Raw genomic sequence first — 72,089 nt, forward strand, 5'->3', positions numbered from 1 at the left:
ATCCCTTATGTAGGATATGCTGTATTGAATTTTGCAGTAGGAGGAATCAAGATCCCAGATCGAGGTGTGGTGATTGTGGCCGATGACTGCTTGGGTGCTGAAAAGGGGGTGTTGGGGATGAACTTCATCTCGCATTGCTGGAAAGAGCTGTTTGGTGGGGGCCACCCAGGAGTGACGGCATTTAAGGCCATTGTGTCCGCCAAGGCAAAGGGAGAACGCCTTTGCGTTGTGCCAGAAGATTGAGCAGGCGGAAGCAGTGAACAGGCGGATGGGGTCTGCCCGATTCACTCGACAAGCTCCGATACAGATCCCTCCAGATAGCGAGATGATTGTGTGGACTCAGGTGTTGGAGCAGTCAGCCCATGCCGAATATTGTGCCTTAATTGAAGCTTCAGATGAGGGAAATGGCTGGCAGGTAGCAAGAACCCTGGCGTGGGTTAAACAAGGACGTGTGCCTCTGCGACTGAGTAATTCCAACCCCTACCCTGTGGAAGTACCTCAACAACGCCCCCTAGCCACAGTGTATCGTATTGACCCTCAGACTGTGCAGGGAGAGCGGGACATTTTTTTGACCTCCCCCCAGCCTGATATTGTGGAGGTGGATGTTCGTCCTATTCAAGTACCAATCCCCCACAATGCCCCTTATTGGTTGTTGCAGGGGGAGGGACTGACTTCTGTCCAACAGAGACCTTTTTGCAGCACTGGAAGACAGTGTTTGCGGCCCACGAAGATGATTTTGGGAGCACCAATTCTGTCCTTCATAATATTCCAACTGGAGATGCTCCCCCAAGTCCGAAACGATATCGGCCTATCCCCCCAGCCTGTATCAGGAATTGAGGACTCTTTTACAGGGCATGATTCAAGGTGGAGTCGTGACGGAGAGCAGTAGTCCTTGGGCAGCCCCAGTTGTCTTAGTTAGAAAGAAAGATGGGTCTTGGAGGTTTTGTGTAGACTATTGTAAGCTTAATGCACTTACCCATAAGGATGCCTATCCATTGCCTCGCATTGAGGAATCTTTGACAAGCCTGACGAAGGCCGAGTGGTATTCTACTTTCGACCTGGCCAGTGGGTATTGGCAGGTGGAGGTGGACCCCCGTGATAGAGAGAAAACTGCCTTCACTACCCCCTTAGGATTATATGAGTTTGAGAGAATGCCTTTTGGACTGTGTAATGCCCCTGCGACCTTCCAGCGGCTTATGCAGCATTGCCTGAGAGAACAGGTAAATGACTCTCTCTTAATCTATCTTGATGACATTATTGTATATTCACCTGATTTTGATACACATATTTCTCACCTTGAGCAGGTTTTTCTGAAATTAAAGAGGCATGGTCTAAAACCACAGCCACAAAAATGTAAACTCTTCCAGAAGGAGGTGCGTTACTTGGGTCATGTGGTTAGCCAGAAGGGCGTAGCAACTGACCCAGAGAAAATTGCAGCAGTCCAGGATTGGCCCCCTCCAACGACTGTCCGACAGATGCGTTCTTTCTTGGGCTTTGCGGGCTATTATCGACGGTTTATTCCAGCTTTTTCGAAAATTGCCGCTCCCTTACATGCCCTGTTGATTAGAACTGCCACCTTGGGAAAGAAGACGTCGCCTGTAACCTGGACTGATCGGTGTCAGTCTGCCTTTGTTCAGTTGACTGCCCTGGTGAGTGCTTCTATCTTGGCATATGCAGATTTTCTTGCTCCCTTTTGATTATATACGGATGCCAGCTTAGATGGGTTAGGGGCAGTTCTTGCCCAAGTACAAGATGGCACAGAAAGAGTCATAGCATATGCAAGTAGAAGCCTACACCTTACCGAGCGTAATGATAAAACTATAGTTCATTTAAATTGGAACTGTTGGCCCTCAAGTGGGCTATAACAGAGAAGTTTAAGGACTATCTTTGGGGAGCGGAGTTTACTGTCTTCACCGACAATAACCATCTTGTCCACTTAGATACAGCCAGGTTGGGAGCCACTGAACAGCGATGGGTTGCACAATTATCTAATTTTCAACTTGATATTAAGTATCACCCAGGTTTGGTAAACAAGAATGCAGATGTGCTTTCCAGGCTTCCAGGGGAACGCACTGATCCAGTGGTGGTTGTGATGGCAGAGATACCTGGAGGGCCCAGTAGTGAGGCTCCTTCCGAAGAATTGGAACCCTGGTAGGAAGGTTGCTGGAAGTTATGGCAACAACAAGACCCTGATATACAGAAGATTCTTCAATACCTTGAACAAGGAGTGAGCCCAGAGGTCTGTGTACATAAGACTCTTTCGTATACCATTCAACGACTTTTACAAGAATGGGATTTCTTACAGTGCCGGAATGGGATGTTGGTCAGACGCAAATTTGAACCCAACTCTGAGGTAGAGCAGCACCAGATCGTTGTGCCTAGGGAGCAGACACACAGGGTCTGGGGGAAGTATCATAGTGCAGCAGGCCACCTTGGAGGAGCAAAGACCTTGTCCATCCTGCGGAGGACCTTCTTCTGGCCTCGGATGGGGGAAGACGCAAAGAGGTGGACAGCTGAGTGCCTCCGGTGTGTGCAGTAAAGCGGGACCGGAGGTAAGAGCCCCCCTTCAGTGTCGTAAGTTCATTCCCCCCTAGAAGTCATTGCAGTTGATTATTTAGCATTAGGTCAACCTACTGATACATATCATTACATCTTAGTAATGCTTGACCTAGTCTCTAAATTTGCATGGGCAGTGCCAACTAGAGATCAAACAGCTCAGACTACAATCAAGGCTTTGTGGCAACACTTGATTCAACCTTTTGGTTGCCCGGAATGTATCCATTCAGATAGAGGAGCAAATTTTGAGTCTGAGGTTATGGCCCAATTATGTAGGATCTATAGATGTACAAAGAGCCGCATGACCCTGTATCACCCTTAAGGTAACGGGGCTTGTGAACGTATGAATAGAACTTTGCTTACGCTGTTGGGTATGTTGGGTGAGGATGAACAAAAGAGGTGGGCAGAGAAACTCCCGGAGCTAATACATGCGTACAATAATACAATTCACAGTACTACTGGACTAACTCAGTTTTTTGTTCTTTTTGGCTGCCAGTGGATCTGGTGATGGGAACTATTCCCATTGTAGAACGACGTGACCTAGAAGGGTGGGTCCAAGTCCACCACCAGACCCTCCTGCGAGCCTATGATATAGTAGCAACCCGGTCACAAAAACAGAGGGAGAAAGATGAGACTCGTTACAACCTCAGAAGTAAGCAGATTCCGTTGTTGCCAGGTGAGCGAGTACTGTTGCGTAATTTTCGCCGTAGGACGCATGGGAAAATGGCACCTCGTTGGAGACCGATTCCTTTTGTTGTAGTAAAGCGTTTGAGACCTGATAGTCCAGTTTATAGGATAAGGCTAGAGGGCCTAGATGGCCCGGAACAGACAATACATCGTAATAATTTACGCTTGCCCCTCATTTCCAGTAGAACCTCACACACCAGCATGCCCCCAACCAGATTCCATTAGGCCTCTTATGGAGTGGGGAAGGAATATGTGCCCGCCTGTGGGGCAAAAAGTTCTAATTAGATCTCTTGTACCTGAGCCTGCCATTGCCCAAGGACCTGAACCAGAAAATGAAGCTCCAGTAGAGCTACCCCACGAGGGGGAAGTTCCACTGCGGAGGTCTCAACAGGAAGGTAGAGGTAAATTACCCCAGAGATACTGTGAGTAGATAAACTAATTACATCGTTGGGATGACAATGGGTAAAGTAAGTGGGGGGGGGATGTCATGAATGACCAAGTTGTTAAAATGGTGGGGGTGGAGCAAGTGTTATTATTATTGTGTGCACTAAATATTTTTTAATATATTCATGGTTATTATTAATGTGTTTAATTTTTATTATTATGATGTGATTGATTTTTATTGTTATAATTTTTGTGTGGTGAAGTTTCTCTTTTATCACTGCATGGTTTGTTTTTGTTGTAGTCACTAATTGTTAATTTAATATGCTTGAACACCACACCTGAGACCAGTTTGGGATCCCTGACTCCCGACTCCCACAGTTAATCATCTCCGGTGTTTTCACCTGCCCTAATCTATCCCTTAGAGACAATAAAAAGAGTGCTTTGACTCACAAACGGGAGAGAGAAAAATGAATGAACGGTGACAAGGGAGGGGAAAAAAAAGACCTGCAAGATCGACCCGATATTAATGGATTAAGTAGGGGAGCAGGTGGACAAGAGTGTGGGAACAGAGCTATAGAAAGGAAAGAACAACATTTCGTGGATGAAAGAGTACGAAGATTGAGAGAGACACGACTCAGGCAGCACACAGGGAAGTACAATACTAAAAAAGCCGTGTTGGTGCTCATGTTTGGCTGCTTAAGACGCTGACAGATGTTATTTTTGTGATTCCAATACTGTGACTGTTATACCCCCTCCCGTGATAAACCGGGTGGAATTGCTTGGAATAAGCTGAGACTGTGTTTTCTTTCTTTCTTTCTTTCTTTCTTTCTTTCTTTCTTTCTTTCTTTTTTTGATAGACCAATTGAGTGAAGTTTGACTATGCAGTAAATCTGTGTAGGGACTAAAATCTGTGCTTATACACGTTGTGCTGAAGACTGATTTTCTGGGGCTAGAGTGTGTGCCGGGATCAGCGTTGCTGCCAGCTGGAACTGTTATTGCTGCACGGGAGAATCTGTGAGCGTTCCTGGAGGCTAGAGTGAGCCGTGCTGAACATGGACTATTCTTTCTAGAGTCCTCTGTAGGCACGGGTGTAACGAGTTGGATCTTTTCTCAGCTATCAACGGAACCGGGACAGAGACTTGTGAGATTGAGATTGATTTTCCTTTTTTTGTTCTTTTTCTCTTGCATACTAAGACTTCTAGTTGGTCGCGTTGGACAAGTAGTTGCACCAAGATTTAGTGGACTTTATTCAACTGTTTTGCCAAATACTGATCTTATCTTTTTAGTTGCTATACCCTCGTTATTGAATGATGTGTTTTAAAAATAAACTAAGCATGCTATCCTGTGTTAACAAGATGAGCAAGAAAAAGGAATAATACTGTATGTTGTGACTGAAGGTTTTTTTATATTTTAAATATTTTTTATACTAAATAAAGCTTATTTATAATATCTTGTGTGGAGTGTGTTGTGTGGTCCTGGGATAAAAAAAAAGAACCTGCAAAGGAGGATTGGATAAAAGTTTATTAAGTATTAGATTTAATCACAAAAGTATAGTAAAATTTCGGGACCTGGTGCCCGTATGTTCCACCAGGTGGTGTAGTTTGCCTACATTTAGCAGTTTAAATAATTATACTTACCTCTGACTTAATTGTCCTTTGTGACATTCTCAGATGGTGTCTGGGTTTAAAAAGAGTAAGCCTATGTATTCCACTTTGAATCCAAGGAATATGCAATGATTCATTTGTTCTCGTGATGCAGTATCGAGGACGACCCACAGCCCCAGTTCTAACAGTTGGGGGTACGGGTAGACAGAAAGATGCATTGGCAGGACAGAGCGGTCTGGTTTCATATTCATTTAGAGAAAGACGAAAAGTGTTGTGAATCATTTCTAGAATACAAATAAGTTCTTGTATGTTCCGGTTCTCCAGTAATATAATTGCACACAGAAAGCATTGAACTTTCTATTCTTGTCTGGTCTTCAAGATCCCTGTGTAGACGCTCCAAATTAATGATTTAATTGTTGAACTTGTGCCTTGTTATTTGTTCAAGTCAGCGGAGTACCCCATTAAAGTAATTCCCAATATCCTCTTCATTTGCTTTTCACATGTTTTGTCAAAAGGGAATGTATGAAAGCACAACTCAACAAACAAAAGATAATCTTTATTTTCAGGGGGAAAAATATGCTACACCGTTACTACCAAAACAAAGGTTTTGACTTTCAAAATCGTTGTTATAATTGTTTTGCCAATTTTAACAAGCGGTGTATGAGATTTCAGTGTGTGGTGTATGGGATTTCACCACGTAGTGTATGCGATTTCACTATAGTGTATGCGATTTCACTATAGTGTATGCGATTTCACTATAGTGTATGCGATTTCACCATGTAGTGTATGCGATTTCACTATGTAGTGTATGAGGTTTCTAGATTTCAGTATATAGTGTATGCGATTTCACTATGTAATGTATGAGGTTTCAAGATTTCAGTATGTAGTGTATGCGATTTTAGTGTGTATTGCATGCAATTTCAATGTGTAGTGTATGGGGTGTCAGTTTGATTTATGTCCCTAACAGCGCCTCATACATGCCTACACCCTTGAGGATTTGAGATGCTACAAAGGACTGGAGTCATACAACCAGTTTATCTGTGGATGGGTAGAGGGGTGAACACGTGGTCATAAACAACATGACTTGTACAAATTGACAATAAATCAACTAAACAATATTAAAGAAAAAAACACACAAATACAATACAAACACAAAAATACAAACCCAGTCAATTCGGTCAACTCGTAATAAAATGCATCCATCAATTAAAACAAATTGTGTATCTATTGCAATAGTTTATAACGGGGCTTGAAAACTAAGGCACCCATTCAGAAACGTAATTAACTACTGACATCTACTGGTTAAAATAATATAGCGCACAAAACAAGTATTTACCTCAAGAAGCTCCCATTATTTATCTTATTTGTAATACCATGTTAAATTTACACAATTTTAAAAGGATCATCATTTTTGTAAATACAGGATTTTGTTTATTTTTCTAAAGTCTGTTGCAGAGAACAATACATCATTATTCTGCATGTGTTACAAAAGCAAACAAATTAATATCTTGAAGTATTTAATCAATGAAATAGTAAAAAAAAGTATATGCTGCTGAATTTATATTCTTGTATGAACTTCTTTATATTTCTCGATATTTTATATATTTTTAGGTAATGCATTCTCAGCGCTTGCATGACAAGTGCCTGTGCACCTGGCTCATAGATGAAATGGTAGCTGCACACTGCATGGCTGGCCTGGGAGAAACTTGTACTCAGGTCGGAGCACATCTTTTTGCTTTTGCAAAGTTCTACTCGTGACCAAGCTAACTCAAAAACATGGCAGCGTTTCAGAGAATGGAGAGTAACAGCCTCCAAGATGAAAAGTGCTTGCACGAGTAACCCAGAACAACCAGGTACTACTGCAGGAAATCAGAAGGAGAAGGTGATATGATTGCATGGGACAACCCTGAGTGCCCTCTCTTGTGGTACCACCTGATTTGTATCCATGTGAAGAGGGTTCCAAAGGGAAACTGGTATTGCCCTGAATGCAAGAAACTACCTGCATTAAAGAGAAAATGAGAATAAGAAGTGTGGAACAGATCAATTGCATGAATTGAATTAGGGACAATGAAAAAAACAACTAAACGTAAAGTTTCAAATTATAGAAAATAAGCAACTGTTAACTTTTAATGTATTACTTTATTACTTGTTTGGATTTCTATACTTGTACAAAATTAGTACACATTGTGTAATACAATAGGTGAGATCTATCAGTTTTTGCTAACTGGAAATTTGTTGTGTGTATAATACTTAATAAACTGATTAATATTTTGAATAAAGACTGCATTGGTGATTACTAGGGTATTAAGCACAAAAGTATCAAACATTGCATTTTTTATTCAATTTATAAAAACAATTTCACTACAATTGAATGCATTTCTCTTAGACTGTTTTATTAAGGCAATATATCACAGGAAGTTAGTTTTTAAAAAAAATTTGTTACCTGGCACAGTAAAAGTAATAACTTTTGTATTTATATATCAGCAGTTCATTAGTGATTTCCCCTAAAATAGTGGTTATAAAAATCTACGGCTAGAATCATCCAAATAATATTATGGAGACGTATGTACAGTCGCAGACAAAATGATTGTCAATGTTATTCACTCATTTATATTAAACTAGTTATTTAGCAATTATAAAAGTTTATTGAACGATTAAATTGATTGAACATGCAATTATCCTTGCAAGTACTAGTAATCAGAGTTAAGATGGGGGTGCCAATACTTATGTTTTTTAGTGGCAGACATAAATTTTGACACTACCTGTCATAATGATTTACCTGCAATGCTTACTGATACTGGCTGGGATCATTGAGTGTTCAGTAAACTTTAAAAACATATCATTGCTTGAGTAAGTATAGTTTAATATACCATTTTTTTATTTATGAGAAAGGCACAACAGATGGACTGAGGTTAGTAAGGGCACAACACACAAACACAATTTTATCAATTGTTGCAATGTCCTTGTTGTGTTTGGTGATAAAGTCTATGGGTAGTGTGCTATATATGGTATTTGTTCTGCACTGCCCCTATTACACATTCAACGTGGATACAGGATTTTTCTGGTGTTCTCAATGTCTCTTCCACATAACTGGTCTTTCCCTCTAGTGAAAGCTGGAATTTGTAATTGAGGTCTGACACTGGCCACACTCTCAGCTATATCAAAGCCATGATCATCAAGCACTAGGTCTTGAGAGAGAAGACTATCTAGAATTCCACAGTGTTCTGTTACGTGTTTGTCACTGGCTCTACCCCCAACCTTTGGAGATGAAGCTGACTGAACCCTGCAGGACTATTCCTATTAAGAATTTCACTGTGTTATGATGCTTATATGAGGACCATGTCTGAGCCCTAGTCATAAGGTTTGAGGGTCGCTCAATAAATATTTCAAAACAATCCATTATAATAGCCACACGGGTACCAAAATGAATTCTAAAACACATGGGCATTGTTTTCCGCAGCTGTTCCCTTTCTGGCCATAAGATAAGTGGTGCGTATAATACATCCATAACTGACAGAAATATTTGCAGAAATAGTGCATTCATGACGTGACAAATTTTTCACCCTGAAATGACACATTCCCACCACTGGGGACAGCTGTTAACATGGAAAAGTCTGCAAGGTATAGAAAAAATATAGCAAGGTATAGAAAAAAGTATGTGTGTAATTTATTAGATGTGACTTTTGTTGTTTTACAAAACTGGTGTGTTTATATGAGCACTATAGGTAATGCAAGTAGTGTAATGTGTAATGCATAAATAGTTTTATATAGTATGGTTAAGTTCTGCTAAAGGTCAAATTTAAAGCTGGCTGTAAAATTTCCAATAATTTCTTATTCACTGCAGATGGTTGTTATATAACATGTAGAGTTCTGATTGAAGCCAAAACGAGCATAAATGATGTAAGTATGATTATCTTTTACGTTTGTTCAAGGGAAGTTGCTACAGTACAAAACATGGCTGCTGTGGGCCAATGAGACTTCAGCATTGATCATCTAACCAATGATTCCAATATTTTGGCCATAATTGACACAGTCAGCTGTGTCCAAAATGATATTTTGATGATAACGTTTCATCTATAACAACCGATGTGCTTCAATTTCACACTAACTGCTTGGAAGCCGTAAAGTTTCTCACAACTCTGGTTTTGTTTATTTTACTTTAGACTTTGGGAGCATGTTATATAATTTGTTTATATTTGCAATTTAAAGCCATAAAGTGTATGGAATTTAATTTGAGTAGTACACTTTAAAGTGGTGGGAGTTTCCTTCCTAGTGAAATACTTGCTACCACTGGCTGTGTGGTCCAGTGGTTAAAGAGCCAGGCTTGTAACCAGGAGGTCCCCGGTTCAAATCCCACCTCAGCCACTGACTCATTGTGTGACCCTGAGCAAGTCACTTAACCTCCTTGTGCTCCGTCTTTCGGGTGAGACGTAATTGTAAGTGACTCTGCAGCTGATGCATAGTTCACACACCCTAGTCTCTGTAAGTCACCTTGGATAAAGGCGTCTGCTAAAAAAACAAATAATAATAATATATGAAGTGTTTATGTTTTATTATTTAATGTAGGATGTGTGTTGATATGAATTGGTTTTGATTTGTTGTGGAGTGAATATAATTGCAAGTTTTGTATGTTTGTAATTTATGAGATGTGACTTTTGTTGTTTTACAAAAACTGGTGTGTTTATATGAGCATTATAGGTAATGCAAATAGTGGAATGTGTAATTGTGGCAATGTACCCCGCCCCTCTGTGCAATTGTGTGTTATATGTTGTATGTTGCGTGCGTGTGTTAATGTTGGTGTATAGAGATTGGTACACGGGATATATACGGGTCTGTGTTTCACGTGTATTTAAAAATGTAGATTTGTATTTAGGCACGAGGAGGGCACAAATCACTTCACGTGCTTGTTAAATGTAATATGCGAGCACGGGGTTGCACAGAATTAATTCACGTGCTGGGATTCAAGTGAATAATTAATTAGTAATTGAATCCCAGCACAACAGTATATATAGATGCACATTTTCATTCAGTCGGGGTTAGGTGTTCGGTGAGTGGAGAACGGGATTGGAGACGGAGGTAATTGTAATAGTAAATAGTTAGAGTATCTGCTCACCGTGTTTGTTTGTCTGTGTAGTCCGTTTTGTTTGTCTGTTTATTTTGGCGAAATTGCCGTGCCTTGTGTTTTTGTTGTTTCAAACCTTTTATTTTCTGTTCTGTTTATTAAATGCTGAGCGCGATCACGCGCTCAGCCTCACCAAAACCCCAAGTCTCTGTCTGTTTATTTCCTGCATCTGGTCTGACACCACCCACTCCGGCCGTCTTTGTATCACGTGGTGTCCTGCGTGGGATCCACAGTGCCTCCAGGACTCGAGCAGGAGCCGCATTCTTGGATTTAAAAAAAAAAAAAAAAGAGGAAAAAAAATGGCAGAAGACGCCATCAAAGTGCGGGACTGGATGCTGGAAAATGCTGGGCTGGAGGCCCAGTCTATACCAGTAGTCGTCCGGTTCCTGCAGTTTATGGATAGGGAGCGATGGGAGGCATATGCGAGGGAACAGACCCTAAGCACCTAGGAGTAAGGTGTGGGGTTGGTCCTCAGCTACCTGGAGGCAATTATAAGTGGAACAGCAGCCCAGGTAGCAGGTCCACCAGCAGAGGAAGAATGCCTGCTGTCCCCGTCTCCACCAGCAGAGGAAGAATGCCTGCTGGTTTTGTGTCCACAGCCCGAGCGGGAGGAGCCTGAGCGTCCACAGCTCGAGCGGGAGGAGCCTGAGCGTCCACAGCCCGAGCGGGAGGAGCCCCAGCGTCCACAGCCCAAGCGGGAGGAGCCCGAGCGTCCACAGCCCAAGCGGGAGGAGCCCGAGCGTCCACAGCCCAAGCGGGAGGAGCCTGAACGTCCTATGCCTGAGCGGGAGGAGCCCGAACGTCCTACGCCTGAGTGGGAGGAGCCCGAACGTCCTACGCCTGAGTGGGGGGAGCCCGAACGTCCACAGTCCAAGAGGGGGGAGTCGGTGCGTCCACAGCCCAAAAGGGAGGAGTCGGTGCGTCCACAGCCCGAAGAGAGGGAAGTCGGGGCTTCCACAGCCCTAGGACCCAAGCTGCCAGCAGAGGGAGAATATCTGTTGGTTCACCTGCTGCTGCCGTCCCAAGAGCCAGAAGGGGAGGAATTGCAGGCTCAACCCCCTGAAATTTTCTGGGGGGGAGAAGGGCAGGATGCTGGTGTCCCCCAGCAGCCTCTAGTTATGCTGCTGAAGGGAGCATGGCGCACGCCAGCCCAGCCGCCACAGCAGAGGGAGCCAGCACCGACACAGCCTCCCTCTGAGTGGCCAGCATCAGCCCCATGGCCTCTGCCTCCACCGCAAGGAGCAGAGCAGCAGGAGCTGCCTCTGCCTCCGCCACCTCCACCGCTTCCTCCACTAGGAGCAGAGGAGCAGGAGCTGCCTCTGCCTCCACCACCGCCAGGAGCAGAGCAGCAGGAGCTGCCTCTGCCTCCACCATCTTCACCGGCAGGAGCAGAGCAGCAGGAGCTGCCTCTGCCTCCGCCACCACCAGGAGCAGAGGAGCAGGAGCTGCCTCTGCCTCCGCCATTGCCAGAAGCAGAACAGCAGGAGCTGTCTCTGCTTCCCGTACTTCCACCACAGGGAGTATGGTGGCCGGAGCCCCAGAAAGGGGAGCTGTCGGCCACGAAGAAGGTGGGGGAGGTCAGGAGACCTGCTCCCACTGCAGCAGTTTCGCTGCCGGAGATCGTGGGGGAGGTCCGGAGACCTGCTCCCACTGCAGCTTCTTCGCTGCCGGCAGTACTGTGGTCGGAGCCCCACCAAGGGGAGCTACCGGCTACGAAGGAAGGGGGAGAGGTCAGGATACCAGCATCCCCCGCAGCAAGTTCGCTGCAAGCGTGGACTAGCAGGCTGTCAGCCGTGCCACTACCGGCAGGGGTGCTGACAGCATGGCCAGCCAGGGGCCCACTGAAGCCTCCTTTCCCAGCCCGAGACTTTGTCCTGGACTGCTGGATTTTTAAGGGGGGAGGTGGCCGTTGAGGCCATGTGTGCTGCGCACAAGGGGGGGGGGGGTATATGTGGCAATGTGCCCCGCCCCTGTGTGCAATTGTGTGTTATATGTTGTATGTTGCGTGCGTGTGTTAATGTTGGTGTATAGAGATTGGTACACGGGATATAAACGGGTCTGTGTTTCACGTGTATTTAAAAATGTAGATTTGTATTTAGGCACGAGGAGGGCACAAATCACTTCACGTGCTGGTTAAATGTAATATGCGAGCACGGGGTTGCACAGAATTAATTCACGTGCTGGGATTCAAGTGAATAATTAATTAGTAATTGAATCCCAGCACAACAGTATATATAGATGCACATTTTCATTTAGTCGGGGTTAGGTGTTCGGTGAGTGGAGAACGGGATTGGAGACGGAGGTAATTGTAATAGTAAATAGTTAGAGTATCTGCTCACCGTGTTTGTTTGTCTGTGTAGTCCGTTTTGTTTATTTTGGCGAAAGTGCCGTGCCTTGTGTTTTTGTTGTTTCAAACCTTTTATTTTCTGTTCTGTTTATTAAATGCTGAGCGCGATCACGCACTCAGCCTCACCAAAACCCCAAGTCTCTGTCTGTTTATTTCCTGCATCTGGTCTGACACCACCCACTCCGGCCGTCTTTGTGACAGTAATGCATAAGTAGGTTTATATAGTATGGTTAAGAAGTTCTGGTCTGAATAATTGAAGAATACACAGACTGATAGTTAAGTGCTGTATTTATAGTAGTTAGATGTCTCTTATTGTAGATGTGATGTGTTGCTACAGTACAAAACATGGCTGCTGTGGGCCAATGACATTTCAGCATTGATCATCTAACCAGTGATTCCCATATTTCTGCCAACATTGACAGTCAGCTGTGTCCAAAATGATTTGTGATGATGACGTTTCATCTATAACAACCAATGCGCTTAAATTTCACGCTAACTGCTTGGAAGCCGTAAAGTTGCTTGCAACTCTAGTTATTAGGCTTCCATGCCGTAGGTTGGGGAAGCCTATTGTTTTTGTTAGGATTATTATTATTATTATTATTATTATTATTATTATTATTATTATTATTATTTTCTGCCAAAACATGCTCAAAAACTCACAAAATTCGGTACACTGGTAGATGCCTATGGATGATATTCGGTGATATTCAGCAAATTTGTGCAAGTCACATGGTTCGGCAGCCATATTGGATTTTGCGGAATTTGTTAAAACGCCTATGTATCGGAAACCGCTTGCTGCAGAGTTCTGAAAATTGCTATACATGTTGAGGGATAGTCCATGATTAACTGCTGTTAATATGAAGCTGATTGGTTCTGTGGTTTCGCAACCACAATGATTAATGACATAAAATTACCATAAAAATATAAAATCATCAAAATTCAAACATCTTCTTCGAAACCGCTTATCCGATTGAAACAGAAATTGGTATAAAGCATCTCAGTATGTTCATCTGTTACACTTGTTCAAGGGAAGTTGCTACTGTGAAAATCATGGCGTCCACGCTGCATGACATCATCAACATACGCAACTGGCTATAAAACTGCATATAACTTCTTATCGGCTGCACCAAAATTCACAAAATTTTACACGGATGTAGCGGACTATGGGATGTTGTGTCTTGGTCAATATGGAGGCCTTTGGTCACATGGTGTGGCAGCCATCTTGGATTTAATGAAAAGTTTGGAAAATATTCAAGTCTTCTCATGAACGGTAAATAGTACAGCTGTGAACATTTGTGTACATAGTGTGCTCATGTCCACGATTGATTCTACTCAAGGAAAAATGGCTCGGTCACATGGTGTGGCAGCTATGTTGGATTTTGCGTAAAACACTTAAATAACAACTCCTCATGAGCCCTTTGGCTGATTGACGTGAATCTTGGGTATACGTTATCTTTGTACTGTCCTCTAAAAAAGTTACTCAGGAAAAGTTCCTACATCAACAAACATGACCGCCATGAGCCAATCAATACGGGTGACATGCCAGTTGTGTCAATTTTTCACCCTGAAATGACACATTCCCACCACTGGGAACAGGTGTTAACATGGACAAGTCTGCAGGGTATAGAAAAAATATAGCAAGGTATAGAAAAAAGTATGTTTGTAATTTATTAGATGTGACTTTTGTTGTTTTACAAAACTGGTGTGTTTATATGAGCACTGTAGGTAATGCAAGTAGTGTAATGTGTAATGCATAAATAGTTTTATATAGTATGGTTAAGTTCTGCTAAAGGTCAAATTTAAAACTGGCTCTAAAACTTCCCATAATTTCTTATTGACTGCAGATGGTTGTTATGTAACATGCAGCGTTCTGATTGAAGCCAAAATGAACATAAATGATGCAAGTATGATTATCTTTTACGTTTGTTCAAGGGAAGTTGCTACAGTACAAAACATGGCTGCTGTGGGCCAATGAGATTTCAGCATTGATCATCTAACCAGTGATTCCAATATTTTGGCCAAAATTGACCCAGTCCAAAATGATTTGTGATAACTTTTCATCTATAACAACCAATGTGCTTAAATTTCACACTAACTGCTTGGAAGCCGTAAAGTTGCTCGCAGCTCTAGTTATTCTTATTCTTATTATTACTGCTACTATTAATATAAGCATGGTATAAAATTATGCATAGGCTGAAGAATTGTGTTTACTTGATACATTTTCACAGTGGATTAGCAGAAGACGCTGGTATAACCAGATTACAGTATTGTATACATTCTGCTTGAAATGAACAGTAATAAAGTGTGAAAAGACAACATAAACCAACTGGATGGTAAACAAAGGGAGGCGCTAATGTAAAAGGTGTAAAAGTAAAATCAGAGTTATCAAAGGAACGTACAGTGGATATTACAGGCTGGTTGAGGTTAAACCACAAGCTTGGGTTTAATAAGATATAATGTTATGTTGGGTTGTAAAAGGTATGTCATTATATTGGATAGGGTATATGGAGGCATTAAGACCCTGAGGATGATAATGATGTGAGGATTCTCTTCAATATAGGTTAATTGATTCATTGTTTAATTGGCTGGGAGTTAAAAGAGTGGTAAGGTTGAGAAGGTAGGGGGGAGGGGAATGTGAGGGGGAGTTGGTGAGAGCATGAGTGTGGTTGGTTGTGCAGAAATAAACTAAAGTAAGGAAAATTAAATAAGTTACCTGTGTCTGTAAATCGATGTAAACAGGAGTAGCCTGTCCCTGTTTAGAGAGGGACGATTTAACTGTTTAGTTAGACCCAAAAAAGGGTTTAGGCTTTTCTTTTGTTTTTGTATGCACCTGCAGTGCATTTGTTTTGTTTTCAAATAAAGCCGCGCCCCGGCGTGTTTCATTCCAAGTTCCGTTTTCCATGGATTTATTATTGCCTACTACACACCACAAACAAAATTTGTTACAATATACTGTATATATATACAGGTAGTGGACAAAAAATGGAAACACCTGGGTAAATGAGGGACACCAAGTATATTGAAAGCAAGGGCTTCCACACAGGTGTGGCTCATGCGTTAATAAAGCAAATAACATCCCAACATGCTTAGGGTCATGTATAAAAATGCTGGACAGGCCTGGTTGCTTATAATTATGGCCAGCATGGCTGCAAGAGGAGACCTCTGTGACTTTGAAAGAGGGGTGATTGTTGGCGCGTTTGGCAGGAGCTTCTGTGACCAAGACAGCTCAACTTGCTGATGTTTCATGAGCAATGGTGTCTAAGGTGATGTCGGCATGGAACTCCGAGTGAAAGACATCATCAGCAAAGGGCAACAGTGGGTGGAAGCGCATGCTCCAGGATCGTGATATCTGTGTATTAATTCGACGTGCAAGGCGAGCAACTGCAGATCAATTGACTGAAAATTTCAACCTGGGGCGCAAGCAGCCAGTTTCATCAAAAACGGTCTGCCGAGAACTCCACAAAGCGAGATACCATAATGGCCCAACGCCCTATTAAGTGACTTTACATTGGTGTTTCCATTTTTTTGTCCACTACCTGTATATATAACAGTGTGAATCCCAGCGCTGCAAAAGCACGGGGTGCTTCGTCTTGGGACAATTGCATACAAAAATCTCCTCCAGTGGAAAACCACAGTGAAGGGGAAAAGACAGCAACTTCTGTTAAAATCAAGTCCAAATCCACACAGTGTTCTCAATAAAAGCAATAGTATTTATTTCATATCTTTAACACTATACAGCAAACATAGTTTTAGTGACATATATATATATATATATATATATATATATATATATATATATATATATACACACACTACCGGTCAAAAGTTTTAGAACACCCCCATTTTTCCAGTTTTTATTGAAATTTAAGCAGTTCAAGTCCAGTGAATAACCTGAAATGGTACAAAGGTAAGCGGTAAACTGCCAGAGGTTAAAAAAAAAAGCTTACCAAAAACTGAAAAATAATGAACATTTCAGAGTTATACAAAAAGGCCTTTTTCAGGGAACAAGTAATGGGTTAAAAACTTACAGCTGTTCTGCAGCAATGGAAGTAAATTAAGCCTTGAAAGTTGATGCTAACAATTCCTACAGGTGTCCCAACTTTTGTTGATTACTTACAAACCCTCTGTCTGTATAAAAGCAGTGTTGGAACAGACTGTGTTACTACACCTTCTTAAGCATTATTTGGACAGTATTGTACTGCAGGAAGTAGTATATTGCTCTCATAATGGTCGAGAAAAAGGCAATTAACAAAGGAAGACAGACAGACCATTATAACCCTTAAAGGTGTAGGTCTTTCCTTTAGAGAAATTGCAAAGAAAGCCAAGGTGTCAGTGAGTACAGTTTCCTACACCATCAAAAGGCACTTGGAAACTGGAGGAAACTCTGACAGGAAGAGGTCTGGCGGACCCAAAGCCACAACAGAATCAGAAGACAAGTTTCTGAGAGTCAACAGCTTGCGTGATGGCGGCTCACAGGACAACAGCTTCAAGCACAGCTCAACACTGGTCGAAGTAAGCAAGTCTCAGTTTCAACTGTGAAGAGAAGACTTTGAGCTGCAGGTTTGACAGGTCAAGTGGCAGTAAGAAAGCCATTGCTAAGATGGCAAAATAAGAAAAAGAGGCTTGCCTGGGCCATGAAGCACCGCCAGTGGACTACTGAAGACTGGAAGAAGGTCTTATGGACCGATTAATCAAAATTTGAAATCTTCAGTTCATCATGCTGGGTTTTTGTACGCCGTCAAGTAGGCGAAAGAATGGTTCCTCGGTGTGTGACACCAACTGTCAAACATGGAGGAGGAAGTGTGATGGTCTGGGGCTCTTTTGCTGGATCCAGAGTCGGCGACTTGCACAGAGTGAGTGGCACCCTGAACCAAAACTGCTATCACTGCATTTTGCAGCGCCATGCAATAACCTCTGGTAATCGCCTAGTTGGTCAGGGGTTCATCCTACAGCAAGATAATGACCCAAAACATACCTCCAGGCTATGTCAGAACTACCTTAGAAGAAAAGAACAAGACAGTAGGCTTCAAATCATGGAATGGCCAGCACAGCCTCCAGACTTAAACCCCATCGAGCTGGTTTGGGATGAACTGGACAGAAGGGTGAAAGCAAGGCAACCTACAAGTGCAACACATTTGTGGGAACTTCTGCAACAGTGTTGGTAAGAACTTTCCGAACAATATTTGATTTCCATTGTAGAAAGAATGCCACGAGTGTGTTCAGCTGTTATATCTGCAAAAGGTGGCTACTTTGATGAGTCAAAAATTTAGATTAAATTTTGTTAAACAAAACGATTCCATGATTTATTTTTTATCTCCAATTGTTTATTTGTTCTATGCTTTAATTTCAGAGTACATTGAGACATTAAACTGCGTAAATTTCAATAAAAACTGGAAAAATTGAGGTGTTCTAAAACTTTTGACCGGTAGTGTGTATATATATATATAAAATGTCATATTGGGCTGGGTTTCTCTGCATTTATTTCTGAGATCTGACCACTGAGCTTGTGTTTAAAACTGTAAACTGTTTCCTAATTTAATCAGGGCGACAATCTAATAACGACAAAGCGAGTTGAAATATTGTGTTAGCTAGTTTTACAAACAAGCTATACACATGTAAAACAATTGGCTTACCTTAAGAAGGAAGATGTTCCCCACACTTCTGACACCTTTATGTGGCAATGCTTGCACTTTGCCATCCATTTATTATTTTTCTCATCAATTTAAAAATTGAGAAAGTACATTTATTACAGAAACTAAACTACATTTTTTTAGATTTGCTGCAATTTTTAATGTGACTACACTGACTATATTTATCGGTAATTTCGTAGCAAAATATTACTGAAAAATAAACAAACAGAAAAGGAAACGTCACGCTCACATTCTCTTTTGCTAGTACCGGACTGGCACATCTTCTAATCTCTCATCTCTCTCTAGCCAATCAGTGGCTCATTGCTATGGCTTTATCCATGGTAAGTGTGTGAGCTATGTTGAGAGGACGTTAAATGCCACTAGTGTATTTTACATTTTTTTGTAATTAAACCATATTTGTTGTCATTAATAACTGTTTATGTCTATGAGTGCGTGTGAATTTGGATGAAAATTATAATAAGGTAATCAAGCGTATTATCAAGACCGACGTGTCGAGACCAAGATCAAGACCAAGACGAGACGTGCCGAGATCGAGACCAAGACCAGATGTGCCAAGATCGAGACCAAGACGAGATGTCCCGAGACCGAGACCAAGACGAGATGTCCAGCGACCGAGACCGAGACCAAGACGAGACGTGCCGAGACCGAGATCAAGACCAAGACCAGACGTGCCGAGATTGAGATCAAGACGAGACGTGCCGAGACCGAGACCAAGACCAGACGTGCCGAGATCGAGATCGAGATCAAGATGAGACGTGCCGAGACCGAGACCAAGACCAGGACCAGACGTGCCGAGACCGAGATCAAGACCAAGACCAGACGTGCCGAGACCGAGATCAAGACGAGACGTGCCGAGATCAAGACCAAGACGAGACGAGATCGAGATCGAGATCGAGATCGAGATCAAGATGAGACGTGCCAAGACCGAGACCAAGACCAAGACCAGACGTGCCGAGACCGAGATCAAGACGAGACGTGCCGAGATCAAGACCAAGACGAGACGAGATCGAGATCGAGATCAAGACGAGACGTGCAGAGACAGAGATCAAGACCAGACGTGCCGAGACCAAGACCTCAAAATGTGATCTCGAGACCAGTCTCAAGACCAAGACCAGGTCTCAAGACTCTCAAGATCTCTGGAAATTTCTAGCACCTTGTAGACAATACTATCATAGCATGAAAGGGTATGAATACTTTTGAATTAGCATTTTTGGAATTTTGCAAAAGAAAATTGCTGAAATAAATAATTGTTGACATATATTTCTTGTAATCTTCCTCATCCACAAAAGCAAAACTTTTTCTACAAAAGATTTTTCCTAAAATTCTTTGTTATATAAATTTTCATTGGGGTATGTAAACTTTTCACTACAACTGTATATGTAATCAACCCACAGAATAAGAATACATCCCTGAACACACTTTGTTACAGAACAGAAATAGATAAAAGTACACATTATATAACTGAATAATGGTGGTCAGCTTTGGTTTACCTCATTGCAATCCATTCAAGGCCATGTTATCTCTTGGCACTGACACAGTGAGATACAGAGCAACCATCAAAGTTAACTTTTCTAAAACCGCTATAAGGATAGTGGTAGCATAATGAAAATGTAACCATTTTACAAGTTTACATTATTAGGGTTGTGCCAAATGATTATTTTTGTACTCAAATATATCGTATCCTATAATTACCATATTTATCACACCACTAAACACTTCTGGCAGGCCCTGCTTCCATGGGGTAAACCTACTTTTTAGCTCTATATTGATCTCCTCTTGGTGAATGACCTGCAAACTAACAGAGCTGATACAGTTGTAGCATGTCAGCAATGTCCGGAGACCCAGATATGTACAGTATCAGGGGGCAAAGCTCAATTCTCTCTTTCTGCAGGCATTTAGACACAGTTTCAGGAAAGTGTCATATTGCTTGTGATTGGTATCTGTTATCAGTGTTGTAATAAAACAAGATGACATATAAAACATAATGCATGCTCGGGATCAAGGGCGTTGAAGACAGAAGTCATCTATTTATGCAAATAGCAAGTATAGCAGAAAGAGGCTGTGTGAGCAATCCCCACTGTGCCTTGTGTGTGTAGTGAAAAGTTAGATCATGAACTGAGATGATATATTTACCTTTAGCCATGAATATGTGATGATGCAGTATGGGCATTTATTTTGTTTATGATAATAAGGACTTCAAAACTGGGGACGCCGGTTTATATCATGTACATATTCCTAATTTTTAATTTCTGGCTGATTGTGAGGAAGTGAGACTACACAGTAGCAATGTTTGAGGCAATATTAATATGGTAAGTTGTTTTTTCTAGTTTTATAATACTAACATTGGGGAAAACGTGCTGTATTGGAACAAAAAGTAAACTGGACCAATTATTGAAACTTTGATGTTTACTTTACAAACTTAGAAAGGCTATCCAGGAGCACAAAACACACAGCACAAGTTTGTTGTATTATATTTCTAATAATTGGGGCTTTGATACAGAATACAGGAAATACAGAAATAAGAGTATAAAAGAAAGATAACTGTAACTATTACCTAATGACAGGCGGTCTGCCCGTCCAGTTTGTCACCCCGGGCAAATTTACTGCCTGCAATGAGAGGAGGTTCTTGTGTGCTCAGAGCAAAAGCTTGCGGGCCACGCAATGGCGACTGGGAGACCAGAGGCCACCCTGGTGGTTGATGTAAGACACCACAGTTGTGTTGTCTGTACTGACAAGCACATGTCTCCCTTGAACCTTGTGCAAACAAAATTCTGCAAGGCTAAGTAAACTGCCTGCAGCTCCAAAAAACTGATATGGAGACCTTTCCTTGGGGGGTTCCACACCCCGGCCATTCCACAAAGTGCCCCAGTCCAGGCTGGACATGCATGTGGTGACGACCTCCCTTTTGGTGACACTGCCCAGCGCTATGCCTAGGCGTAGATGGGCCGGCTGTGTCAACCAAGAGAATGCCTTTAGTGGTGGGACTAAAAGGTACAGTACCGGGCCAGGAATGGAGAGGGTCGGTGGCCTCGGTTCCGGTTCGGTACGGGTCCACCGGTTCACAGTCACCGCAAGTTCCAACATACAGGTACTTATATGAACAAGGCTCTCTAATAAGGTCAGTCTTGAAAGGAAAAATTGTGTTGATCTGTGAGCGCAGTCCTTTTGATACCTCAGGGGCGGGATCACGACTGCATCACTGGCTCAGAGAGCAGCTTTGGAATTTCAGTAGTCAGGATTCGAGTCTTTAGGAGGTAAATACCCATTAGGTAATCATTACATTTCATACTTGAAAGGGAAACATAAGAGCACTTAAAATAACCAAATCAGTTAAAACACTTTAATATCAGCACATGATAAAATACAGTTTATTATTATTTATTTATTTATTTCTTAGCAGACGCCCTTATCCAAAAATACATTTCAAGAATCACAGTACAAGTAGTAATACAATTAAGAGTAAGATAAAATAGAATGACTTTGGTTCTAGCAAGTACAAGTATATGACAAAATACGGTTCAGTATTGGATACGATTACATGCAAAATACTACAGATTGAACAACACTTGTGACAGATTACAGTACTATAATCTTTATACTTGTAATTAGGTTTTTACATAGCAAGTTCCATGTACAGTGAGTCAAAAGGACGCCTCACAAATTAACCACCTTCTTGCCAGCAACATAAACTTCTACCATATTCCGGTCATCACCTAAAATAAAAATCATTTTGAGAAGTGAAGGTAAATGATTTCACAATAATGGGGGTGGGGGGTTATTGAAAAAACAGCCTAGACAAAACACCAAAGATGTTGGGATTTTATATTATTAAGAGTGTACTACTTTGTTAAATATTGATGATTAAATCATATACAATTAATATAGTTTCTGAGGTTGCACACAATTACATTTGAGTTTCCATAACTCACCACTGTTATAGTGTACCCTACTGTAGTTAGTTAATTCCAACTTTAAAAAGTACAATATCCAGAGAAAAGAACAAACTGATCGGGGCAAAGCTTTCCTTTAAAGCTTCCCTTTCGCAACAAAATATCCTTTCACAAATATAGATGACTATCAGCAGTTAATAAATCCAGCAGGTTAATGATTGTCAAGCAGTGCATTACTGGTGTTCCGTCGATCAGTATTTTAGCCAAAAAACATATTTTTGTGGGAATGATACACTCAAGGAGTAAAGAGCATTTAACTGCTTCTTCTTGAGCTATGAATCAATCCTGAAACCATGCATCAAACCATAAAATTTTAAATAATACTAATGCCTGAATAAATTCTTCAATACTAAGTAAGTTTGCAAACAGACAACTCTGCAATAACTAATGAAACAGAGAGGCATACTCAGGACTGGTTTATTTTTCCTAGACTGCACTAGCAATTGGCTATATTGATAGGAGTATATTTTCATAGGTTGCACTAGCAATTTGTTGTTTTGAAAGAAGTGTCCTAGGACTTAGAGTTCAGCAGTGTTTAAAGAGCAAGTAGCAGCGCTTTGAAAAACATAGCGTTAGTTGTCCCCATGTGTATAGAGGACAGATCTCAAACCCCACTGCACTAGAACGGCCATTTTGAAAGAGCTTTGAAACAGTTTAAAATTATAAGTGTAAAAAGTTGTCAGGATGTTAAGAATGAAAAGAAAAATTACAGGTATGTTATATTTAAACAGTTGCAACAACACATGGGAACATATAATGCTATATTTTTCAGAACCCCACTACTTACTCTTTAAAGTTACCTGTGCTGGCCCTGCGGGCACAAAGTGAATAAACTAAACTAAAAATGTATGCCCCGATCTTAGGAGTGAATCATACTTACCCAAGTAGAAGAACTTTTCAACAACAGCCTGAAAGGTAAACACATTGCAATTAATCAATAGTAGACACACATTTGCCTCCAATACATCTCTTTATATTAAACTGTAGCTAGAGTGCAAAAATGAGCTTACAGTTTACAAGTATACCACTAAATGTAAGTGTTTAAGTCTTTTAGAAGCCTTTTCAGAAGCAGCCCCATGGGTGAAAAAGGACATTAGGTCATACAACATTAGGACTTAATAACCTACAGCAGAAACAGCAATTCAGTGATGTTACTTAGTAAATAGTAATGTATTGTTTCACTGTTAATCAATGTGAATACATGCAAATGATTGATCAATGAATAAATACCTCAAAAGTATCACTGGCAAAAACATCAAAAGGCCCGCCTGGGATTGAAGGATTCACAAGCACGGCATCAAAGTCCTTGCCCACTTCAAAGTTTCCAATGGTGTCTTCCAAAGCCAACACTGTTAAAACACATATTCTCTATTTAATGCATTACTGCTGAAAAATGACAGCATCCATTAATTTCAGCAAAATTCTTAAATCAAAAGACACTCAGTAATCCCTATTATGAGTTATAGGAGTGATCATTAAAAGGTGACATTTGATTTAAAAAAAAAACTGGAAGGCATTGTGTAGCAGGGCAGTAGAAAGCCCTGCACATGAAAAGTGGGCAGTGCGATGCCCTGCTGTTTAAATGTATTGTTTATTTATTTTCAGAACGGGGTACCACTCCGCCCCTGTGCAATTTATTATTTTGTATATGTTTTGCTGTAGTTATTATTATTGTGATTTATTGTTGTATTATTGTTATGGTTTATTGTTTTATAAATATAGCGGCACAGCAGTGTTTTGTTATTGTTTTGACGGCGTAGCCAAATGTTTTTTCTATTGTTTAGCAGCATGGATGGGAAGCCCCATCCTCATTAGAAAACTCATGCAGAATGTGACCGAGGGATTAATAAATAATTGATAGCTAATTAATCCCTCGGTCACTAATATAAAAGCCTGCAGCTCTCGGCACTTGTGGTGGGTGTTTGAGAGGAGGAACGAGAGAGAGGAGTGTAAAAGTAAAATTAAAAACCTCATAGGAACCGTGAAGGCTACTGCCCAGCCGGACCTTAAGGGTTGTTTTGTGTTCGTGATTTTGTTTTCGTTTAAATATTTATTTTGCTCTGTGAGCAGTGTCTTTGTTAAAACCTTTTATTTGATTTATTGTTTGAAAATAAACGGCGCGCACTGCGCCTTTTGCCTGCAGTATTTTTGAGTTTATTTTCTTTCCTCCATTCTGGCCTGACGTCACCACTTGACCATCCTGTCACACATTGAAAACAAATCACTCTTCTTGGTGTAGCCAAATTTTGGATTTAGAACAATTAACTGTTCACCTTCTAGGAATACTGTACAGCAACTACTGTTATGATAATAAACTGCAATAACTAGAATTTTACATTCTGTATACTGTAACATAAATCACTAAACACAAGATTCCAGACAGCAACTTATTTTTACCACATGTTCTTTGTTCTTAATGTATTCGTTTTACATAATTACTGTCAACTCTCAATTATCTGTAGGCGGATTTTCCAGGTTGCTTGACTCTGTGCCATTGTGACTGCAAACATGTCGGCAAGAAAACGTAAACGCGTGGTTTTAACAATTCAAGAAAGACCTGAAATAGTTGAGAAGCTGAAAAAAAGGTAGTACTGTAAAAACAACTTTCAGTGGAATATGGAATTGGTGAACAGACTTATAAAAGAAGGAAGAGTTGATTTCACACACGAATGACTCAAGCGGTTTGTCTAAGAGGAAATCAATGAACAAATCAAGGATGACCAACTACTTTAAGAAACTATAAGGTGTATGTGTTTTTATATGCTTTTATATGTTTTGCATTATCAGTGTTTTTGTTTTTTACCTGTGCCATCCCTCCCTTCCATTACCCTGGATAATCAAGAGTTGACTGTATCTGCTTTTTGTGAGCAGATGTCAGTGAGTTACCGGCAGAAATGTTTGAATTTTTGGGTTATTTTTAAAAACAGATGAGAATTCCAGTTTTTTAGACTGATATCAATTGTTGCTTCCTCAGACTGCAAGGCTTGGTACTGTTTAAATACCCACCTTGGCTTCCTCCGAGGGTAGCTAATCGGAAGACTTCCTTGTAGGTCAGTGTCTCATACCCAGAGTTTTGAATAGTAAGAGCCTTGGAGGTGTCCAGAGCTCTCCTCATAGCATCAAGCATGGAAGGAGAATACCCACCAGAAACATCTAGCCAAAAACAAAACAAAAAAAAAAGAAAAACACTAAAATATTTAGGAAATATTTCTGGGTCAAATTTGAACTGAATTTAAACAAAATAGGTAATATTTCGAATTGCAAAGGCTTATTTTCTGGGAGGAATTAAATGGTATAAAGCTAGCAAGAAATGGCTTGCTTGCTAGAGGGAGCTGTTTCATGCAAGCTTTATATCATTTACATGATTTCCTTCCTCTCTTATAAAAATACCTTTGTACTTGCTTCAAATTTTGTCCACTGTCAGTGCAGTTTCTTGTTATGGGCAGTGGAGTCACTTAAGGGACATGCCATGTCTGTCCATGCCAACCCAACCGATACTTGAAAAGGTTTCTACATATTTCTGATATTTTATAAGTATAAGAAAGAATCATAGCAGATTTTAAACATTTAAAAAAAAAATAGGACTAAAACTGAACATCACTGAATTCAACTGAAAAGTAGTGGACTTTTCAGATAACAATTATTATGAGTACCACTTACATAAACAAAACTCACCTGTGCCCAGCCCAATTTTCACCTTGTGCTTCAAAACATTACGAACATCCAGCAATCCACTGCAAAGCCTGCATAAAACAGAACATACCAGTAAGGCCCTTTTTGAAAAAACATAACAAAAAACTAAACATTACTTTATTATCCCTGGTTCCCTGAAATAGAAATGTAACCTTACTGTATGGGTATTTACCTCAAACACCTGAAACCTGAATATTTTATACCAAAGCTACTCTGCAAGCCTGTGATGTAGTCGTGGCCTGTCCCCAAGGGCACAACGACACTACACTCACAGATCTCAGCGTCATTTTTCCTGCAAGCCTGCAGCAATCATGGATGCAGCGAACTTGAAGGTTAATGGTTACATTTCTATTTCAGGGAGCCAGAGTTATGATAATAACCTAAACGTTCCATTTCAAGTATGAAATGAAATGCATCTATTAACATATGGGTGCAAAGCCGTCGCAAGGGCAAGATTGCAGAACGACTGGAATGCTACAAGTAACTGAGGGAGAAACTCACCTCTATGCCTGTGTTGTAAGGGTTGACAGAAAAGGCACCCTTAAAACTCTAGTCCAAAGCCAGGGTTTTGAGGATCTACATTTAGTCTGTAGGACCTAGTGAAGGTATGGGGAGTAGCCCACATCGCTGCATTGCACATTTCCTTGACAGAAGCACCCTGGAATAATGGATTTTCCCTTAGTCGAAAAGGTCCTGCAAAGATGCCATAGGACAGGTTGTGGGGCCGAACCCACAAGGCAGACACCATGTACTTGTACTCGTACTGGGAATGCATGGATGGTGCTCTGGTATTCTGTAGGGTGTCAATGACCCTATTAGAAAGCCCCAGACGGCTCAAATGCAGCCGTTCAGGGGCCAGACCAAGAGCTGCAGGCTCGATGGGTCAGGACACCATAAGGTCCCCCATGCCTGACTGAGCGGGTCGCGGTGCTTGGGCAGTCTCCATGGCTGGCCACTCAGGAGCTGCATCAGGGTTGCAATCCAGAGTCTCCTGGGCCCAGTCCTGCCAGATTTTCTCCAGACACAGCGAGAGCAGGGCATCTATTGCCAGCAGGTCCCCACCTCCTATTATAGAGAACCAGAGGGGACAGTGGGTTGATTCCTGTGAGATAGACATCTATCTCTGCTCTCCCAAATCTCTTCCAAATGAGGCTCACCACCTCAGGGTGAAGCCTCCACTCTGAGCTGCTGGGGCTCTCCTTAAGAGGATGTCTGCTGCCCAGTTTGTCTCCCAGGCCAGATGTACAGCCCACAGTGAGAGGAGGTTCTCGTGTGCCCAGAGCAAAAGCTTGCGGGCCACGCAATGGAGACTGGAGGAGCGGAAGAACGCCCTGGTGGTTGATGTAAGCCACCACTATTGTGTTCTCTGTAAAGACAAGCACATGTCTCCCTCAAACCTCCTACAAAAAAATCTGCAAGACCAGGTAAATTGCCTGCAGTTCCAAAACATCGATGTGGAGACCCTGCCCACGGGGGTTCCACACACGTTGCGCAACCCAGCCATTCCACACACCACCCCAGCCCAGGCTGGACGTGTCCGTGGTGACAGCCTCTCTTCTGGTGACACTGCCCAGCACTACGTAGATGGGCTGGCTGTTTCCACCAAGAGAGTACCTTTAGACAGTGATGAGACACTGTCAATAGGCAGTTTAACGTGGGCTGAAAAACCCTGCTGTTGAACCAGGTCTGCAGAGGGCACATGCACAAGAGACCCAATGGAAGGGTCTGGGAAGCTGCTGCCATCAAGCCCAGAAGTTTCTGGAATGTATCTACCGTAAGCCCTCTGTTGAGCTGAAAGAGCTCCAAACAGGCAGTTATTCTCTGCACTCTGCCGTACAACAGAGTGGACAGCATGGCCCTGGAGTCCAAGCACACTCCTTGATAGGACACTATCTGAGAAAGTGTGAGCTGGGTTTTCACATGATTCACCATAAGACATGTGCTGGAAACTGGGCACAAATGAACCAGTTGTCCAGATAATTAAGCAGTCTAATGCCTTTGACTCTCAATGGGGCCAGGATAGCTTCCATGCACTTCAAGAAGGCATGGGGAGCTAGGGAGAGGCCAAATGGCAAGACACAGAACGTGTATGCTGTTCCCTGAAAGGTGAACCACTAGTACTTACTGTGCACTGGTTTTATGGGGATGAATTGCAGTGAGTAGCCAGTCTGAACGGTAGTAAGCACCCAGATGTCCGTAGTGCATTGACGCCAATACTCCTGATGTCTCCCTGAAAAGGGGCACTGGGCCTGTGGCAGCAAACTCCAAGGGCTACTGCTCTTCCTGTGGCTTGGCCTGTGGCTTCTGTCTCTGCGCAGGGTGGCGGAACCTATTAAAGCCTCGGCGGCGAACATCATCTCTGGCAGTTGTGCTGGTTTTTGAGGCTGCTGGGGCCTAGGGCGCCAGTTTGCTGCTGGTTTACACACTGGAGGTGGTCGTTTGGGAAGCAGGCGAACTAGCTCCTTCCTGGATTCCCGAATAGGCGCGCTTTAGGATCAGATCAGATAGGGCAGGTAGTGTCCTTGGACAGGAGCGCTAAATTAGGCACCTGCACCAAGGCGGCAATAGAAGCCTGGACCGGGGGAAAATGGGCCAGGCCCAGCTTCTCCACATCATGCACCCTCTACAGTGGCTCTCAAAAGAATTCACCCCCTTGGACTTTTCCACATTTTATTGTGTTGCAACAAGGAATCAAAATGGATTTAATTAGGAGTTTTTGCCACTGATCAACACAAGAAAAGTCCATAATGTCAAAGTGAAAAATAAAATCTACAAATTGTTCTAAATTAATTACAAATATAAAACAGAAAATAATTGATTGCATAAGTATTCACCCCCTTTGCTATGACACACCTAAATAAGCTCTGATGCAACCAATTGTCTTTAGAAGTCACATAATTAGTTGAATGGAGTCCACCTGTGTGCAATTAAGGTGTTTCACATGATTTCAGGTTAAATTCACCTGTCTCTGGGAGGTCCCACAGTTGGTTAGTACATTTCCTAACAAAAACTACATCATGAAGACGAAGGAACATTCAAAGCAAATCCAGAATAAGGTTCTTAAAAAGCACCAATCAGGAGTAGGATATAAGAACATTTCCAAGGCATTGAATATCCCCTGGAGCACAGTAAAGTCCATTATTACGAAATGGAGAGAATATGGCACAACTGTGAATCTGTCTAGAACATGCCGTCATCAAAAACTGAGTATCCGGGGAAGAAGGGCACTAGTCAGGGAGGCCACCAAGAGGCCAATAGCAACTCTAAAGGAGTTACAGTCTTCCACGGCTGAGCTATGGCATATGGCAACAATAGCCCGGGTGCTTCACAAAACTGGCCTTTAAAGGAGAGTGGCAAAAAAGAAAGCCATTGTTGAAAAACACTTGCATCAAATCTCGGCTAGAGTTTGCTATAAAGGTATGTGGGAGACTCTGAGACCAAGTGGAAGAAGATTCTATGGTCTGATGAGACCAAAATAGAGCTTTTTGGCCTCAACGCTAAGCGCTATTTTTGGCGCAAGCCTAACGAAGCATGGTGGTGGCAGCATCATGCTATGGGGATGCTTCTCTGCGTCAGGGCCTGGATAGCTCGTGAAGATAGAGGGCAAAATGGATGCAGCAAAGTACAGAGAAATCCTGGAGGAAAACCTGCTGAAGTCTCCAAGAGACCTGGGACTTGGGAGAAGATTCATCTTCCAGCAGGACAATACCCCAAACATACAGCCAAAGCCACACTGGAGTGGCTTAAAAACAAAAAGGTCAATGTCCTGGAGTGGCCCAGTCAAAGCCCGGACCTCAATCCAATTGAGAATATGTGGAAAGAGTTGAAAATTGCTGTTCAGCAAAGGTCCCCATCCAACTTGATGGAGCTTGAGCAATTTTGCAAAGAAGAATGGGCAAAAATTGCAGTGTCCAGATGTGCAAAGCTGGTAGAGACTTATCCAAATAGACTCATGGCTGTAATTGCTGCCAAAGGTGCCTCTACCAAATATTGACTCAAGGGGGTGAATACTTATGCAATCAATTATTTTCTGTTTTGTATTTGTAATTAATTTAGAACAATTTGTAGATTTTATTTTTCACTTTGACATTATGGACTTTTTTGTGTTGATCAGTGGCAAAAACTCCTAATTAAATCAAATTTTGATTCCATGTTGTAACACAATAAAATGTGGAAAAGTCCAACGGGGGTGAATACTTTTGACAGTCACTGTATAGGGTGTCCATCGACCGGGAAACAGCAGGAGCTGTTGCCGGATGATCCCAAGAAGACTGGACTTCAAAAAGAAAATCCGGGTGAACTGGGGGGGTATACAGGAGAGGGGAAAATGGACTGCCTTGTTTTGCCTTCTGTAGGCAGGGCACTTGCAATATTTCAGTGGCCCTCCTGATCAGCAGCAGAAGCTCTGCCAGCAGGGAGAGCTTAACTGCTGGGGATACGCTGTTAGACTCCACATCCTCAGATGCGAACGCCAGCTCCTGTTCAGCCACCTCCTGTTCAGCCACCTCCTCCTCCTGTGGCCAATCTGTGCTCATAGCCTGGGGCCCCAAGGGGATACGCTGGACAGAGCTCTTCCATTTGGTCCAAATCATCGATCACTTGGAAAGGTGACTTTTATTCTTCCTCGGGGGAAGATCCGTAGTGCTGTGGGATAGCCGCTTCTCAAGTGTGAGCTTGGAGAAAGGTGCAGAAAACTCTCAGAAGCTGCGATTAGCCACTACCTCCTTGGTGTGCTCTTGCCCCAGACAGGAAGAGCATCTGCTGTGCTTGTCCTCAACAGGCAGACTGACCTTGCATGTCTCACAGGGATAAACCTGGGCATGAAGCAAGAAGCAAGCAATGCAGTGTACATTATGCAGTTGTACAGTTGCTCAATATGCTTATAGATATCGACCGGGCGGGACTGGTTCGGTACTGGACTGGTGACCTAAGCACCAGTCAGTAGTGAGCCGCGTAGGACCGGGTAGAAACTGGGTTGGTATCGGGTCGGTTCAGTACCGGTTCGTTGACCTAGCACCGGGTCGGTACGGTACTGGGTTGGCTTTTTAGCGGTTTGCTGACTTTAGCACCAGGTCGGTACGGTACCAGTACGATACCGGGTTGGGTCGGTGACCTCGGTACAGGTACAGGTACAGTACGGGTCCACTCGTTCACAGTCACCGCTGGTGGTAACATAAAGGGATGCCTACATGTACAAGCCACTGGCAAAACCACTCAGTCAGTACCACACACTGAGGGACGCCTGCTTGTTGGAATGTAACAAACAACCTTCATAATGGTGATGCTAAAGCTGTCACCAAAACAGCATCAAGATACTGTGGAAGAGATTACAAGCAACAACAAGAGCCCAACAGCTGCTCTTGCTACACGTGTGCTGTAGCACCAGATTGCAGACAGGCCTGCGAGTAGTCTGAAAAAAAAACTGAAAAACACACAAGAGAAAAATCTCTCACCCAAACACAGCAATATACAATTACATAAATAATATAAAATGTCTCGTATTTTAGCAAAACGCCAAAAACGAGAAATAAAATAACTCCAGCCAGAGTAGGGTTGCCACCTTTTCCACAGATCAAACCCGGACATATTTCTCAGTCAGCCTAGTTTTATCAAAACTGCAGTATACTGTAATACAGTTTAACACAATGCCGCCACATCAATAATCATGCTCTTGATATTTCTAGCAATCGAAGCAAAAGAAATAGTAGCTATATCATGGTACGTTAGAGCTATCTATACCTGAGACAAGTAGCTGTGGTGATGAGGAACGCCGTGGTAAATCAATACAATTTCTGAAGCAACGATGCTGTCTGTTTATAGTTTCACAAATAATCTTTCCAGACAGTCACCATATAGCCCATTTTTGACGGTCTGAATTATTTTACAGCCGTTAATAATAAATATTAAAAAACGTCATTAATACATGTTCCAAACTAAAACAAACAACACTACCGGTTGTGTGTCGGTAAAAAGACAAAGTGAGTCCAAATGTACTCAAATGGCTACAGTTAAATATTTAAACATACATGCACAAGCATATATGTGGTTTAATTATCATTATATATCATGAGTAAACCATATTTCACTGTAAATGTTATGTACTTAATCACACAGATCAATTTAATGTAAAACATTATTCAAATGCCTGGGGCACAGTAGAATATACAAATCAGTAACTTTTGGATGGTATTCAATTTGGCGTATTTGCTACCTTGGTAGATTTTGACGTATTCATCACTACCACGTTCAAATACATTTTTACTTACTGAAATCTGTCTGCTAAAACAGTATCTTATTTACAGTAACTGGTTATAGCATCTATGTCACTGCAGCAACTTGGGAGAACAAAGCCTTCTAATGTAGCTGCAGTATACTGTTTATCGTTTTTATATGGCCCTTAATTTTAAGATACCAGTAACTGGAAAGGATTACTAACTGCAGTACGATAGTAATTTGCTAACTCTCAAGTTTTAAAACTTTGCTATGGTTCACTAACATGACGCAGTTTAATGATCACAGTATCATGTAGTAATTGTAGGACAGTAGTCATGTGTGAAAACTTTAACCATTAATCAGAAACAAAAATGCTTTAAATTTAAAACTGGTTTATAGACCAGCAAGCACTGGCAAAATCAGATCAGTTTTATAAGATGCAAAACATATTGTTTAAGGACTTTGTGATACCAGCACGGTGGGTGTCTTAATAGTAGTACATGCATCTACAATGTATCGACAGTAACAATCCAATGCAAATTTGCCACATTCTGTTACAGACTTTCTGGCATAAACAATTTTGGCTGCTACTTAATTAACCCTATGTAACAAAAAAAACAAAACAAAAAAAAACTGCTTAACCTTAAAAAGAACAGTCGTACAGGTATCACAGTAGCAGGAGCAGTTTATTACACTGCCTCGGTTTCTGATCGCATCATCAATTCCAGATTTTCTAAATCCATTGATGGAAATGTCCGGTCTGCTTTTAGTTTTTTCCAAGCAAATTGGCTTCATCACTCACTACCATTCTCATATTCACTTTGACATCCGACACATTCTTTCCCGTGTCCAGCGCTTCATACGAGTCTGTCAGAGGGCGGGTTCTCTCACTGTATGACACGTTCTGATTGGTGGAAGCATTATTGGCGATCCAATCAAAACCGCCAATAAAACCAAAATAAATTCCACGCCAAACTTTCCTCTTACACGGTATGTCAAAGAAAATATGAAAGGAATGTTGGTGTTTCTTATACGTTTCACGTAAAACCGGACATTAGGGTGTCTGAGCTTGTTAATTCCTGCCACCCGGACACAGAAGCCAATTCCCGGACTGTCCGGGTCAAACCCGGACAGGTGGCAACCCTAAGCCAGAGCTATGCAGCCTAGGAGAGAGCACAAAGTCAGCTGAATATGCTGGATCCATGAGAAGGAGCGACTCAAGCCACTGGCTTTACGCGGGGCACAAGGCCGCAGTGAGATATAACAGGCTGTAGTGCACACTATACGCATAAATAGTAAAAACTATTACAGCGATTAGTTAAATATCACATATATCACTAACACAATAAATGCAAAATATATACAGATAAAAAAAGCACGTAAACAAAACAAAAACCCAGACATAGCATTACAAAAACCAAAAACAAAAATTATCCAGTAAAAATGTTTAGTACAGCATTTTTTAAATACGGGTAGTAAATCTACAATAGGTTACCCTACTTGCCAACATTTGCCACTACACAATATTGTTATAATACTACTACTAACTACTACTACTATTAATAATAATAATAATAATAATAATAATAATAATAATAATAATAATAATAATAATAATAATAATAATACATTAATCCAAATTCCACAGGAACAGTGCAAGGCTCTCACCAGTAGAATGTGGTTATATATACAGTTATAATCAAAAGTTTACATACCCCAATGGAAATGTATAATTTCTAGAAATTTCTCAAGAACAAATAATTATAGGAATAATCTTTTGTAGTAAAAGTTTTGCTTTTGTGGATGAGGAAAAAAACAAAAGTTACAAGAAATAGATGTCTACAATTATTTATTTCAGCAATTTTTTTAGCAAAATTCAAAAAATGCTAATTCAAAAGTATTCCTGCCATACATGCCAACAGTCCCTATATGGTCGGGACAGTCCCGATTTCCTAGCAAATGTCCCACGTCCCGATGCATAGGAAGAAAGTCCCGATATTTACCCATTTTGTGTATGATGCATATGACCCCCCCACCCCCACCCCCACCCCCCAGGATTAAAGTCCCGCTGAACAGTTTCCAAATGTTGGCAAGTATGTCTTATCCCACCAAGAAAATTTAACTAATATCTAGTTGAGGCACATTTAGCAATAATAATCTCTTTTAAATGATTAGGATATTTGCCAATGAGCTTTTGGCATGATTCTTTAGTGATTTTTAACCATTATTCAACGCAAAATTGTTCAAGTTCATTCAAATTCCGAGGACTTCTCTTGTGCACAGCTTTCTTCAACTCATACCAAAGATTCTCAATCAGATTTAGATCAGGACTTTAGGCCACTCCAGAACCTTGATTTTGTTCTTCTTTAACCATTCTGTGTTGGAACATCCAGTTGCACTTTAAGTTTTGTAGCGGAGGATTTCAGATGATTGAACAATATCTTTTTGTATGCTATGGAATCCATTTTACCATGTATAGGAACTAAAATTTCCCGTGCCATTAGAGGAAAAACAGCCCCATAGCAGGATATTTCCACCTCCGTGCTTGCCAGTACGTATGGTGTTCTTTTCTTTGTATGCCTCACCAGACCTTCTCCAAACATAACGACTATCAGCGTGGCCAAATAGCTTGATTTTTGTTTCATCACTCCACAAAAGCTTTGACCAGAACTCATATCCATCATTCAAATGCCGTTTTATAAACTTTAAGCAATTGTGACGTTTTCCTAAGAATGGCTTTTTCCTTGGCCTGAGACCATTGAGACCTTCACCATGCAATACTCGACCTATGGTTGAAATGGAAACCCCAGTCCCACTTACATTCAATTCACTTTGAATATCTTTGGCAGTCAATCTCGGATTGTTATTAACCTTCCTCACAATTTTTCTACTTGTTCTTGGTTAAAGAACCTTCTTTCTTTCAGACCGAGGGAGCGTTGTGACAGTACCCTGTGAGTCTTGTACTTCTTGATAATAGAAACAATAGTTGAAATTGGGCTACTCAAATACTTGGAAGTCTTGTATCCTTCTCCAGCTTTATGATATTAAATAATTTTCTGCCTAAGGTCTTCAGATAGCTCTTTGCTTTTTCCCCATATTGACTTATTGGTAACCCTTTTATACGCTCTAAGAATGTTCACCTACAATCCAGCATTTTCTAGACTTTTGTAGAATTAGGTTCTGCATTATCATATTGAAATTTCTAGCACCTTGTAGACAATACTATCATAGCATCAAAGGGTATGAATACTTTTGAATTAGCATTTTTGGAGTTTTGCACAAAAAAAGTTGAAATAAATAATTGTAGACACAACTTTTTTTCCTCATCCACAAAAGAAAAACTTATGGGCTGGTGCTGTCGGTAGCCCGCAGTAATATCTCCATGTTAATTTAATACATTTTGGGGTACAAACGTTTCCTTTTTTTGTCCTTGGTAGGTACCCATGCTAGATGCTACTTAAGGATAGTGTACAATGAATAGCATATTATTGCTAAGGGGCAGAAAAGTCTAATACTTTAATAATTTTAAAAGTTGAATAAATCATGTCACATAAAAAAAAATGCTGAATAAAGAGGTCTCTAAACCCCTCTTACCGTATGCTTATCTTTTCCTATTTGGTCAAAGAAACTTGCCAGGGCTACTTCCAGCAGATCTCAGTAGTTAATAAAGAATTGCTTGGTATGGCCTTTAGTTATAGTAGAAGGTTGGGCAACATCACAAACAGGATCTTCACTGCCGGTGTCTTGATCATAAGATACGGGTTTCGGACATGTTTCCATGCAAACAAACTTCGTTTTTGGTCAATGTGTGTGGCTTTTTAGCATGAGAAGGCCTCACACTTTCAATGTGCATGGTACGTGTGGCTACATCACATTCTCATGACAATGGAGAGAGAATTTGGAGTTTCTAAACTGCATGGAAACCCCATCATTGAAGCAATCAGCTACATTTAAATTAAAATAAAATGTTGTTCATGAAACAATAATGTTAAACATTTCTGACAGTGTTTTATATGACCTTTTTTTCTTTGAATATTTACATCATAAGGCATACATTAAAAGTTATCTGTTAGTACAGGTACAAAGACGATGTGACTCACACAAACCTGCCCAACGAGATTCTTTAATGGACTTCTGTTTGAAGATGTAACAAGTTTAAATTAACAATGAGAGTAATACTCACGAGAGGTTTGAATTAGGGCAATGAGAGATTGCAGCCCCTCTCTGGTTGAAAATGTCCAGTTCTTTATCGGTGAGATGGCAGCCATGTGCCATCACAGTCTGTGAAGATATTGATATTTTAAAAAGAACTGGAAAAAAATTTCGAGAACAATGGGGGGGTGGGGATTTTATTGCCCATTTTTCCACGCTTACATTAGACAGAAAAATGTACTTTATTTTTATTGGTAAAAGGTTTAATTATTTAATTAAACTCAATAGATTTACTTTTTGGAAAATATTACCTGTTTAATAAGGACATTGAGAGCTGGTTTCATAGATCCATATTAACACTAATCTTTCACCAAAGTAATATTGTGACTAGGACTATATTAACCAAGCTAATATTACATAATCGAAGAGTAGTAGTAATAGGTGTCAAGTGAAAATGTCTGGTAAATAATAACTTACAGCAATAGAGAATTACAAAAAAAAACCCAGAAAAAACACCATGCAAAACAGGGGGAGAGAAAGGGAACCACATTTTAGATGGTGCTTTAATCTGCTTACCTTATTGGTCAGAAGGTTGCATTTGTTATACACATCTGTGTAAGACTTGTAGTCGGGAAACATTTTCTTTACAATTTGCACCTCCTCTGTGTTTTCACTTATGTGGCTCTAAGTAAAATACAATCAAATATCTAAAATTCACATGTATAGAACTTCATTGCATTACAGTTTCTATGCAGCATTGTTTATTAAACACATATTGGTGGCTTTAATCCAAAAACACAGCACAGGAATGTCAGCACAGGAGATTATGACACTTTCGCTAATGCAAAAAAGTGTCCTTCTATAAAGAGAAGTATTGTCGGTCATAAGCGCTGTATTTATTATTGTATCTTTCCCATAAAGAAATAAAACTACAGTCTGCAGCTAAAGACCACTAACAGTTATTTCACATATATATAAAAGCACCTAAAACATACAGGTAGTGGACAAAAAATGGAAACACCTGGGTAAATGAGGGACACCAAGTATATTGAAAGCAAGGGCTTCCACACAGGTGTGGCTCATGCGTTAATTAAGCAAATAACATCCCAACATGCTTAGGGTCATGTATAAAAATGCTGGACAGGCCTGGTTGCCTATAATTATGGCTAGCATGGCTGCAAGAGGAGACCTCAGTGACTTTGAAAGAGGGGTGATTGTTGGGGCGCGTTTGGCAGGAGCTTCAGTGACCAAGACAGCTCAACTTGCTGATGTTTCATGAACAAAGGTGTGTAAGATGATGTCGGCATGGAACTCCGAGGGAAAGACATCATCAGCAATGGGCAACAGTGGGTGGAAGCGCATACTCCAGGATCGTGATATCCGTGCATTAATTCGAAGTGCAAGGCATAACAGGCGAGCAACTGCAGATCAATTGACTGCAAATTTCAACCTGGGGCACGAGCAGCCAGTTTCATCAAAAACTGTCCGCCGAGAACTCCACAGAGCGGGACACCATAAGTGACTATACATTGGTGTTTCCATTTTTTTGTCCACTACCTGTATTTAATTGCATTTGGTGTTTTGTGTTAATATAATATAAATATTCCATATTATTGCCTAAATGTCAAAACCTCCTATCTCAAGATGTCTTAAAGCTGCTTAACACATTTAAGCATTGGTCCCCCTGTACAACAAAATATAAAGACAATAAGATGGTCATGCCCATAATAAAGAACAGGGGTAGTAATTACAATGTATTCATACATACTGTACATAGCTAGGTAGATGTAAGGAGACAAAACTAAAATAATAAAACAGAAACATTGTCATCAGTTAATGAATCTACTTAACATACCTGAATGTGCAGATCATTATTTTTTGCAATCAAACCTAGATCTTTTAACAGCTTGTCGGAGCAAGACAGCACAAATCGTGGTGTTATGATGGGTTTCACCTGCGGATACTGGAAAGGGAATCAGTGCGCAGCTGTTGGTACAGGCTAACAAGCAATTACTGCTAACATTTTATTTAACTATAATTCACGGGGCGCCTGCCGGGACTAATAGTGTAGTACAGAGAAGGCAGAATCCCGCAGAAAGGCAAACATTTATAGATATACTGTACTTGTACAGTAACAGTGCAATTGCTACTTCATTACATATGTATTTATAAAATGAATTTTTTTGGAGGTTGTTAATGCTTCTTGTAATTGAAAATGTAATTACTAATGTAGTTATGTAGCTTATTAAACCCACTATCAGTTTACAACATCTAATAGATATTAAACTCTCATCTAACTGTATATTTAAGGTTTTAAAATGTATTTTTATCTCTCATTGGCAGTCTGTTGAAGATATTTTGGTTCCTTGCATGTTTTTGCATTTCATTTCAATAATTTCGTATTACTCATTTAAACCCTTTATAATTTTGTTTTAAGATTTATTTCAGAAATTGTTCATCAAGATGACACACTGCAACCAAACAAAAAGTGATTTGTTTCCAGTTTCATTTGGCAAGCATGGGTTTCTTAACTTTAGGAAAAACCTACCTTTCTTTGTAAAAGTGTTGAAATAAATCTGCAAGTGATGAACAAAATAGTTACAATAAGGTATGTCACAGTTGCTGTTGTTTAGATCAGTTGAATAGATACCAGTGTTCTACTGAGCTGTGCAATAAGCAAGGTTTTAGATAAATGTCCAATGTCACAGACTTAATTGAAACACATACATGCCAATATGTTCCCTGTATACTGCAGTGTATTTAATAACATCTTGTCAAACCATTACATTGTGATGCAAATGCTAAATTATGCAGCAGGCATATTCAGGGTACAAAATCAGCTATGAGGAAACTGTGTTGCAACAGACTTGGAAACAGTGGTGTCCTGGCTCCACATGGTTGCTCTGTTGATGGTGTTATGACTAATTTGTTGTCCAACGTGTGTACATACAATACTTACAGTACTTACAGTACATATAATTTTCTCTCAGTCTGTGCCTAAAATGATGGAAGCTTTCCTGCTGCAGCAGGTCCTAGATTTACCTTTTAGTTTCCTCAACAGATTCTTCTGTGGTTTCTTTGTACTCCTCCACAGTATTATTAATATCCATACACACTTTTCCCACAAAAGCCCGTTGTCCAATCTTATCTGGAAAAAATGACACCATCGATCATGCCCAGTTCTGTCAAAGTATGTGCTGTAAAAATAATACATTTGAGTCAAGATTAAATGGTCTCTGCAGCACCATTAAAGTTTATGAATTGTTATAAACTGCTGACTTTGTTATATTTTTGTATTAGGTTTATTTGTTTTTATTTTGCTTAAATTGCCAGTAGATTTAACTCTGTTTCATGTCACTTTCTAAATTAAGGCACAACAGTGTCTGTGAAGGGTCTGCTTAGCCAGGACGTTGTAAATACCCGGCGTTGCTGAGAGTCTGGGAAGCAACAGCAGTAGGTTAGTTTAAGGGATGTGGATCCCAACCACTATATAGAGAGGGTTTTGTAGTGTAGGTTCCTGGTGCGGGATTTCTCTTTTAATAAGACTTTAGCTTGCCTTGTGTTGCAAACTTTTATTTTTAGCTTTGTTTTCATTTGTTTTCTTTATTAAATCTAACACAAGGGCTACCATTTCTAGTACCTTCATGGCAGCATCTGTGTTTTTATTAAATATATGCGCCTGTGCGGCATGTTTACACCCAATTCTCGGTGTCTGACTCGGGCAGAAGTGTGGAGTAGTGGTTAGGGCTCTGGACTCTTGACCGGAGGTTCGTGGGTTCAATCCCAGGTAGGGGACACTGCTGCTGTACCCTTGAGCAAGGTACTTTACCTAGATTGCTCCAGTAAAAACCCAACTGTATAAATGGGTAGTTGTATGTAAAAATAATGTGATTGTATGTTAAAATAATGTGATATCTTGTAACAATTGGAAGCCGCCCTAGATAAGGGCAGCTGCTAAGAAATAAATAATAATTAATAATCAGTAACGACCCACATCCAGTTACACTCATGTCTGTACTTGACTGAAAACAGGTGAAACCTGTAGGGAATTAGAAACTAAGCACAGACACAGCAGTGACCACAGGATGCCAGACTTTAGAAGAACACAGTAAACAGACTTAAATAGTATTTGACACTGCAGCTACCTACCTGCAATTTCTCCAAGTAACAAAGTAGAATCTGTGTGAATCGTTGCAAAGTAGCATGCAGTAGTTGTGCCATTTTTCAGTGTTCTTTTCTAAAGTATAGAAAAGTTGTTAGTTCTTTATTTATTATAATTACCCATGAGACCAGAGCTGGTATAAAACAGGATGTCATAACAAGCTTCATAAAAAAGAAGTACTGAAACAGCAATTGTTTGTGATGAAATATATTAGAGTGATGGGTGTTGCCTACAAACATGTGTCTCAGAGAAACTTGTGGTTTTATTTTTACATACATTATTATTATTATTATTATTATTATTATTATTATTATTATTATTATTATTATTATTTATTTCTTAGAAGACGCCCTTATCCAGGGCGACGTACAATTGTTTCAAGATACCACATTATTTTTACATACAATTACCCATTTATACAGTTGGGTTTTTACTGGAGCAATCTAGGTAAAGTACCTTGCTCAAGGGTACAGCAGCAGTGGCCCCCCCACCTGGGATTGAACCCACGACCCTCTGGTAGGGGCTGAGTCCAGAGCCCCTAACCACTACTCCACACTGCTGCCCTAATATATACATCATCATACACAAAATGAATCAACTATTTGGTAACAAAGGAAACAGATTTACAAAAATGCTTACCACAACTTTGTTGTAGACCTCTTCCGCAAACTCAGTTTTTTTGTACTTCAGTTCAGCTGGGAATGTGTACGTGTTTAACCACGGTAGAAGGGACATGTCAAGACCTGTTCCCATATAGCTGTACTGGGATGCATGGATATGAGTATCAACCATACCTGGAATGAAAAATTCCCTGCAACAAAGAAAAAAAAAAAAAAAAAATATATATATATATATATATATATATATATATATATATATATATATATATAATACAGTCATCCGTTACCCAGATACACGTCAGTCACATTTTATTGCACTTGTATTAAGAATAAAATCAATCCCCATTTGTAGAAGGGTGGTAGAGAGCCCTGCTGTTTAACTGTATTTTGTTTATTTTTAGAACAGGGTTTCCCCCTCTGCCCCTGTGCAGTTTATTTTGTATTTGTATTTATTTTGTATTATTATCATTGTGTTAATGACGGCGTGCACCGTGTTTGTTATTGTTTTGTTTATTTTTAAAACGTGTCCTGGCAGAGGCGAGATTGGTGCTCGTCCTCTGCCAGAAATAATTTAAAAACCTTGTGCAGAAGGTGGCCATCTCCCGAGTTAATTGAGTGATTGATTTGTTGCTAATCGGGAGATGGTCACCTCCGTAAAAGCCTGCAGCTCGCTGCACTCAAGGTGGGTGTGTCAGGAGCAAGAGAGCGAGAGGAGCGAGAGAAAACGAAACTTAAAAGAATAACTCAAAGGATCAGTGAAGGCTATTGCCCAGCCTGATCGTGTTATTTTGTGTTCGAGACTTGTTTTGTTTCAATATTTATTTTCGCTCTGTGAGCACTTTGTTTTGTGTTAAAAATATTTATTTTATTTTATATTATTTGAATAAAACGGCGCCGCCACATCTTTTTCTGTTTAAAACTGCAGTTTGGTGTCAGTATTTTTAGTTCCTGCCTCTGCCTGACGTCACCGCCCAGCCAGCCTGTCACACCATTATATATACAGTATGTAATAAATTAATGCATTTACCCATCACATGCAGTTTCTGACTCGGTCACCAGTTTTCTGGTACAAAGTCCATCTCAGTGTCACAATGTACTTGTTTAACTGTCACAGTATGCGGTTCTTTCCCCGTTTTTATGGGACACAGCGCTTCCTCCAACAACAAAGCGAACGAGACAAGGCACAGTAATATAAAAGTTAATCATTAGACAGTTTTAGATACTGCAATACATTTTTTTTTAAACTGATCTTTAGTTGTTTTTTGCATTTTCATTTGCAAATGAACTGGTAGGGCCTTATCGATCACTGTATTTTGCAATTTTGAATACTGACTTTGGATACTGTTTTAATTCTAGAAACTGCATTGCCTTTTATGTTTTACGCAGTGCTGTGTATGGATAACACTTTGATTTAATTTTGCTGTTGGGTTGTTAATGGGGAATTTTACATAATGCTAGTACAGTACGTACTGAATTTAAAAGTACGTACTGTATTACAGTCCACATGTTGTATTTTGGCAAGTGATTTTCAGAATCATATGGTTCTGAATTAAAATACTTCTGTTATATAGTACTGTACCAACAAAACCAACTACAGTACATCTAATTGGAAGACTACTTATTTTAAAGCACTCCTTTCAGCTATGTATTTTCTGACATTGTTTCTTTATTGTGTTCCCTGAAAAAACAGACAAGCATTTGTCTTTTACTGCTGCGTTATTCCCCAACTCGTGCGCTAACAAATTTCAATGAAAGAATCAATGAAAGACTGGATGTCTGGATGAAAAACGAAACTAACAGGAGGACCGTCTTCAGATAGTTTAACATTCGAGACAGACTGCTAAATATCCTGCCTTGACCCTGCTGAATCAAATTCTTCCATGAATGATCTACCATTATCATGATCCAGCTCTTGTGATATGTCAAATATAAGAAAAAAATAAGAAATAAAACCGCAACAGTGCCAAAGAAAAGAAAAATACGTGCTACAATATACATCTCCCTGTACAGTTCCTGAAAACCCAAGTCATATTTTTTCTTTCCGTACAAAGTGTGTGTGTGTGCTGGGCTGTTTGGGTGGGAGGGGACAGGTTACAACGTGCACACCTATATACATGTCAAATCAGAGGAAATAAACAGATGTGCGTCACACGCGTTTAACCATCACTGAAGTAAAGATTTTATAGGGTTGCATATGTGAGTGCTGACTGTGTATATATATATATATATATATATATATATATATATATATATATATATATATATATACACACATACACACACACAAGTCAAGTGTCATTCGTGCACAGCTAATTTTATACAAGTGCTTTAAATTGAGGTGCTACATAATGAAATTAAATGTAGAATCAGGTCTCCACTACGACAATTCTTTAGTATAATTTTCAAACTCTTACTTGTCTAACAGCTGCAGAGACAGGTTTGGTAGCACACTAATCAGAAACTTATTTTTATACACTCATCTTATATTTAAAGAAAGTGATCAACTTCATTTTTCATTTGGAATAAAATTAGTTGTCTTTACTATTACAACATATATATACGTGAAATGTCTTTTAACACACAAATTACTCTAAACTGAAAAAAATTACTGACCAGTCTTTGAGATGTGTGATGTCTGTATTTTCGAATCCCCATCTCTTGGCAAGATTCTCCTGCTCAGAAGAATCTTCAATAAACACAATCTGAAAGCACAGAGTGAACTTCAGAACAATAAAGAATAGAACAAAACAATGCACTGGATTGTTTCAAGGCACTGACAGATTCCCTGTCCAATAAATGATCTTTTTTACAGTAGAATAAGTTAACAAATAGCTAAAGAAATAGCTAACAAAACAACCCATCTGTCTTTCTTATCAATTTATGACTCTTCCAAACTTCTAAAGGATATTTATTAGGCTGTTTCAGAGAATTTTTGAATCCTCAGCAACACATGTTGTCTGAAGTTGGGAGTGGGATCAGTGGGGCTGAGTTGGCAAGTTCAGCGGAGGCTAGGGGAGAAGGCAAGCAGCATTGTTGGGTGGAGGAGAAGAAGCAACAGGATGGACAGACTCCCCCAGGAAACTTTTGCTGTTATTATTAACACTTATAATAATAATAATAATAATAATAATAATAATAATAATAATAATAATAATAATAATAATAATAATATACAAAAAAGCCTACTGACTGAGCAGCAGGGTGGAGGAAGTTGAAGCTGTTAGTTTGGTTGCTGGTTTGCTATTAAAGAAAGCACTACATACTTTCTTTGTCTATGTTTCCTGATACAACAGTGAATAATAACAATAACAACAACGACAACAATAAACACAGCTAAAACACCCCGGGCGTGTCTGGTCTATCTCCGGTTCCCTTGGGGCTTTAGGTGACCGGAGGTAACTGGAGGTGCACTGGACTATATTTGAACGACCGGGTGTTTTAGCTGTGTATATAATTGTACTTATCATGCTACATAAGAGCATTCCATGGATATAAACATTACTTTTCACTATATAATGACATTTTGTCATGAGTTTATTGGGCGGTCGACATGCTAGTACAGCTCAGGCACCTCTGGGCTTCCCTGGGCTTCTCCGGGCACCTCCTGCTTAATGTGCATTCCTAAACAGAGTTGGGGTAAAACCCTGAATGTGACGTAACAGCATTTGAATTAATAAAACCACATTAAAAACAAGGAAGAAAGTTATGCTGTCATTAACCCGTTCTGGCCCAGAACCATTTTTTTAACACAAAAAAAGACCAGGAACAGACTGTTCCAAAGGTGCAAAGATGACAAAATTATACATATTGTAGCGTATCAGCTATTCAGGAAGAAGAAGGAATAGAACAGACGAGACAAGATGATTCAGTTCCAGAATGGCCATTATTTTATTCGGTACAGATGACTCTTGACAGCTGTACAACAAATCACACTGCATAAACACTGCTGCCCACTGCCCCGAGGAGCTCGCAGGCTACCGTGAATTAGCCCTTAGCCTACCAACAACTTTGCAACAACGTAATACATTTACCCGCTCACAGCCCCCATCCCGTTTCAGTCCAGGTGAACCCCTCTGCCCCATGAATCCCTTGGATCCCATGGCAAGGGGTGAAAAGTTCCACTAATGGTTGTCTATGGAGCCTGACTGTTGCAATCCCTACAGAGTCCAAGGAGCGATCCCAAGCGGCTGCCTTGCACCGCCTCCGTGCATTGTGCATGCAGGAGCACGAAGCCCTGCACGTGCAGTTACAATATAATACAAATAGATGAGAAACCCGTCCGAACCAACCTTTAACTATAGCCATTCCAAAGGGGTGAAGTATAAAACAGTCCAAAATACTGGGTTCAGAAGTTGCACATATGAAGAAAGTGATACATCTGACATAATACTATTGAAGAAAACTGTCAGAACCAATCTTTAAATGCCCATTCCATTCCAAAAATAGTTTTATTGATAAAACCACCCGGAACGCTGGGTTCCGAAGTTGCACAGGGGCCGAAAATTTACATAGTGTAGCGTGCGAGGGGGAAGGCGGCAGCAGGGCTGGTAGGTGACATAATCACACACAAAGACATAAGCCCGATATACGCTCCTTGCAAAGGAGCCGGCTCTTTTGTACAGCGGTATCGGAGCTATGTTTTAGTGCAAGAGGTCCCGGGTTCATGCCCGCACTCCGCCTGTATGTGGATTGCCTCGCCCTGTGTGATGCACCTGCCTGTGTTAACCTATTTCGCTACAATATAATTAGGGGTTCTGTTTTTCGGGTTTTATTAATTGTATTTTTTGGTGCTTATTTTTAGCTATTTTCGAGTTTTATGTAAATCGTTTTTTTTTTTTCCAGGGCTTTCATTTTTCATATACTGTATGAAATTAGTGTTTTCAGTTACTTTCCAAAATGCTTAAGCTTTTTTTTTGTGTGTGTGTGTGTGTGTGTGTGTGTGTGTCAAAATATGTATCGTAACTCGACGGTACTTGCACACTTAAGTTGTACCTTCTTTCCTTTGCTGTCTTCCACAACAAAATCCCTATGGTCACAGGCACATTCTTCTGGGGTTTTTGTGTTTAGGCATTTTTGTACATTTCGCCACAATTCTGTTTTAAATCCTCCGTGTCTTAACTGTAATACAGATTTAAATCCTGCTAACAAGCCTCGTTTTAAATCTCGCAAGCGGAGTCTTCAATAGAAATGTAGGAATGTGCTGTCACTCAGTAGTTGGGGTGTGTGACAGGATGGCTAAGTGGTGACGTCAAGCCAGAATGCAGGAAGAAACCAAACTCAAAAATACTGCAGTGCAAAGGCGCTGTGGCTCCATTTATTTAAATAACAAACACAAATAAAATAAAGGTATTTAAAAAAACAAATACTGCTCACAGTGCGAAAATAAAGTTCTAAACAAAACACAATCTCAAACACAAAACAAAACAATACAGGTCAGGCTTGGCAAATGCTGTCACTGAACCTGTATATTTAATTGTACTTTTAAGCTCCTCTCTCGCTCCCGTTCCTCCTCTTGAACACCCACCCGGAGTGCAGAGAGCTGCAGGCTTTAAATTAAAAACCTTATGCAGAAGGTGACCATCTCCCGATTAGCAACAATTACACAACTAAATTAAACTCGGGAGATGGTCACCTTCTGCACAAGGTTTTTAATTACTGTAGATGGGGCTTCCCATCCACGCTACTAAACAATACAAAACATTTGGCTACACCGCTATATTTATAAACCATTGTAAACTATTTGTTTGGTGTGGAAGCCAAATTGAAAGTCGGAGAGAGCACACAGGACGAAAGCAATAAAATAAACTGGTAAGTTTATTTATATTTAAACATGAATAATGAAAAACAAAAATAAACAAAAGAAAACCTGCCCTCTGGGCACTAACTGAACTGTTTTCTTTTCCCTATCTAGCCCTGCAGAAGCTAACCTTCTTAGAGGTAAAAAAAAACCCCGTCACTTTGTGTTTAGATTAGTGAGTGCGGTAGACTCTGGTATATTTCTTCAGTATACCTCAAGGAAATCTCAAATGGGGTGAGCAGGTGGCACTGTTCCCCAGAACATTGCAGGAACACAGGTAGGTATTCACAGTTGCCCTCTGGTAAGTATAAACAGTAAGGTAAGTATAAACAGCGTCCACGTTTTGGCAACCCTCAATGTATTAACAATTTGTAATCCTTTGTTTGCTTCTCCAGGTTCTTTAACTTTCCCCTTGCTTAAGGAGTGACTGACTGTGGACCACTCTGTCCATGGAGCGGTGCTTTTTAACAGCCAGCCTGGTGTGTTCACAGATTACTAAACAAACTACAACGTGTTGGCTTCTGTGGGTTTCTTCAAAACCAAACAATAACACTTTCGTTTCTAAGTGTTTGTTCCAAACCAAATAATAAAACAGCCCTTAAACACTTTAGCTTCTGTGTGTTTGTTCAAGACAAATAATAAAACAGTCGTTAACACGGTAACTTTCAGGCATCTGTTTCACACACAGCACTCGCTCTCTATATGTAAAGCCCTGGCTAGACATACGCACAGGGTTATGCAAATATTCAGAGACCCGGGTACTACCTTCCCCTGTAAATATACAATGCGTCTTCACCTGCTCTGTATTTTCACCAGTAACTTATAACCCTATCCCGTAGTTATGGTTTTTACGACCACAGGATATTTTAAATCACACTTTCCCCAGACTGGGCGTTTCATTTATTACTTCATCCCGCAGCTTTTTAAATCCATTGTCATGGCGGACAGTGCAGCTTGTAATTCCACTCGGTTGTACCGATACACTCATAACAGTCAATGTTAAGTTAGCCCTGATCCAGTTCACTAGTGTAAGCAGGTTTCACTCAGCAGTGCAAACTTTCTTTTCACGTCAACGAAACAGAGGGTAGTTTAAATGCTGTTTACCTCTTGGGTGCAGCTATCCAGGATGTAGTACTCACGGCGTTTTGTATTGCTCCTAGTAATCCTTTTACAGCATTTTGTATTGCTCCACGCAATCCTTTTCACGTCACACACGGTTCTTTAACACGTTATCTCTTTTGACCAAACGTAGGTCTGACAAAACAATAAAACAGTACTACTCACCTGTAATACCTTATTCTCTTCTACTTTTCGAAGGACTCACAGCAACCCAGTTGCGTCCTTGCTACACACTCCTATACCCACACTTGTACACTCTGGGGGTCCTTTTTATCATCTATTTCCCCTGCTACCAGGTCACCTGATCTCTTACTGCGCTCAGGCTTTTGGGAACTGAAGTTTTGTTGTTTAGGTTTTCTTTTATAGAAGGGGGAAATACCAGTTTCCCCATGTCCCTGGTACTCCCTCTTATTATAGCCTGACCATTCTTCACACATCCTCTCCCTCAGCTCAAACCTATCAGGTCGAGCGACCTTTTTACCCCAGCAATGTACCCTCGATAACCCATCTGCGTTTGCATTTTTTGACCCACTTCTATGTTCTATTGTGAATTTGTATTGTTGTAGGGCCAAGAACCTCCTGGTCACTTTGGCGTTTTTTTCCTTATTCTCCTTCATCCATTTTAATGGTGAATGATCGGTGACCAAGGTGAATTCTCGGCCCAACAGATAGTATTTTAGTCTTTCGACTGCCCATTTTACGGCTAAACATTCCTTTTCTAAAACAGCATATCTGGATTCTCTAGGTATTAATTTATGGCTAAGGTACATTACTGGATGTTCTTCGCCATCAAATATTTGGGAGAGGACCGCTCCCACGCCCACCTCTGAAGCATCTGTCTGCACAATGAAACGTTTTGAAAAATCTGGTACTTTTATTATGGGACCGCTACACAATATCTCAATTATCTTTAAAAATGCCTGGTTGGCTGCCTCTGACCATTTCACTTTATTTGACGCTGACTTCCTTGTCAGGTCTGTCAATGGGGCTGCTATTGCCGAAAACTGGCACAAATCGGCGATAGTAGCCTGCCAACCCAAGAAACGCCCTGTCCTGTTTCTTGTAGACAGGAATCGGCCTTGATTTTAACGCCTCCATTTTACATAGTTGAGGTCTTATGGTTCCTCCTCCTACTATGTAGCCCAGATATTTAGCCTCTGTTAGACCTATGTAGCATTTCTCTGGGTTCACAGTGAGTCCTGCCCCTCGGAGAGCCTGCAACACCTTGCTGACTCTAGGCAAATGTTCCTCCCAGTCTTCAGAGAAGATCACAATATCATCGATGTACGTTGATGCATAACTACTGCGGGGTCTTAACACTTTATCCATGAGCCTTTGGAATGATGCAGGGGCTCAGTGCAATCCAAAGGGCATCACTGTATATTTTAACAGGCCTATGGGAGTCGAAATTCTCTTTTGAGCTTGGCGTTAGAGGAATCTGCCAATATCCTTTGGTGAGGTCTAGTGTGGTCAGGTACTTCGCTTTCCCTAGTTGCTCGATTAACTCGTCTACTCATGGCATGGGATATGAATCAAATTTCGAAACCAGATTTAGCTGACGGAAGTCATTGCAGAACCTCCAGCTCCAGTTGGGTTTGGCTACCATAACAATGGGACTGTTCCAGGGGCTGGAGGATTCCTAAATGACATCAAGTTTTAACATATGTTCTACTTCATGAATAACGTCTGCCTTCTTTGCCTCGGGTAGACGATATGGTCATACTCTCACCCGGACACCTGGAGGAGTCGAAATGTCATGCTCGATACCGGACGTGCGACCTGGAAGATTAGAGAAAACGTCTTGATTATTGGCTACTAGTTGTTTGACTTCGTCTCTCTGTTGACTATTTAGGTCCGGGCCTATGTTTATAGTTTTCACCTTCCCGGTGTCGGTCTTCTCTGCCAGCGTACATGAGGGGGTGGTTACACTAGTTTCTGGGGAAGGGTCACGATCTACCCAGGGTAAGTTAACATGGTATATTTGCATTTTCGGCCCGGATGGTGGACCTTATAATTCACTGTCCCGACGGCCTCAATTATCTCATAGGGGCCCTGGCATTGAGTAAATAATTTACTGGTCAGGTTCGGCACTAGAACCATAACTTGGTCCCCTGGATTAAACACACGCACTCTCGCTATCTTATTATAATGGAAGGCTTGTCTATTTTGTGCTTTCTCTAAATGTTCCCTCACGATGGGAGTAACTCTCTCAATTTGGTCTTGCATTTGTATAATATAACTGACCACATTCCTGCCTCGGGAAGGCTGGCACTCCCAAGTTTCCTTGGCGATGACCAGAATTCCTTGGGGCTGACATCCATATAGGAGTTAGAATGGTGAGAACCCTGTGGAAGCCTGTGGTACCTCATGCATTGCAAACATTAAATAAGATAACAGGAGAGCACAATCTTTCCCATCCTTTCCTATTACCTTCCTGAGCATTAAGTGTTTTGTTAAATCGTTCCACAAGACCATCAGTCTGTGGGTGGTAAACTGATGTTCAAATCAGTTTAATATGAAGGGTGGTGCATAAATCTTGTATCAACCGATTAATAAAAGGAGTTCCCTGGTCGGTAAGTATTTCTCTCGGAATCCCTACCCTCAAAAAGACTTGGACTAGCTCTTTAGCCACGGTTTTGGAGGCCATGTTCCTCAGTGGGATTGCCTCGGGATATCATGTAGCATAATCTAATATCACCAACACATACTCATGTCCACGGGCTGACCTGGACAAGGGGCCCACAGTCCATGGCAATACGTTCAAATGGAACGTCAATAATGGGCATGAGTTTTAGTGGGGCTCGTAAGTGGGGACAAGGGCTAGTCCGCTGGCATGTGGGGCAGGACTTACAAAAGTTCTTGACGGTTTTTCGTATCCCTATCCAGTAAAACCGTTGTACTATGCGGTCTAATGTTTTGTCGGCCGCCAGATGGGTCCCAAACAAGTGATTATGCGCTAATTTCAGAACTTGGTTCCTAAATGGGAGAGGCACTAGCAATTGTTCTATGGGGTTCCCATTAATCAGAGTCCCTCGGTATAACAGATCATTTTTTACCAGAAAATGTTCCCGGGGATTAACCACTACACCTTCTACAGGTATACCATCAATTGATACCACTCTAGACCGCACATGCATTAATGAGGTAACCTGCTGTTGTTCCCTGGCAAAATTCTCACTCACAGGAAGGAAGCTGTTATGCCATGTTTCACTCATACCTTCAGGCTCTAAAGTAGTGGAACTTTCCCTTGTCTCATTTACTATCTCCCGGTCATTACCATGGACACCTATCCCTTTCTGTGCCTGTTTCCCCGAATCCCCTACTAGACCTGTTTCCACTGGGCCTCCCATTTCCCTGTCCAGGCACCTTTGCTGGAGTGTCTTCTTGGGTTTTCGACTCGGTTCTACGTCCGGTAAGTCGTGATCAGCGAAAGGGAATACCGTGACCAAGCTCTCAGGTGGTCCCATTTGGGCCGTTTCTTTAGAAAGGGGTTTATCCAATTCCCCGCTAATTTGGACCAGTGTTGAGAAACCTGGAAAATCTCGGCCGAGAATTACCTGGTGGGGCAACCTGGGGACCACACCTACCCTTATGTCATGAGCTACACCCCGGTAGGTCAATGTTGCGAGTGTGGTAAGGTAGTATTTGGTGTCCCCATGGATGCAGGGAATCCCCGTCCGTCGATTGTAGTCCAATTTATCGACATCGCTATATTCGGGCGTTATCAATGTAATGGTGCTTCTCGAATCAATGAAAGCTTTGGTCTGTATCCTGTTCACCTGTACCCCAGCCAAATAAGGAGTTCTGCCCTCTGCCACCCCAGCTACCACTATGCTACCACAAAAGGAACTCATCCCGATGTCACATTGCATGAGTTCCGAATGTTCAGGGCATTTTTTTGCGATGTGTCCCATCTTTAAACAGTTGTAGCATTTGTATTGAGAGTGGTCTATCGGGCCCACTCAGTATCTAAAGCTACTCGGTTCCCGGTTTATAAATTGTCCCTTCACGGGTCTAGCCCACTCTTCGACCCCTCTTTCTGGAATTGGTCCCTTATTCAATTCTGGTGAGGTCTTGGGTCTCCAATGACCAGGGGTGCTCGGAGGAGCTCGGGCCAAGTCATCTGCGGCAAGTTGATGACACAGCGTCGTTTATATTGGAGGGGTCATTCTGGCCGATCCACTTCCTCAAAGGCCCTGGCATGGCCCTCATGTAGCGATCCATCACTATTAGTTTGACAACACGATATCCATTGTTCACGTCTGGCACCAGCCAGATGAGGTCGAACATCTGGGAGCAAGAGGCTATCGATGGGTTGAAGGTCCACGCATGATACTTTTGAGCTTGCACGGCTGTAGTCACCCCGGCTCTGGCCAGGATCGGCCTTCAACTTGTCATAATCCTTCGCGTCGCTCAGTAGTAGACCATGGTAGGCTTTTTGTGCATCTCCTGTCAAGAAGGGAGTGAGTATCCATGCCCATTTGTCCCTGGTCCATTCTTCTCAGCTGGCAGTCCTCTCAAACGTGAGCAGAAATGCTTTGATGTCATCCACCCCGGTCATTTTATTCAGGACCTGGGTGGACCGGATATTGCTGTGGGTAGGGGTTTTTCCATTTCTGTGCTCCAGGTTCCTCATAATAGCCAGTCGCTCCTCTCTGGCTTTTTTGAGTAACGTTTCGTACTGACGGTTGGTCTCCTGTTGTACTAGGATAGCTGCCTGTTGCAACTCTTCTGAGTGCTGTCTTGCTGTGCTGCCATCGCATTCACTAGCGCACAGGCAAAGGCGTCGGTGTCGGTTATGTTTCCCCGTTTGGTTATGTCTCTCCAAACTAGTATTTTTGGGTACTGTAGCGTTGTGTTGCTTCAGTTTGAGGATCCCACTTCTAAAACCATAAGTAAATTATTTGTTTGGTGTGGAAGCCAAAATTGACAGTCGGAGAGAGCGCACAGGACGAAGGCACTATAATAAACTGGTAAGTTTATTTATATTTAAACATGAATAATGAAAAACAAAAATAAACAAAAGAAAACCTGCCCTCTGGGCACTAACTGAACTGTTTTATTTTCCCGATCTAGCCCTGCAGAAGCTAACCTTCTTGCAGGTAAAAAAACAGTCACTTCACGTTTGGAATACTGAGTGCGGTAGACTCTGGTATATTTCTTCAGTATACCTCGGGGAATCTCAAGTGGGGCGTGCAGGTGGCACTGTTCCCCAGAACAGTGCAGGAACACAGGTAGGTATTCTCAGTTGCCCTCTGGTGGACACCGGTCGCAGTTGCAGCCCCACAGGTAAGTATAGACAGTGTCCACGTTTTGGCAACCCTCAGTGTATTATCAATTTGTAATCCTTTGTCTGCTTCTCCAGGTTCTTTAATTTTCCCCTTGCTTAAGGAGTGACTGACTGTGGACCACTCTGTCCCTGGAGCAGTGCTTTTTAACAGCCAGCCTGGTGTGTTCACAGATTACTAAACAAACTACATTGTGTTGGCTTCCGTGGGTTTCTTCAAAACCAAACAATGACACTTTCGTTTCTAAGTGTTTGTTCCAAACCAAATAATAAAACAGCCCTTAAACACTTTAGCTTCTGTGTGTTTGTTCAAGAAAAATAATAAAACAGTCGTTAACACGGTAACTTTCAGGCATCTGTTTCACACACAGCACTCGCTCTCTATATGTAAAGCCCTGGCTAGACATACGCACAGGGTTATGCAAATATTCAGAGACCCGGGTACTACCTTCCCCTGTAAATATACAATGCGTCTTCACCTGCTCGGTATTATCACCAGTAACTTATAACCCTGTCCCATAGTTCTGGTTTTTACGACCAGATATTTTAAATCACACTTTCCCCAGGCTGGGTGTTTCATTTATTACTTCATCCCGCAGTTTTTTAAATCCGTTGTCACGGCGGACAGTGCAGCTTGTAATTCCACTCGGTTGTACTGATACACTCATAACAGTCAATGTTAAGTTAGCCCTGATCCAGTTGACTAGTGTAAGCAGGTTTCACTCAGCAGTGCAAACTTTTTTTTCACTTCAACGAAACAGAGGGTAGTTTAAATGCTGTTTATCTCTTGGGTGCGGCTATCCAGGATGTAGTGCTCACGACGTTTTCTATTGCTCCTAGTAATCCTTTACTTCACAGCGGTTTGTAGTGCTCCACGCAATCCTTTTCACATCACACACGGTTCTTTAACATGTTATCTCTTTTGACCAAACGTAGGTCTGACAAAACAATAAAACAGTACTACTCGCCTGTAATACCTTATTCTCTTCTACTTTTCGAAAGTCTCACAGCAACCCAGTTGCGTCCTTGCTACACGCTCCTATACCCGCACTTGTACACTCCGGGGGTCCTTTTTATCGTCCATTTCCCCTGCTACCAGGTCACCTGATCTCTTACTGCGCTCAGGCTTTTGGGAACTGAAGTTTTGTTGTTGTGGTTCTCTTTTATAGGAGAGCGAAATACCAGTTTCCCCACGTCCCTGGTACTCCTTCCTCTTATTATAGCCTGACCATCCTTCACACCATAAATACACGAAATAAAGCATAATACACATATACAAACAATACATTGCACAGGGGTGGACAGGAAGGCGGGACATTGCCCAACAGCACAGGGAAATGTATTTATTATCATTTTTGTAGTAGGTTTTATTTTTTTATATGTGAAAAGGGTAACGTCAATCTGAATAGATTAGCCATTTCAACAGTTTTTAAGGTGTTTTCTGGTGTTTATTGGCTATTCACTGATTTAATTTTTTTGTATCGGGGGTGTTTTATCGGGTTTTATCGGTTAAAACCCATTCCTCATAGACATGGCTTATTTTAAGAAGCAGGGGTTTTTTTACGTGTGCATCGATACATCGGTTGGTTATCGGATCGGCACCGATAAAGGGAAATAACATTATCAGCCCAATAATGTTTACTGATATTTATGTGGTGACGTATAAACCGTGAGACAAGAATATATCCACTATAGTGTGTAAGGTGCGCTCTCTGTCAGTTGTAAGTCTAAATTAAGGAGTACAGTTTTGAATTTTTTTAAAGTGCCTGTAAAGAACTCCAAAACAGCTGATTGCAAGCTATGTGGTGCAAATATTTCACGTGGTGGCAACAGCAGTAAAGATTTCAACACAACAAACTTAATTCATCACCTCAAGACGCGCCATGTCCCTGAATACAAGAACTACTTAAAGGCTACGGAAAAGAAAGAAGGGGAGGAAAGAGCTGCGCCGAAGCAACTGTCACTACATGAAACACTTAAACGTACACAAAAATTTGGAGGTGGGGATGCCAGGGCTAAAGAAATTACAAACCGTTTAATGGAATGTATAGCTCTGGATGATCAGCCATTTTCTGTTGTACAAGATACTGGATTTCGCCGTCTCATTGAATGCCTGGAGCCTCGCTACACACTGCCCAGTAGAAAGTTTATGTCCGAGACTGCACTTCCTGAGCTCTACAGTGTTGTTTTAAAACAAATACAGACACCGGTTGAAGATGATCATGTATTAGCACTGAGCTTTACGACGGATATTTGGAGCTCTGATGTGTCGCCAATGTCAATGCTGAGTTTAACTGCACAATGGATAGATGTGAATTTCAATTTACGTAAGGCAGTACTACAGGCACAGGAGTTCAGCACTTCCCATACAGCTGAGGCTATTTCAATAGCATTTGAAAATATGTTTACAGCATGGAAAATTCGGAAGGAAAAAGTTCATGCCGTTATCAGGGATAATGCAAGAAACATAGCAAAGGCAATGCAAGAGTCCAGTTTACCAAGTTTACCTTGTGTAGCACATACACTCCAGCTTGTTGTGAACGAAGGACTTTTATCACAGCGCAGTGTGTCTGATTTACTGGCAGTGTCACGAAAAATTGTTGGGTACTTTAAACACTCTCCGTTGGCGTATTCTCGTCTTCAAAGGGTGCAGGCGTTGCTCAGAATGCCTTCGAAGAGGTTACAGCAGGACGTACAGACAAGATGGAACAGCACTTACTACATGCTGCAAAGCCTTTGGGAGCAGAAGCGTGTGCTTGGAGAATATGCTGCTGACCATGAAATCCCCACAACTCTCGCTGTACAGCAGTGGGGGATGATGGAAAAAATAGTGATAGTTTGTTTATTTGTTTATTTAGCAGACGCCTTTATCCAAGGCGACTTACATAGACTAGGGTGTGTGAACTATGCATAAGCTGCAGAGTCACTTACAATTACGTCTCACCCGAAAGACAGAGCACAAGGAGGTAAGTGACTCGCTCAGGGTCACACAGTGAGTCAGTGGCTGAGGTGGGATTTGAACCGGGGACCTCCAATTTGAAGAACTCGTGAACTGAGTTCATCCTTGGTCTCTGCTTCTGAGGTTACAAAGGTTTTTGAGCAAAGTTTCAGATTCAGACCAAGGAGTAAAGACTATGAAACACACTTTGCTGGAAGCCTTGGAAACACACTTTGAGAAAATTGAAACAGAACCTCTCTACTGTGTTGCAACCCTGCTGGACCCAAGATACAAGGACAGGTACTTCACTGGTAATGACAAAAAGTTGCTGGCTACACAAATGCTGGTGACACACATGCAAGCCAAGGGGAATGAAACGGAACAGACCTCAACGGAGCCTGCTTCGAAAACCAAAGGAAGCAGATGACGGCACTACAAAACCCAGCCACAACCTGTGTTCGATGTACGATGAGATATTGGACAAAAGTACTGGTTGGGTAGTAACTGATGCTATAAACAGTAGTGTTATGCTTCAGAAACAAAGCTACATGGGCGAGCCCATACTTCAGATAAGTGGAGATAAGCTAAAATACTGGGAGACCAACAAGGATTGTTTTCCCATTCTAGCTGAATCTGCACGGAAGTTTCTGTCTGCCTCCTGCAGTAGCGCTGACAGTGAACAGCTGTTCAGTGCAGCTTCGCATATTGTGTTCAAGAAGAGGAACAGGCTAATGTAATTGTGAAAAAGCAGAAATGCTACTATTTGTTAAGAAAAACCTTCCACTCACTTATTTATGCTAAATATATGAGTAAGCTAGTGTATGATGGAGGCAAGAATGTAAATCGGATACAGATATATAAATATTTATATTACTTTACTAAAACGTTAAATTGGCTAGTCTATCTATCTATCTATCTATTGTTGCTATTGCTGTTGTTTTTGTGATGACAACGCTTCTACTAGTATACACTGTTTTTATTTTGTAATTGTAACACCTTAATCTAGATTTAAAGCCTGTTCATCTTGAAGGCAAAAGTGTTTTGATTTGGCCATTTTTTCTGCATTTATTTTAAAAGTAGAAGTTTAGAAGTTCATATGTGTGTGGATTTTTGCTTCCAAATGTATCTAGAAGCAGTAAGGCAAAAATAAAAGTGTGCACGTTTTATAAATTCAAACGTTTTATAAATTTACTTCAGTATTTTGAAATGACTTGCACTATTACTTCTTATATCGGTATTGGATCGGTATCGGCTGATATGGTTGGGTCATCATCGGTTATCGGTACTGGCCCAGAAAATCCTTATCGGTACACCCCTAGTTTTTTTTGGGGGGGGGAGGTGATTCGGTTGCTTACTAATTTATTATATTTAAACCATTTAGGTAGGATTTATTCTTGAAATGCACTTGGTTACAGTATCTAAAACTAAGGGGTTCTTACCAATAAAATATTATGGTACAGATTTGCTTTTGCAACTCACAATCTCCCAAATCGTTTCTTACTAGTCTGTTCTCCTTCTCAATTATATATATATATATATATATATATATATATATACACACACACACACACACACACACACACACACACACACACATACATACACACATTTTTTTTACCCTGTCAGATTTATAAAAGCTGAATCCCCATTCCCCAGGTATCGAAAATAAATACATTTTTAAAAATCCATTCATAATGTTACCGCATTATTTCATTGCTGATATCAGGTTAATTCGGTAGCCTAATTCAATTCTGTTAAAACATGACAGAACATTTACGCCTGGTTTCACATACAAAAATGAGCACTAATCGTCTATTACTTTACATTACATTTGATAATTGGTGTCTGTGAAGCCAGTCATTAAAACGTGATGTAAATCGTTCATTAGTAATTTGGAGAATAATCACCTCAACACTGAAACTCACCTTTCCATCTTCACTAACTCCCAAAATAATATTTTCCAGAATTTCCAGCGGAGAAGTGTGTGTGGAGTGGACAAATGTCCCCTTAAACACCTTGGTGACAAGTATAACAGACTCGTTGCAGCTTGTCATCTTGAAAGCAGTTTGACAATGCTAGAAGTGGAGATAATAAATCGTATATACCAATGCCAAGCTGCAATTCAAGAAACCCCTTTTGCGTGTGGGTGACGACAGCTTATCAAGAGAGGACGTTGGACTCCTCCTGCCTACGAGTTCTAACTAATGATACTATTACACAAACAAGGTTAGATTATCACATATCAAATTTCAAAATGACACAGTGAAAGTGAGTATCGATTAAATCTGAATATAACAAGTTTATAGTTGTTTATATTTCAGCTATAACACCACTATACTGTAACTCATTTCCTTCTAGTTTATAATAAGAGCTGGAGTTTATTCTTAACTGTTAGGACATTTTTTTATGGTAACTGTAAATCAAACCAGGCACACCCCTAGAAATCTTTCACATGCTATGTACAACTGAACGACACCAACATGCCATCACCACCTGGAAGTTGGTTACTTATTCTAGGTTCCTTCCGGTATAGTTGATAAAGCAGTGTGTCTTTTTTCTGTGTGTTTTAACGCATTTACACATATCGCTCAATTAATATATTGCTACTATTTAAAAAATAATCGCTCCTTCTTTAAAAAAAAAAACAAAAAACGAATATTAATAACACGTCTGTATCAGCAGCATAGCGGTACCCTATACTACTCGCTTGTTTTGCACCATTTACCCCCTTAGACGCCTTGCTCACCAAATATCTAGGTATCCCTAGATAGGTTATCGACTCCTCTTTGCAAAAACACCAACGATTTTAGTGAGAAAGCCGTACCCCACGAGCAGCAGCACCCCAAAATGTAACCCATTATAACCAATACAGAACGCATGGGGCACGTCTTTTGATGCCCCATTTACCCCCCTTCGACGCCTTGCTCACTAAATATCGAGGTATCTCTAGATATGTTATCACCCCCTCTTTGCAAAAACACTAAAGAGTTTAGTAAGCAAGCTGTACCCCACGAGCAGAAGCACCCCAAAATGTAGCCCATTATAACCAATGCAGAACACATGGGGGGACGTCTTCTGATGCCCCATATATGTGTAACAGGGTCAAGAATGCAGTGTTCAAATTGATTTTACACTTGTATGTTATTATTTTTATAAATTTATTTTATTGATTTGATTAGTGCACGCTTTGTGTTGTCTGACACTTCTTGACAATTGATTTGTATCACGATATGTTGGCTTCTCAACCCACTTCCCTGTGTTTGCCCTGTTGAGCACCTAGTAATTGAATTATTGATCAATTTACGCACCTGAATATAAATAGCACATGTTTACAAATGGGATGGACATCGTGGGGTTTGTATGTCTGTGCCGGAGTGGGAACGCAGTGTTTGGAGCGAGGAACAATGAGTGAGAGAGGCGGAAATGGACACGTATATGGGGGATCCAGTACAATAAGTATTGGGCTGATGGTATGCCGGTGTCGAATAATGAGCGCGAACGGCCAGAGTGTTTTTCGCCTATCTGGTAGTCGACTGGAGTTTAAGAAGTGCACGGGATAGGCTATATTGCAATGCTGGTTTCTCTCTCGCTCTCTGTGTGTGTGTTCCCTCCCCTGCACGGACATTGTGTGTGTGTGTGTGTGTGTGGTGTGGGTATTTGTAATTTTGTACCGTGGTGTTATTGTTTTATTATGACAGTTTTACCATGTCTTTGATTGTGTATCTCCACTTTATTGCTGGGTAGCAGCGTTGTTGCATTTGCACTTTAATACACGACCTCATTCATGTGAACTTTGTTTAACGGCTTGAAATATTGCTACCTGTTAACAAGTGAATGGAATTGTTGTTTTATTATATCAGTACCGTTTGAAACTAGGTGTTGCTATTGGAAATTTACAATAACCAAACATTTGCTAAAATGTATCCGTTTGATTTTCTTGGTTGCATTGTTCCTACATTTTTAGATCTGTTATGTGAATAAAAAGAACCTAAAGGATCTTCTGTTATACTTTGTAACTAAAGTTCCCTTTCAAGTCGAAAATAACCATCAAGGTATGGGATATTGCCGTCAGGCAGTAGCGATTGGCTGAGCTTTATAGCAAAGCTGCCGATAGGCCTCCGCACAAGCTGCCGTGTAAGCCCGCCCCCCTGGGAGCTTACTACACGCAGCGCGCGGAGACCCTTCCTCTTTTGTCTTCAGCATCGGTAGCGGTAGGTACTAGAGCCTGTAACTGTCTGTACTCATTGAGCTTAGGCTTGAGAAGCTGTTTTTTTCCCCTTCTCCGAGTTTATTTCAGTTGCATTTATTATTGGTTAAATTGGTTATATAATTGTGTATATATATTTTATATATTACTTTATATATCCTTTCACGCTTTGCTTCGGCATCGCGTTTTTGTTTAACCTCGTGGTCTTTGTCTTTTCTTTATTAGTATATTATTCTAATATTAATTGTGTGTTTTTTGGGTTTTGTATATATTATATATTTGTTATATATATATATATATATATATATATATATATATATATATATATATAATTTGGATGCGCGCCGTTGGCGTTGGCCACGCGTGTATTGTAGCCTCGGTCTTGCCTGGCTAGACCGTGTGTGTAGGTGGAGTCTGTGCTGCAGCCCTCTATAATCTTCCACTGCTGTGTGTTCCCCACCGCGTGGTAGCTGTACGGTTTGCCCTACAGCCACTCTTCAGTACACTAAGCACTTGCTGCAGCGTCCCCCCCCCAAAAAAAAAAAATCCCTTTTCACCATTAAGAAGACGACCACAAAGACCAATACTCCCTTAAGCACCAAGGTAAGTATTCACCAATAAGACACTGTACCAGCACTAGCATCTCTGCTCTGCGGGTCAGCTGACGCTTAGGCGTCTTGTGCTAGCGTCTCGACGCTCGGTACTTGCTACTGCGTGGTGTCAGTGCTTCCGCGCTTGGGATTCGGTGCTCAACGCGCGCTTCGACGCTTCGACACTCGGCGCTTCGATGCCACACGCTCGGCGCTTCGATGCCACACGCTCGACGCTCGACGCTTCGATGCTAGACGCTCGACACTCGGTGCTCGACGCACCTTCGATGTCGTGCTCGATGGAAATGTCGGGCTTCCATCGTTGCACGTCTTGCCACGCGAAGCTGTCTGCCAATTAACCGCACGATGAGTGCACGGCATGTCTTGGCCCAGAACACGCCGCATCCGCGCTGGCAGATAGGGCTTTTTGCCACCGTTGCCCTGGTTTTCAGACACGCAACCTTCAGCAAAGGGCTAAGAAATCAGTGGGTGGACACTCTCCCTCCTTGGGATCTTCCCACACCATCTCAGCCCCGCCGTCGTCTACGGCGACGCCGCCAGGGCGACTGCAGCTCTCCACGAGCCCGGCCTCCCAGATTACAGCTGGTCAGGGGTCCCCCACCAGATGTGCTAGGGCTCGCAGCCCCTCCCCTTCTAGCGTATGCCCTCGTCGGGAGTCTAGGTCGCCCTCCAGATTGCCCCGACGTACAGGACATTCTCGTTCCCCTCGTCGCGACAGGCGATGCAGAGACATGTCTGGGGTGGTAGAGCTCACCTCCAAGATGTCTCAGTTGATGGACATGATGATGGGACAGCAGTCTCTTCTCATGTCCCTAGCTAATGCTCGGGCTCCAGAACAACTCACTGGGCCCGTCGCCAACCAGCCAGTGGCTCCTCTGCAACCTCCAGTGGCTGTTTCCCTTCCACTGCAACCTCATCCTGGATTTGACATCCTGGAAGGGGACAGTATAGGGGCTGAGGTAGCCTCCCAGCACTTGGATCAGGTCGCTGAGTCCGAGGTGATGGATACTGACGACCCTGTGTGGTCTGTGGTGGAGAGAGCAACCCGCCACTTGGGCATCGATTGGCCTGGGACAGAGCTTCCCCGGCGATCTCTGTTCGAGTCGCCTTCAGCCCAGTCCCATCAGTCCAGGATGCTTCCGGCATTCCCGGACTTTGTTAAAGAGGTGCAGTCTACTTGGGGGGCTCTGGCCTCTGCTCCTAAGACGTCTCGCAAGGCTTCGGCCTTTACTATGCAAGGGGCTAGTGAGGCCGGTTTAGCGTCCTTTCCACCGGTGGACGCTGCGTTCGCCGCATTAGTGAAGACGCAGACACTATCTGGGCTTACTAAAGACCCAGCTTGCCCCAATAAGCAGTGCAGGACCACAGAGATACACCTCAGAAAAGTGTACTCTGCGGTCACGGAGGCAGTTAGACTGTCTAATATAGCCAGTCTACCAGGCGGCACTCCTTCGGGACCTACCTGAGTGCCCTTCTGCGGCCCTCAGAAGCGAGCTAGGCACACTCAGTCAGCTGCTGGTGAAGCTAGCCTAGCTCAACGCAGGACCATCGCGTCTATGGTGGTGGCCAGAAGACAGCTCTGGCTCTCGCAGGCGAGAGTGCAGGATCCTCACAAGGCCCCTTTGCTAGATGCTCCGATTACACCCTGTGACAAAGAGAGAGTGAACTCTTGTTTTAGATCTCCCTTCCGATCGGTGAGGACACTGGGGAGGAGGAGCAGACAGAGCCGCGGTGCGCAACGTCACAGACCCGGTCGGGAAGCGCGGTGGCAATCGCGCATTGGCTGACGGCGGTTGCCCTCGCTGACCAATGGGGACGAGACGGGGCGTACAAAAGGGGGCGTGGCCCAGGGTTCTGTTCCTTCTGGCAAGGTACAGTGTGTGAGAGAGAGAGAGAGAGAGGGCGAGCGAGAGCGCATTTTTACTGCAGTGTATACGAGCAGGGGAATAAATAAACGGAATCAGGAGAGTTCTTATTGTGTTTGAATATACCTGCTAACCCCTTCACCCTTTGTCTGTCCATAGAGCACTGACGGGACGCTCCGGGAATACTTTGGAGGAGCGCGGACCCGGAAGTGCCGGACTGTGTGCAGTAATTCATCTCGGGGGGGAGTGAGGAAGGACGGACTGTGTTTTTGTTTGATTGTCCTGCAACCCCTTTCTTTCCCTTTGTTTGTCGGGTTACACATTGTTGTGTATCCCGGCGCTGTTATTATTATTATTATTATTATTATTATTATTATTGTTGTTTGACCGGGTTACACATTGCTGTGTATCCCGGCGTTATTATTGTTGGATTTTTCCCGTGTTGTGGATTAAAACCCGGAGTTTACCAACAAACCTGGACTGGTCTAGCGATCTTTTACACCACACCCTCAGCCAACCTGTCACACGTGGCGTCAGAAGCGGGATGGATCCAGACAGTTTTGCGGCGGTGTTGGAGGCTTTGGACAGCCGAAGGGAGGTTGAGGAACGGAGGAGGGAGGAGCGATACACGGCCCTTATCGAGAGGGTCGGGATGGGGATGACGTCAGCAGCAACAACGGGCCCCGTGATGGTTGCCCCGAAGGCCCGGGCCCAGAAAATGACGGTGGAGGATGACCCCGAAGCCTACCTTGTGGCATTCGAGCGGCTGGCCACCACCGCAGCCTGGCCCCGGGAGTACTGGGCGAGCCAACTGGGCCCTTGCTTGATTGGGGAGGCGCAAGCCGCATATCGGGCTATGACTGATGAAGACGCGGCCCAGTACGACTTGGTGAAGCAGGCTATCCTCCGCCGTCTGAACATCACAGGGGAGACCCACCGGGTCAGATTCAGGGAGTTCCGGCGGCCACCAAACACACGACCCAGGGTGGTGGCCCAACGGCTATGCGACCACATGGCGCAATGGCTAAACCCCAGCCAGAAAACTGGGGTTCAGATGGGGGAAGCCATTGTCATGGAACAGTTTTGCCATGTGGTCGGAGGCGAAACGCAGGCCTGGATACGCCGGCACAACCCCACCACCCTGGACCAGGCCGTAGCACTGGCCGAGAACTTCGAGGACTCCCTCATGTCTGCCCAGACCACCTTGCTGAACTACCCCTCCTCCTCCGTTACTAAGGGACCACCACCAAACCCCCCCGGACCAAGACCTGCCAGACCACCGGCCCCGTTGGGCCATCCAAGCTCCTTACCATGGAGGCAGAGGTTGGCTCCCAGCTGGGGTAGAATGGTTTCCCCCGCCCCGCTGTCATACCAGCAGCGGGACAAGTATGTACCGCCCTTGCCCTCTGCCCCACCAGTCTGTTTTAGGTGCCAGCAGCCGGGACACATCGCCAGATACTGCCCGGCCGCCATGGAGTGCGACGTGGCTGCGTGTCATCTGGCATCAGAGACAGGTAAGGAATGGGGAAATGGTCGGGAGGGCCCGTGTGTTGTTGATGTTGTGCTGGGGAAGGTGAAAACCCACGCGTTAGTGGACACCGGGTGTGAGCAGACTTTGATTCGGACAGCTCTCCTTGGCGGTATGTCGTGGCAGCCACGAGGTCAGGTGGCGATCTCCTGTATCCATGGAGATACGGCGACATACCCCACCCTAAAAGTATATCTGTCGGTAGGACCGATAAAGCGCCACCTAGTAGTGGGGGTGGCCGAAAAGTTGCCACACCCAATCATTCTGGGCCGAGACTGGCCGCGATACAAGGATTTAGTAAAAATATCGGCAGCCTCGACCACACGTGTAGGCACGGCAGACCCCCGGGAAAAGGAAGTAATTGGCACCATGTTCCCTTTCCATGCAGAACTGTTTTCTCCACTTTTTCGTCCTAGGAAAACGCACAAGGAGAGACGGAGGGAAAAGTGGGAGGGCGCATCGATCCGACACGGTTGGGGCCTGGCGGGGGAAGGTTGTGATGGTCCCAAACGCCAATCGAAGGGGGTGGGCACCCAGTGTGACCGGACGGGCGAGGTTACTGGACCCTTGAGGGTAGAGACTGCTCCAGCCCCTGTCAATATCCCGGACGTGTGGGCCTCAAGCGCGGACCTAGTGTGGGAGCAGAACAACGATCCCACACTGGTGCACGCTTGGGAACAGGTTCGGTCTATTGAGGGTAAGGATGTTGACGGCATCGGGACGCTGGTATATCCCCATTTTGTGGTGGAAGGGCACTTACTGTATAGGGTAAACCCAGCCCCGGGCACAGGACAGCCTGTCAAACAGTTGATGGTTCCCCCGTCTTGTCGACCAGAGGTCATGAGGCTGGTGCATGACGTCCTCTTTGCAGGACACCTTGGTGTTGACAAGACGAGGGACCGGATACTGGCTCGATTTTATTGGGCCGGACTCTACACCGAAGTGGCGAAATATGTAGCTACCTGCCCGGAATGCCAGAGAGTAGCACCGGGTCGAGTGCGCCCCGCCCCTTTGGTCCCACTGCCTATTGTCTCCACTCCCTTCGAACGCGTTGCAATGGACATAGTTGGGCCAGTGCTGCCTTCTGATTCCGGGTACACGCACATATTAGTGATGGTGGATTATGCGACGCGGTACCCGGAAGCAGTTCCTTTGCGGTCCACTAGTGCCACTGCAATTGCGAAAGAATTAAGTCAGATTATGGCTAGAGTAGGGATCCCAAAAGAAATATTAACTGATCACGGAACAAACTTTTTGTCCAAAACGCTACAGCAGGTGTATAAAATTCTAAAAATACGTCCCATCAGGACGTCCGTTTATCATTCCCAAACGGATGGTCTGGTGGAACGTTTTAACCAAACATTGAAGCACATGTTGAGACGGTTTGTGAGTCAGGAGCAAAAACATTGGGCTACTCTTCTTCCTTACCTACTCTTCGCAGTGAGAGAGGTGCCTCAGAGCTCAACGGGATTTTCCCCCTTTGAGCTGTTATATGGCCGGCAGCCACGGGGCATCCTCGATCTGTTGAGAGAAGGGTGGGAAGAACATAAAAGCTCCTCTAAAAATGTAGTGCAGCATGTGCTCCTACTGCGGGATCGCCTTGATTTAATCGGTCGGTTGGCTCAAGACAACCTTAGATCGGCTCAACATCGGCAACAGCAGCATTACAATACTAATGCACGAATTCGAACTTTTCGGCCAGGAGATAAGGTAATGCTGCTTCTTCCGTCGTTGGAGTCAAAGCTGTGTGCTAAATGGCAGGGGCCATATGAAGTGATACGGGCAGTAGGATTAGTGAATTACGAAATTAGACAGCCTGATCGCCGAAATAAAACGGAAATTTACCATGTCAACTTATTAAAGCCCTGGAAGGCAAGGGAGGTCTTATTCATAGCCCCAGGCGAGATGGAGGATGACTTAGGACCCTGCATAGAGGCCCCTAGCCCCAGCCAGATTTCAATGGGGGAACAGTTACTTCCGGATCAGCAGGTGGAATTGCGTAAGTTGATTGGGAAATTTGGGGATGTGTTTTCTGACGTGCCCGGCAGAACTAACCTTACTGAATATGCTGTTATTACTCCGCCAGGGGTCACTGTTCGGGAGAGGCCCTACCGGATCCCAGAAAGCCGGCGGAGTGGCGTCCAGAACGAGGTGAGGGCGATGCTTGAACTTGGGGTCATTGAGCCTTCCAGAAGCGAGTGGTGCAGTCCCATTGTTATAGTGGCTAAGAAGGACGGCACTAATCGCTTCTGTGTGGACTTTCGAAAGGTCAATGCTATCGCCAAGTTCGATGCCTACCCCATGCCTCGGATCGACGAACTCCTCGACCGACTGGGAACGGCCAGGTTTATCTCAACTCTGGACCTGACGAAGGGATATTGGCAGATCCCTTTGACCCGCAATTCCTGTGAAAAAACGGCATTTTCAACTCCGGATGGGCTGTTCCATTTTAAAACCATGCCATTTGGGCTACATGGTGCGCCCGCCGCCTTTCAGAGACTGATGGACGAGGTGTTACATCCCCATCGTGAGTATGCAGCAGCGTATATTGACGATGTGGTTATATATAGCTCCACCTGGAGAGAGCATGTAATTCGACTTACAGCCGTCCTTCAGTCTCTAAGGGCGGCCCGGCTGACAGCCAACCTAAGGAAATGTGCGTTTGCTAAATTAGAGACCCAGTACCTAGGATTTATCATGGGAAATGGACGGGTGAAACCCGTGGCCACCAAAGTCCAGGCTTTGGTGGACGCGGCGGTCCCCAAAACCAAGTCCCAGGTGAGGTCACTATTGGGATTGGCTGGTTATTACCGCCGCTTTATCCCCGAGTATGCCACCGTGGTCAATCCCCTGGTAGACCTCACTAAAAAGTGTGCACCAAATTTAGTTAAGTGGTCAGCAGAGTGTCAGGGAGCGTTTGAGACCATTAAACAAAAACTGTGCCAGGCTCCTGCGCTAATATCACCAGATTTTAGCAAGAGATTCTTCCTCCATACCGACGCGTCAGAGGTTGGTTTGGGGGCGGTCTTGTCTCAGCGAGTTAACGGGGTGGAGCACCCGATTCTTTACATTAGTAAGAAAATGCTTCCTCGGGAGCGCAATTACTCGGTGGTAGAGAAAGAGTGCCTAGCCATTAAATGGGCCACCCACTCCCTCAGATATTACTTGCTGGGACATTCATTTGATCTGGTCACGGACCACGCCCCACTCAGATGGTTAAGCACTATGAAGGATAGCAATGCCCGAATAACTCGGTGGTATTTGGCATTGCAGCCTTATATGTATCATATGGTACATCGTGCAGGGAAAGATCACCAAAATGCGGATTATTTTTCCCGGGAGGGGGGAGTAATGGGAATGGTAGATTTGGCCGAGTGTTCCTTCGGCTCCACTCTGAGCGGTGGGATATGTGACAAAGAGAGAGTGAACTCTTGTTTTAGATCTCCCTTCCGACCGGTGAGGACGCTGGGGAGGAGGAGCAGACAGAGCCGCAGTGCGCAACGTCACAGACCCGGTCGGGAAGCGCGGTGGCAATCGCGCATTGGCTGACGGCGGTTGCCCTCGCTGACCAATGGGGACGAGACGGGGCGTACAAAAGGGGGCGTGGCCCAGGGTTCTGTTCCTTCTGGCAAGGTACAGTGTGTGTGAGAGAGAGAGAGAGAGGGCGAGCGAGAGCGCATTTTTACTGCAGTGTATACGAGCAGGGGAATAAATAAACGGAATCAGGAGAGTTCTTATTGTGTTTGAATATACCTGCTAACCCCTTCACCCTTTGTCTGTCCATAGAGCACTGACGGGACGCTCCGGGAATACTTTGGAGGAGCGCGGACCCGGAAGTGCCGGACTGTGTGCAGTAATTCATCTCGGGGGGAGTGAGGAAGGACGGACTGTGTTTTTGTTTGATTGTCCTTGCGTTTTGGTTTCATTTTCATTTGGGACTGCAACCCCTTTCTTTCCCTTTGTTTGTCGGGTTACACATTGTTGTGTATCCCGGCGCTGTTATTATTATTATTATTATTATTATTATTATTATTATTATTGTTGTTTGACCGGGTTACACATTGCTGTGTATCCCGGCGTTATTATTGTTGGATTTTTCCCGTGTTGTGGATTAAAACCCGGAGTTTACCAACAAACCTGGACTGGTCTAGCGATCTTTTACACCACACCCTCAGCCAACCTGTCACAACCCGGACACACATTTGGTCCGGCGGTGGAGGAGATGTTGCAACGCTCTGTCAAGGCGCGGTAGGCGTCGCTGCAAATGGCTAAGATGTGGCTACATAAACAGTTCCAGCCAAAGCGGCCTCAGGAACAGCCATGGCGTAGGACACCGCCACAGCAGCAGGCGCAACCACGGGGTAGTGGGACCTCCCCCGTAGGTCCGTCAGCGCGCGGCCAGCCTGGGTTTGCAAGACCACGGCGCGTAGAATGCCGCTCTAGAGGAGGTGGCAGGTCACGTCCTCGTGGCTCTGGCCAGGCCCCTCATGAGCGAGCACAGCCAAAGCAGCCCTGAGGCACCCAGGCAGCTATTAGCCCACCCTTACACTGTTCCACAGCTCCAGTCCTGGCAACAATGCACCAACGATATCTGGGTGCGCAAAACTATACTCACTGGGTACACCCTTCAGTTCCGGTTAAACCCGCCCCCCCTCCCCCCCCCCTTCAGGGCAGTGGTGGTAACTGCAGTGAAGGACTCGGTTCAGTCCTCAGCTCTAAATTCGGAAATACAGGCATTGCTCAAGAAGCGTGCCATTCAACTAGTAGACCCTGCTCTGACCGACCAGGGGTTCTACTCCAAGTACTTCCTAGTGCCAAAAAAGGGCGGCGGGCTCTGCCCTATTTTAGATCTGTGAGTACTGAACAAATACCTGCGGGTGTTGTCGTTCAAGATGCTTACGCACAGGCACATCATCCAGTCAGTCCGACACGGCGACTGGTTCACCACCGTGGACCTGACAGATGCGTACTTTCACGTTCCCATCTGCCCGGGTCACAGGAAGTATCTATGTTTCGCATTCCACAGCAGGGTGTACGAGTTTTGTGTCCTTCCGTTCGGCCTGTCACTAGCTCCTCGAACCTTTTCCAAATGTATGGATGCCATTTTAGCTCCCTTACGGGCTCAAGGCGTCCGACTGCTGAATTATCTGGACGACTGGCTCATCTGCGCGCAGTCGAAGGAGCAGGTGGCACAGCACACAGTGATGGTTACAGACCATCTTCAGCAGCTAGGTCTGAAGGTCAATTCAGAAAAGAGCCGCCTCGTGCCGAGCCAACAGACCGAATTCTTGGGTCTGCATCTGGACTCAGTGTCCATGTCAGCGACCCTGTCGCCACAAAGAGTTGCCTCGCTGGAACGGTGTCTCTCCCTATTCAAGTTGAGAGAAACAGTCAGCATGGAGCTGTGTCAGCGCATGCTGGGGTTGATGGCTGCCGCCTCGCAAGCCCTTCCTTTGGGCTTACTACACCAGAGACCTCTGCAGGCCTGGTTCAATGCCTTCGCGTTGCATCCGCGGACAGACAAACACCGCAGGTTGAGGGTATCCCGAACCTGCTGGGAAGCACTGCGCTGGTGGAAAGTTCCGTCGAACATCTGCCAGGGCGTACGCTTCGGTCCCATCTTCCGCAGGCAGGTTAGTACGACCGATGCTTCTAACCAGGGTTGGGGAGCAGCCTGGAACGGGTCGGGGACTCGCGGAGTGTGGTCAGGACCCTGGAGGTCGGCCCACATCAATGCACTGGAACTCAGAGCGGTGGACCTCGCCCTTCGGCACTTCTTGCCAGTGCTTCTAGGCAAGCACGTGTTAGTGCGGCCAGACAACACCACGGTAGTGGTGTATATCAACCACCAGGGCGGCTTGCGGTCCCCCGGTCTTCACCGGATGGTAACACGGTTGTTGCTTTGGGCACAACCGTGTTTAGCCTCTCTGCGTGCGGTTCACCTACCGGGCAGAGTCAATTACGCAGCGGATCTCCTGTCCAGAGAAGGTCCTCTTGCAGGCGAATGGCATCTTCACCCTCGGGTGGTAGAGCGCATTTGGGACTGGTTCGGCACAGCGCAAGTCGATCTCTTCGCTTCGCGAGAGACCACGCACTGTCCCCTATGGTTCTCGGTGAAGGACCTCGACAGCCCCCTAGGAGTCGATGCACTGGCTCACGAATGGCCGCCAGGGCTAATGTATGCATTTCCACCGATTCCGATGCTCCCCGCCTTCTTGGAGAAGGTCAGGGTAGAGCAAGCGACAGTGATTCTGATCGCTCCTCGGTGGCCTCGGAGGATATGGTTCCCGAGTCTGGTGCAGTTGTTGCTCGGTCGCCCGAGGGAGCTCCCTCGGCGAGCGGACCTGTTGTCCCAAGCCCAAGGAGGGCAATGGCACCCAAACCCCAAACTTATGCAGTTATGGGCTTGGCCCCTGAACGGGAGAGCCTGTCAGCCTTAGGGCTTTCGACGGCGGTTATATCGACCATTCAGAGTGCGAGAGCGCCCTCTACTAGGTCGCAGTATGCGTATAAGTGGTAATTGTTTCAGAGTTGGTGTCTGGCTGAGGGCCATGACCTGGTCTCCTGCCCTATGGCAGTGATATTACAGTTTCTGCAGAAGCTGCTAGATGAGGGGAAATCTCCCTCTACACTTAAAGTGTATTTAGCCACTATTTCGGCTTGCCATGTACGCATTGACGGGTTATCACCTGGTTGCCACTTTCTGGCATCTCAGTTCCTAAAGGGCGCAAGACGCTTGCGGCCTCCAAGGACTACCAGTTTACCGTCATGGAGCCTTGATGTGGTGCTAGAAGCCCTTACCAAGGCACCGTTCGAGCCTCTCCACAGTGTGGATATAAAGTTTGTGTCTATAAAGACTGCGTTTTTGCTATCGGTTGTATCAGCAAAACGCGTGGGCAGGTTACATGCACTTTCGGTGCATTCATCATGTACTTGTTTCGCAGGAGACGGTTCCGGCCTTTTTACCCAAGGTCATATCCCCGTTTCACATGAACCAACCAGTCGAGTTGATGGCGTTCCATCCTCCTCCTCCTCCAGAGGAATAGCGGTTACACATGCTCTGCCCTGTGCGGGCATTGAGGTGTTATATTGACCGCACAAGGGCTGTGAGGCAAACAGAACAGCTGTTCATATGCCATGGTTCTAAGACTTTGGGTCAGCCGTTGTCTAAGCAACGCCTTTCTCATTGGATAGTGGATGCTATTCAGTTAGCATATGATTCTATGGGCCTTCCGCCACCAGGGCAGTTGAAGGCACATTCCATTAGGGGTATGGCAACATCCTGGGCCCTCTTTAGAGGGGTGCCGATGTCTGACATTTGCGCTGCAGCCAGTTGGGTTACACCACATACATTTACAAGGTTCTACCGGTTAAATGTACTGGAATCCTCTGCTCCGTCATTTGGAGCATCTGTGTTACACTCTATGACGCCTCAGGTTGCAGACGTGTAGAGTGGTTGACAATATGGTGTGACTATTCCACCTTAGGACAGGTGTCATTGTGAGCATAGACGCTGAGGCGCAGCTCCGCATATGTGTAGATGTACTGCCTACGCAGTTGTGTTATGATGTAAGTCTGTCCTACTGCCGAGAATCC

General features: G+C 43.1%; 1 protein-coding gene across 1 annotated transcript; it reads right to left on the reverse strand.

The window, feature by feature from the left end:
- Positions 1-21,676: 21,676 nt before the first annotated feature.
- Positions 21,677-58,388, reverse strand: LOC117408960 (guanine deaminase-like). The gene is made up of 14 exons (XM_034014431.3): positions 58,208-58,388; positions 43,755-43,843; positions 41,161-41,332; positions 40,509-40,596; positions 39,402-39,507; positions 38,908-38,935; positions 38,215-38,322; positions 36,936-37,043; positions 36,391-36,488; positions 25,977-26,044; positions 25,308-25,454; positions 23,532-23,650; positions 23,182-23,209; positions 21,677-22,064 (listed from the first exon to the last, which is right to left on the reverse strand). Exons 1-14 carry the CDS (start codon positions 58,334-58,336, stop codon positions 22,006-22,008), a joined length of 1,347 nt encoding a protein of 448 aa, XP_033870322.1. The 5' UTR covers positions 58,337-58,388; the 3' UTR covers positions 21,677-22,005.
- Positions 58,389-72,089: the final 13,701 nt, after the last annotated feature.

This window comes from Acipenser ruthenus, chromosome 2, assembly GCF_902713425.1.
Source record: "Acipenser ruthenus chromosome 2, fAciRut3.2 maternal haplotype, whole genome shotgun sequence".
Taxonomy (NCBI): Eukaryota; Metazoa; Chordata; class Actinopteri; order Acipenseriformes; family Acipenseridae; genus Acipenser; species Acipenser ruthenus.

Coding starts and splice junctions, on each gene's coding strand:
- LOC117408960 (XM_034014431.3), bottom strand. CDS start 58,336: ATGACAAGCTGCAACGAGTCTGTTATACTTGTCACCAAGGTGTTTAAG. Junction 43,844..58,207: donor GAGTTAGTGAAGATGGAAAG/GTGAGTTTCAGT, acceptor CTGTGCTTTCAG/ATTGTGTTTATTGAAGATTC. Junction 25,455..25,976: donor GAAAATTGGGCTGGGCACAG/GTGAGTTTTGTT, acceptor GTTTTTGGCTAG/ATGTTTCTGGTGGGTATTCT.